Source organism: Chrysemys picta, chromosome 3 (genome assembly GCF_011386835.1).
Source record: "Chrysemys picta bellii isolate R12L10 chromosome 3, ASM1138683v2, whole genome shotgun sequence".
Lineage (NCBI taxonomy): Eukaryota > Metazoa > Chordata > Testudines > Emydidae > Chrysemys > Chrysemys picta.
Genome location: NC_088793.1, coordinates 25,846,845 through 25,918,933, shown reverse-complemented (window position 1 = coordinate 25,918,933; position 72,089 = coordinate 25,846,845). Strand labels below are relative to the sequence as shown.

General features: G+C 41.4%; 1 long non-coding RNA gene across 1 annotated transcript; it reads left to right on the top strand.

The window, feature by feature from the left end:
- The first annotated feature begins 50,981 nt into the window (after positions 1 to 50,981).
- LOC122173591 (uncharacterized) lies at positions 50,982 to 61,774 on the top strand. The gene is made up of 3 exons (XR_006174169.2): positions 50,982 to 51,473; positions 56,066 to 56,208; positions 57,761 to 61,774. It is a non-coding gene; the product is annotated as an uncharacterized LOC122173591 (long non-coding RNA).
- Positions 61,775 to 72,089: the final 10,315 nt, after the last annotated feature.

Genomic DNA, 72,089 nt, shown 5'->3' with positions numbered 1-72,089 from the left:
CTGCTAAACCCAGGGTTGTGAGTTCAATCCTTGAGGGGGCTACTTAGGGATCTGGGGCAAAATCAGTACTTGGTCCTGTTAGTGAAGGCAGGGGGCTGGACTCAATGACCTTTTGGGGTCCCTTCCAGTTCTATGAGATAGGTATATCTCCATATCAATAAAAAAAAACCCTAATAAAGAGAAATCAAGAGAATTCCTCAACAGGAGTCTTCTGATGTCTCTGAGAACAAGTAAATGTATGAATTGGTGCTATCTATGCTAAGAAAAATGAATCAGATGAGAAAAGACAACTCTTGGAAATATCAATCAATCCTGGACCACTGTAGAAATGGAAATGAAGTAAATCAATAGTGTAAATTCTGTAGCAGACTGGAGGAAAATTTTACTTGGATGAAGTGGCTTAGCTGAATATCAGTCAGTGAGATGAGGAAGGAATTGTGTAGGAAGAGATCCTTAAATAATGAAGATATTCTCAATTAGCCAGATGGGGGAGATGATCATTGCTTCTCTCACAGTCATAGGAGTTACATATAGTAAAGAATTACTAGATCATCCAGTCCATTTCCTGGCCAATGCACTGGTTAAACCTAAATCTTTTTTAAAAACCCTTTATTTAAATTAAACCTGTACAATTTTCCTTTGTTGACAAGGCCTATTTTTTTTCTTAATTTCATCCCATTACAACTAATTATTCTATTAGGTACCACAGCACACAGTTCTTCTGAATTTTTCACATATTTGTAGACTTTTATAATATTCCCCCACAGCCAAGTGGTCTGGTAGACAAGCTGCCCATATTTAGTTCTTTTAATCTTTTGCCAGAAGCTGGGAATGAGTGACAGGGGATGGATCACTTGGTGATTACCTGGCACTGTCCACTGTCGGAAGACAGGATAATGGGCTAGGGGGACCTTTGGTCTGACCCAGTAGGGCCATCCTTATGTTCTTATGTTCTTTCTCTTAAGTTACAGCCAATATCTTTCTGGTAATTTGGTCCCCAGACTGGGTGTCTTTCTAAAAGGTGTGCTCTAGTTCAACCAGAAGTTATGTTTTGTGTTATGCAGGAAGTCAGTCTAGATACTCTCGGTTGCTTTTTATAGATAATCATAATAGTCCCTTCTGGCCTTAAAAATCAGTGTTAGTCGCACCAGAGCCTGGCAGATAGAGACTATTACCTCCCTAAACTGTGATGCTTTTACACTGGTCTTTCTCCATCATTACTGCATTGAAAGCTCATGTCAAAATTACTGCTAGCATCCCTAGGTCTCTTTCAGCATTACTGAATTCCTGGTTTGAGACCATAAATGTGGATGATTTCCTCCCACGTATTAGCTTGAATTTTTCCAAACAGTTTTCTGCCCATGTTTCTGATCTCTCTAAAGTCTTTACTGGTATTTGCAACTCTTCTTAATTTACGCCCTAATTCAGCAAGGTACTTAAGAACATTCTAGTAGTAAGCATGTGAATAATCCCACTGATTTTGATGGAGTACTCCTGTGCTTAAAGTTAGGCACGTGCTTAAGTACCTTACTAAATTGGGGCACTACTGTTACTCCCTCTTCCAGATCACGAATGAAGATGTTAAAATGAGACAAGGCTTAACATCTCCGGAACTCAATGTAAAAGTGATTTCAGGTACAGCATTCCGCATGCCAGGAAATATTTCATCATGATTCTAGGTGTTAAATGAAAAGCACTACTATGTTTAGGAAGTCAGCTCAGAAACATATTCTACCTTATACCAGACCCAAAAACTTTATACTGCAAAATTACTCTAAAGATTTACGTCTTGTCTACACTTCAAATGCTGCAGCTGTGCATAGTGCTTCAGTGAAGACGCTACGTACACTGATGGGAGGGGTTCTCCCATTGGTGTAGGTAATATAATATTTAAATATATGGAGATATACCTATCTCATAGAACTGGAAGGGACCCCAAAAGGTCATCGAGTCCAGCCCCCTGCCTTCACTAGCAGGACCAAGTACTAATCAACCTCCCCGAGAATTCTCACATTGACCTAGTGTTGTCTACACTGGGGGTTAAGTCAGTTTAATTGCATTGCTTAGGAGTGTGGATTTTTCACATCCCTGAGCAATGTAGTTATACCGACCTAATGTCCTAGTGTAGACCAGGCCTAAGGGTACTTCTATACTATGGAGACAATACTGGTGTAGCTATACCACCATAGCTACGCCAGCATAGCCTCCTACTGTAGATGCAGTCCCTACACTGACCAGAGAGATTTTTCCATCGGTATAGGAATGGTGGGTACATAGACGGAAGCATTGTTTCATTGACATAGCTGTATCTACGCTGGGGGTTTGTCAGTATAGCTATGTCGGTCAGGGTGTGGTTTTTTCACACTCCTGTCACACATTGCAAAGTCGACCTAACTTGTAAGTGCAGACCAGGCCTAAGATAAAGAATTTGAAGTCAAGGAAAAAAGCCAAAGGAACAGAGAGGAATTATAAAAGAGCAAACAGAAATTACTAGTGCACAGTGTTTCATAAATAGCATCTCCAAAGTCGTATCTTTCAGAAGCTGAATCTGGAAAACACCATTTATTTCTCAGTGAGCCAGCACTGTGGGAGCAGAAAGTGATTCATTTGACACAGCTGAGACAGCAGACATCTGTGGGATGGACTATGAGCATCCTGCCTCTACATACTTGTTATTTAATGGCCATTTGGAGAATCTGAATTGAAAACCAAAAGGGTATTTATTTTGGGGAAAGCTCCACTCATTTTTTCCAACCATCCTCCCTACTGTATGTTAACCTGAATTCAGTTTGCGCCAGACACACAGTAAATTATATTGTGCAAACAATGTAATAAATTAATGTGGAAAAGGCTTATTTTAAAAATCAGTTGCAAGAAATGGCCATGATCAACAACTAAAGGTTTTGGTTATAAACTGAACTGGCTAAAATTTAAGTACATAGGATTCCCTTCCAAGAAAAGAAGGTCAAGTAGATAAAGGAATTTCAAAGAACTTGACTGGGGTTTATGTGATTTCCCAGTGTTTCTCTCATCAGTTGTTATAAACATATATATATCCGCACGTAGATACAAGGAAGGCATGCCGGTTTAAGACAGGGAAGGATAGTCTAGTAGATAAGGCACAAGACTGGGATTCAGGAGACCTGTTTGCAATACCTGGTTCAACACAGACTTTCTGGGTGACTTTGATAAGTCACTAATCTACCTTGTGCCTCAGTTTGCCCCTACCACTAGCAAACTGTAGAGAACATCTCCCTATTTCACAGGGGTGTTGTTAAAATAACATTAACAATTGTAAAGTGCACAGATACTCTAATGATGAGCGACATATAAATATCTGGATAGAGCTGAATAATGGCTAATAACAGGCAACTTTGTTCAAAACAAAGAAACCTGTAATTGGTGTATAAGGGTTCAACCCTGCAAAGTCTTGTGAGGGACTGAGTGACCAGAAGTCAGGTTCTTAGAACCTTGGAAGATGGAGTGCTAATTCATTTAGAAAAGTCAAACCTGTCTGTGTTGAGGGGGCTCTTTGCTTAGTGTGATTTCCACGGCACCTGTCTGCCACTTTCTTGTAGAAAAAAATAATAGTGAGTGTCAGGAACATGCCTGGGAAACAAACATACCAACTATCAGAGGGGTAGCCGTGTTAGTCTGAATCTGTAAAAAGCAACAGAGGGTCCTGTGGCTAGTAAGACTGTGAATGGCTATCCAACTACAGAAGCAGTTTCTCCTCCCTTGGTGTTCACACGTCCACTGCTAGCAGAGCACCTCACCCTCCCTGATTGAACTAACCTCGTTATCTTCATACTGATTTATACCTGCCTCTGGAGATTTCCATTACTTGCATCTGAAGAAGTGAGGTTCTTACCCACGAAAGCTTATGCTCCCAATACTTCTGTTAGTCTCAAAGGTGCCACAGGACCAAACATACCAACCTTATTGCAAACATAGCACTAATTTGGTTTCAACCCAGTGGCGAATTGTTCTCATTTTAAAAAGGCAGTGCAAAAGTATTTTCCCTCCGAAAAAAAAATGTTTTGCAGAAGGTGAACTCAAGGGTCTTGACGCAAATCCTGAACAAATTACAGGGAAGCAGAAACAGCTGTTGGGAAAATACCACAGGAGTAAGCATGCTGCCGCAACCAGTGCTGCCAGCATTCTTCAGTTTCCAGCTTTACCATTTCTAAACACCTTGGCAACAATAGGGAGAGTGTGTAGAAAAAAAATTATTTGTTCAAGAAAAACAAGAGAAGATCCAAGTTCTCTTTAGGAAAGAACCTGAAGAGAACTCTTGGGTTTCTAAGTTCGCTCACTGTGTGCTCTCACTCTGAAATGTATTGGTGCAATTGATAAAGTGAAACTTACACCTAAATGATCAAAATGGTCTTATGGACTTAAAAACTATGAATAATATGGCTCCATTTGTGAGCAGTTTATAAATGATTAATAGATGTTGTAAGAAAAGGCTAATCAAATGTTATAGATTCCAATAGATCAGTAAGTTGCTTAGAATATTTTGTAATACCTTCTATTGTTGTACATGTAAGCCAATGCACCTTACCCTTGACCAGAGGTGATCACGTGTGAAGGTGAAAGTCCAACATCCATTCAGTACTCAGCCTTCATGCTGAGGCAGCAAACAAGGATTCCAGGGTGGATGGTGGTTTTTGTCCTGTGAAAACCTCTCTTCTAAAATTTGCACTCAGGCCACTCATTTCATATGAGATATAAATCAAATGATAATGTCTTTGGTCACTACTTGCTACCAATTTAGATTCAAGATGATGACCTGGGGTGCCTTTTCAAAATGATCTCTACTTTTGGGTGCCCAGCATGAATCTGATTTTCAGAGAGACTGAATATTTCCAGTTTCCAGTGGCTTAAGTGAGAGCTGTGAGGGCTCAGCACCTCTGAAAATCAGGCCCTAATGGTCTCAAGTTGGGCATCCAAAAATGGAGGCAACCCAAAAGGAGAGGCCATTTCTGAATATATTGGGTCCTACAAGTGAAAGCCGCGAGTATTATTGTGAATCAACTATCTTTCCAATACACTTTAAGAAACTAAGCTTAGACCAAATAAAGTTCAAAAACAAAGGAGAAAAGCCTAGTTGTTAGCCTTTTTGGTGCTGTTGAAAAAGTGCCATACCAAGCTGCCCTGGGGACTTTCAAGAAGCCAGAGTGTTATTAATTACGATTATATTTATGTGCTAATGCCGGTAATCTTAAGTAACTGTTTGTGAGAATGTTTCAGCCTGGACGAATACAGAAGTATTGTATAGATGCAGTAACTGTCAAGAATATGAGCTGTGGAGCAACAAAAGCCACCTGCATGGCTCATGAAGGTCTGGAACCAAAGTACCGGAAAGACGAGGTTACGTGCCAAGAAAAGAAAAATCAATGTTATATGTTCTACATATGGACCGAGGCACGAGGATGAAAAGCTGCTGCTAATTTTAGTGGGATGTTTCTATGACTGATGGGCTGTGTCAATTACAGGTTCCCGGGATATGCCACAATGCCTGTTTGGAATGGGAGGAGAAACGTTTGATTCACAGATGGATACACTGGAAAGCTCTGACATGCATTTTAGGCAAGGCTGGAGCAATGGTGATGAAAACAAAATAAAATGCTGTGTTCTCAAGGCTGAAGGCTGTAATCAGTGACCCAGCATGTTGTCAGAGAGCTGAATTCATTGCACGTTGGCCAATCTGTGCAGCAAATCTGAAATCCAGGTATTATTAGCTTCAGTCAAAATTCCAGCAACTGACATCTCTTGCTACTTTTCAAGCAGCCCAGAGGGATTAGCCAGCACTAAAGGACTTTGCCATAATTTTGGGAGCAGAGCCACTAAAAATAGTCAAGCATGTGCCTACAAGATGGCTTAGTCTGAATGGGGTTATAAAACACACAGCGGACACGTGATTTGCTTTGCTGTCGTATTTTCTGACTTGTGAGCAGCAGGCTGCCAAAATAGAACTCGTTTGCTGATTTCTTCAGAGCCATGAGCTTAAAACTGGTTTTTCTGTTCTTAATTTATGTCACGGAGTCTCAACAGCAATTTAATTTGAAGCTTCAGAACAGCAGAAAGCCAGCTACTGATGACTGCAGGCTGGTTGAATGTGTGCTGGCAGAGTATTGGAGTCAGAAGCTGCAATTCAACTGCTTCAAAGAAGTGACTTGTCAATTCTAAGGCATTTTCTGCCAGCAGGTGACAGGAAAACTGGAGCAGAAGTACAAAAATGTATAAAGGACTATGCAGAGAGTGTGTGTGAGACTCTGAGAACATATAGACAGCAGCTCACAAATATATATATCTACACCTATACACACACTGTATAACTGCAATGCCTGGCACGATCCTACCTCCAGAAAAACAACTCAGTTCTGTCTTGACTCATGGATAAAATGAGAGAGAAACACATCAGATGGTATATGAACCAACTCTGAACCTTTGCCCTAAACGTAAAGAAGTCTTTTAGATTGGTTATTTTTTTATTTTTCATGTTTTAGTCAAACGCTGTTTTATCTATTGTGTCCAATTCTAGCTAAGGATGGCCCCAGTAGTGCTGATCAACTCTATGTGTGTGTTGGGGCGAGGGGGAAGGACGATGTGATCATGCAGTATTTTCAAGCATGACCAGAGGTAGGAAATACCAAAAAAATCTCCAGAGAGAAGTTGTTCTCTCAAGATTTGCAGCCCAGCTTTGCAGATTCAGGGGTTCAGAATCAGTGATGGGATGCTTATCCAAACAATATTCAGACTTGTAACCTTTTAAGGGGTCTCCTATCTTTACCCACTTAAAGTAGGAACTGTTTTTATTTATTAATGTGTATTGTTTGGAAATAGCTATTTCCAAATCCACATAAATGAATAAATCTGTGGTCCAACAACATCTTGATATTGTGACGCCCCTGTTGAAAGGCAACACATTTCAAAAGCCTACTATTTTGTTTCCTGTTGGAGGAGAAATTAATGATGCAGAGTTAGGGTATTTTCTTAGTATAACTTGTTTATTGACACCACATTAACTAGTCCTTGAACAGAGGTGGTCACAAACAGCACTCAGGCAATCCCTACTTTCCGGAATCAGAGCCCAAATGGCAACATACAGTTCTCAGGAAGAATTCTGCCCACTGACTTGACTTTAGTTAATTGATGAAGACAGAGAGCAAACTCTCTTGCTGTTTGTAATAGCTCCCCTTAAAAGATTTACAACACAAAGCTACCAACAATGCACCCTTTCTTCAAAGACTGTATACTGCTCTCCCTTAGGAAAAAAAAAAGTAAGCCTGTATGACCAGTGCCACCTGGTGACTTCTGACATAATGATAGCAACAATGTCCCGGTAAGAAATACTTTGAAAAAGAACATAATACTAGGTCAGTCCTCAGCTGGAGTAAATTGTAGCTCTGCTGAAGCCAATGGAGCTATGCAAATTCATGCTAGCTGAACATCCGACCCAATATGTTGGATACACAGTGGTGCAGAAAAGCATCTGACAGTCTCCTAGTTTTATATTTTCAGTCTGAAATTTTGCCATTCCACCCCCCACCCCCTCCACCCCACCCCCCCACACATGCACAGTTTTTCAATCTTTTTTCCATTTCATGCAAATTCACAACCATCCAAAGGTTGCTTTTTGAAAAATTTCAAGTAAATGACTATTTCACATCAAAAGCAGGCAAAAGATGCATGAGAGCACTGAGGAATAGTGCACGGTCATTTAGGGACTATAGCTAGGCCACTAGCTGAATTCTCCAGTGTGGGCTAACAGTGGATTCAAACTCCTTCTTGTTGGATCAATAGTAAGAGGCTCCCCCTTTCTTCAGCTGCTCAGGGTCATCCTAGCTAGGCCACAAGGATGGCTCTGGGAACTACTGTTGCTGTCTCAAAGCAGTAAGAGCAGGACACCTCAGACCTTCTATATTCCCATCTGAAAAAATGTATTTACCTGACTTGTTGTGGTGTTTAATGTATATGACCTGTAGAGGGTAGGGACAAAGCACAGATTCCATCACCCTGACACACGAGGAGCAGCACTGTACTTTGCAAACAGCCGCACTGAAATCTAGGGGGATGCTAGTGGAGTAAATTGCTGCCCAATGTGAAAAAGCATGTCAGATGTACCTCTCAAACCTTACGAACAAGAGCAGCTGACAAAATGTGCAGGCAACTCAGCAAACTTCTTCCCCAACACGCTGGGGCGGTACAGATATGACACATGAGGGTGATCACTTCTTATTTCCATTCCTTAGCTATTCCCATGCCCAGCCCATGGATTCACTTCTTTCTGCCACCTACGATTTATGTGCTATGACTAATTCATGCATTATTTGCTGCCAGCCATCCTGTGTTAAATAAATATAGAAAGCAGGCCGCATTACAGCTTGGGAAGTGTGATATCAGAAATATCCATGTAAGCGAAGGATCACCTCATAATTCATGTGTGAGGGAATGAATACAGAATGTCTAAGGTTTTTCCATTGTTAATTTTTTTGAAACTTATTTTAATTGTTAACATGCAGAAGTCATGGCTTTGGGTGGTCTGTCCTGCTGGACACTTTTAGCAATTGAATGGTGTTGCTAAGGGGAGTTCAGCTTGAGTGGACCCTGACACTCTCCATTCACGCATACATGCAATTTATAGCCATGGAAAAGTAAAGTTAGCTAACATTCTACCACCGACTGGCAGTTGCAACTTAAGCAATGATGTTTCTCATTGCAACATAACTTCACAATCAGGTTTTATGGACGACCAGGAGACATTGAATGAAATTGAAGAATAGGAAATTTGAAACTGATAAAAAATATTTTTACACAACCTGTAATTCACCAATGGAACTCGTAGCCACAAAATACTGTAGAGGCCAAGAGCATAGTAGGAGTTTAAAAAGGATTAAACATTTATATGGATCATGAGAACATCCATAGTAACTTTAGAGAGGATAAAATCATAGGAATATAAGCAGTCATGGTCCTGGGCATAAGCCAATCACTAATTGATGGTTATAAGAAGGAAAGTTTCACTATGGACAAGTTATTCCATAACTGCAGAGTTTATTGAATTTACTTCTGAAACAGCTGGTAAGGCCAATGTCAGTCACAGGATATTAGGCTAGATGGACTGAGGTTCTGATCCTGGATGGCAGTTCTCATGCAGCATCTATTCATATTTCACCTAACTAAAGACAGATGAAACCCTGGACCCACTGAAGCCACTTACAAAACTCCCATCCACTTCAATAGGATCAGGATTTCACGGTAAGGGAAAAGGGAGTAGATGATGCATGATGTATGTGAAGAGGCTGTGTACACAATGCCTAGCACAATGGAACCTCCAATTAAATCTGCAATTGTGTCCATTGTAACTGTATTTCCAGCTGCTCCTAACTGGCTGGAAATATTTCCTTTTGTGCTCAAAGTTTGTTTGGTTTCAACCTGAAGACTTACAGAAAACCCTTTTTTAAAAAACAACAACAGAAAACAGTTAAAAAAACAGAATCTTTTTTTGGTTTTCAGTTTTAGTTGTTTGTTGAGAAACTAATTATTTTAGCAGGAAATTTTGAAAAACATTTTTTAAAACTCCTGTGAAATAGACTGGCAGAAAGGGTTGGACATTTTTAGAAAGTTTTCCCTAGTGTAGGCAAGGCCTGAGTGAGCAACGGAGTCTTTGCTGCTAGGATTGTTGCTTAGTGTAATTAACCCTCTCCCCACTGAAAAGTACATAGGCTAACGCTGGAAAAATGTGAACAATAAAGATAGTAAATGTCTTATTGAAGCACCCCCAGCAAAATCCTCCGGTTGCTGCTATGAAAACATTTTGGGGGTTTTATGGTTTTCTGCAGTGTGTGCAGCATTCTGCAATATTTTGAAAATCATAAACGGGTATTTAAAGAAAATAGGATGATCTTTTTTTACATTGTAAATATACGACCATCACAATGTAATCTGATATGCTGTAGCCCAGTGAAACCACCTTGCAGAAAATTGATGACAGTAAAATAGTAGCCTTAGGAACATTATTCATTCTTCCTTCCATTCACTCCAGTGGTGTGTGAGCTTCAAAGCTTAATTGGGACTATTGAAATGCTGAATTATTAAACACAGCACTTTCCCCCCCATCATTCTCCTGAACCCACACACCCCCTTTTAGAGGAAGTTAAATGCATTATTAAAGTTCAACAATTAAAATAAAAGTTCAGGAAATTAAAAAAAAAAGGTCCCTACAGCATTGCTGTTTGCTACACTGCATATTCTGTATATGTTATACTAGGACATCTTAGAGTGCCTTGCCCAGCGTGCTGCTAATGCTATTCGTTGCATGTCCTCCGAGCACTCAGCTTATGACCTTGCAAGACAGTGCTCTCAACTCCCACTGAAGTCAATGAGATTCATGGACAGTCAGCACCTTGCAAGATCAGCCCCTCTGTGCCCTGCCGGGGCAGGTTGGGATAGCTATGCTGTCCAGGTGTTCCCAGAATGCACCGATTTAAGAGACAGTTAAGCAGCGTGGCAAGTGCACAAGCACTACAGCTGATTGGAAAATATATTCTGTTTTACACACACGCGTGCCAAAAAAGAAGAAGAAAATGAAAATTTTCATTTTTTGTCACAAATGTTCAGGTTTTCATTGAGAAACCAAAAACTGAAAAATTCAGGTCTTTTTACAACTCCCCTCCCCCACATGTCATTAATCAAAAAGCCATTTTTTGTTGGAAAGAAGTTTTGACCCAAAATATCTGATCAGCTTTAGTTTGCACAAACATGCCTGTAATGGCAGAAATGCTGCTGTGTGGACACACACACTGAACTGTGCTATTTGTAACTGGTTATAGTGATTCTGCTTCTAACCTTTTACACAATCCCTGGTTAAAAGTTGTAACATGGATAGGTATACAGTACTGAGCTGGGAGGAAGGAAGATAGTCCAACCGATTATACAAACATAATCCTTGATTCAGAATAATACTTAAACCCCTGTTTAACTTTAGGTTAACCTTAAAAAATAACTGAATGTGCTTAAAGTGCTGTCCTCAGCAGGGATGCTTTCCTGAATTTGGCATTAGGTAGGGAATTCTATTTATACTGCCAATGCAGCCTTCCCCAAAACAACCAATTAACCAACCAACCAAACCCAAAACATTATGCTGAACTAATTCCAGGAGGACAACCATATACCAGCCAACACATCCAGTTGAAGTGAAACACTGTTAACTGCCACAGCTACTAAATGACACAAACAATGGCCAAAGTCAGCCATGCCAGTAACAGTTTACAAATGCCATTAAACATTTCAGAGAATGGGGTTTTAGCAACCTAACTAAAATGTATATTAAACTACTCAGTTAACAAGCAAAACGCTCAGTATGTGCAATACAGCCAAGTCAAAGGGAAATCATTGAATCCAACTCATATTTGATAATTCTTTACTTTCTCTTATTACAACACCTAAGACTATTATAACTGAAAGTAATTAGAGAAAAAAATGTTTCTTACCTTCTGCATTTGATGTTACTTGTTTTATAACCACTTTCACTGGTTTTAATATAGTTGGTTTCCTGTGTACTTTGGGTGCCTCTTTCACAGTGCACCAGAGAAAACAATTTAAAAATTAGGAAATTATCATTGTAAAACTATAAAAAATGGCAGAGAGAGTCAGGTGTAGATGTAGTAACTGAAGCTACTATTTATTCCATTTCATTTCATTTCAAATTGCCTGGATTTCAAGGTGACCATGATTTTTTCCAGCACCAAGGAAGCAGCAGCACTCACTTGCAAATGGCCAGCCAGAAGGATAAAGTACATACAAAAACATGCGGGCTGTCTTTTCTCTGCTAAAATGTTCATACATATACAAATCTACATTTATATCTATCTATATTAGAGCTGGCAGACAATAGGGTTTTTTTTTAGGAGTTCAGGTGATTCATTCTCCCGTTCTCTAGGCTGGGTTCCCTGATCAGACTGCATAGCCCATGAAGCACCACAGTCTCCCTTCATGGTGAAGGGAAGAGGTTGCATCATGGGAGTCCCTGGCTTTAGTGAATCATGGGAGACTTTGTCTGGCTGAAATGCTCAGCCTGTAGAGGAGAATGGGAACACGAGTAAACTGAATGACAACACCCATGAAGCATCACAACTGGTATTTTAGTTTTGGGGCATTTGGTTTTCTGGCAAAAAAAAATCAATTTTCTACAGAAAGCAATCATTTTCTCTTTTTTTTTGGTCAAAAGCCCAATTTTCTGTGGAAAAAGAGTTCTGATTGAAAATTTTGACTCACCCTAATCTATTAAACATGTTTCCTCTGCAATGTGTCAGGGTGAATAGAGGCTTACCTACATAGCTGACCTACTTGTATGTATATGCACGTATACATACACATACACACACACACACAGGGACACTGTGGGGTTTACCTTTTGTGGAGGGTCTTGTGCAAGCCCCTCTACACCTGTGTGAATTTCACTAATTCTCATCTTGAAAAGTGTGTAGCGAGGAGGCGCGGCCTCCCGCCCTGTCAGAAGGGGAGAGACCCGAGATCACCCTCTGGTGGGCAGAACCAGGCCACCTGCAGCTGCCCCGCCGGAAGCAAAGGGGCAGGACAGGAAGCTGGACTATAAAAGGCCAGCCTCCTAGTTCACTAGAGAGAGGGCTGCCAGAGGAGCAGGATGTCTCTTCCTTGCTGCCAGGGCCTAGAGCTGAAGGAGACAGCTGCCTGACCAGAGGAGTTACCTGAATTGCTGGAGACTGGCAACGCCAACAAACTTCAGGGACTGCCATTGGCTGTTTATGCTGGGGAGACCAGAGATGACCCCAGAACCCAGGTACCCCAAACTGGGGAGGGTAGGAAGGAGCCCAGGGACACCAAATAGGGTTCAGCTGTGGAGTTATTGTGAACGGGCCAGCATGTTGCAGGTGGATCGCCGCAGACCTAGTGGCACAATACCCCATCACTAATAGGGCCTTGGGCTGGGACGCAGTGGGAGGACCTGCATCCCCCTACCCTGGGCACCCTACCTGTGAAGGGTGGCCAGGTCCCCACTAATCAGCCAGGAGGCCTGAATTGGTCTGGCACCTGCTGGAGCTAGGGTGCCAGGTGCATTTGCTGCCATTCCCAGTTGGGAGCTAATTCCCTCACCCTGAACTGCTGGGCTGTATCACACAGACTCAGCCTGAGAGATAAACTGTAAACTGCCCTGACTGAGGGACTGGGGCGGAAAGATAGATTAATTAAGGCCTGGGCTGATTGTCGGCCAGGCCTGCTAACTGAGGTAGCTCTATGTATTTTGCTGCCACAAGCACGGCAGTCAGGCAGCCTTCAGTGGCATGCCTGCGGGAGGTCTGCCGGTCCCGCGCCTTCGGCGTACCCGCTGCCGAATTGCCCCCAAAACTGTAGGACTGGCGGACCTCCTGCAGGCATGCCGCCGAAGGCAGCCTGACTGCCGCTCTCACGGCGACCGGCAGGCCACTCCCTGCGGCTTGCTGCCCCAGGCACGCACTTGGTGCGCTGGTGCCTGGAACCGCCCCTGCCTGCTAAGTGTTCACTGCCCTGATTGAAGGATTTGACAGAAGGACTAACTGCTAATTGGATGAATCACCAGGTGGACTCACTAGCTGTGAGCTGTGCCCTGCTTGAGAAGCAGTGAGGAGGCGTGGCCTCCCACCCTGTCAGAAGGGGAGAGACAGGTGCCACTCCTTAAAAAGTGCCTTTTAAACTCATCTCCCTGGAGCCCGGTCACCTCATGGCTTAATCTCATCATATATCGCAAACTAATCCAAACCAGGCATGGTCAGTATATGAGTGGAAGACTCAAAAATAACCAAAGGCAAACAAGCAGGGTGCAATGGAGTGTTGCTGGTGATTCAGTGGGTGACACTCTTCCCTTTGAGCCAGCCACTGTTCACTTGGAAAATCCATCTTTCAGATGAACCTTAAAACCAAACTCTTCTTGACCATTTGTGATTATTAAAGACCCTGTGGGCCAGCATTCATCCTCCTCTCATCTCCACTCCCCCAAGAATAGAGATGCTAGCTCTGGTGTCCTGGAAAAATTCCAGTTTGAATAATTACATTGTGTCCACCTGAGATCCCAACAACTTCCTTCTTTGTGCAGAGTATCACAGAGTACTGGATGTCAGATGAGAGGCTCCAAGACTGTGGAGTGCCAGCTTTATGATATGCTGTTCTCCTCCCTTAATCCTATGGATCTTCTTTGTTGGGTACTAAGATCAGCACATGTAAAGGGGACGTGATGGAGAAACAGCCACTTACCATGGCAGCATCCCTCACCAGTTTGTACAAAATAATCTGGCACAAGTTAATGCTGATTTATGGCCCGATCTTGTCCACTTGATGCCAATGGAGGTTTTTTTTCATTGGCAGTAAGATCTTACTCAGCATTAACTTTCACAGTTTCTACTCTACTTAATAAGCAACCATATGGGGCACAGGGAGCATAGACAGGTGGAGAGAACACTGCAGCTTGACTCCTCAAGAACAATGCCGCCATAGAAACTGGGAAAGGTAGTACAGAAGTACAGGGCTTCTATGTGCATGGTGACCAGCTCCCCTAAGCTCTAAGAGTTTGGAGGCAGTGTGGTTACACCCCGAGCTCCATATGCAATAATGATTCTCTCTCTCCCCACAACACATCTCAGGAGAATAACAAGAAGGATCTACAGGGGCAAATATGCAGGAATTGTAGTTCCCTATACAGGACAAAAATGTGTTGGGGATGATGTGACTGAAAATTCTCCTCGCAGTTTCATTTGGGTTAGTGCCCTAAATTGTTGTATGCTGTTACCTAGCCTCTGTTTGCCAGAAGCTAGGAATGGGCGACAGGGGATGGATCACTTGATGTTCTGTTCATTCCCTCTGAAGCATCTAGCATTGGCCACTGTTCCTGGTTAGATGGTACGCTGGGGATAGGTGCAGGGCCGAGTGCTGCAGCACTGTGAAGGTTAGCTGGCATCAACAAAGGATCCTCTTACTATGGATTCTTTCCAGGTGGGGCAGGGTCCTCTCTTTGCTCCCTGGTCTGGAGTCTTGTGGAGGTCTTGGCTGGCTCTCAGTAGTCATTGCTGGGCTGGATCTCTGCCACTCTGGGTGCTGGCCACTTCAGGGCTGGAACTGCCTGACCCAGGCACTGCCTGATCCAACAACAATTCAAAGATTCCCTTTATGGGGAGTGATAGTTATTCAGAGACTCCCTGGGCTGTTATGCTTCTCTCAGCTCCAGTCCCAAACTTAAAGCTCAAAACTGAAAATAATACTAATCTCTTGGTCTTTTTGAATCAAGCTATCCCCTCCCACTTAGGGACTGAGCAGCTCTGACTCATCATTGGCCCAGCAAACTGTTTGTCTACATCACCCCAGGCAGAAACCTCTTTATTGATGTCAAGCAGGAGTTTCTAGTCCATTCTGTCCCCATCCTTGACTCTAAACATGCTGAGAAATGGTGTCAGATGACTTTGGTAAGTGGTGACCATTACTGTTGTAATCCATAGAGTAGGACCCTCTACAGTCCAGAGTATCAGGAGCTGGCAAACTGTAAGTGGGGTTGACACTGTTACAGAAATTTGAGGAGTACTGCACTCCACATTAAATGAATCATGGGAGATGTTTTTACACAGACAGCACAAAAAGAAGGTGAAACTATAGAAGAGTTTGTGGCTGATCTAAGGCTGATGAACAGATACTGCAGTTTTGGAAGGGCTAATGCAGGTGCTGATAACAGGCCAGATTGGGATTGGGAATTGAGACAAAAAACTCAGGCACTATTGGAAAACCCAGAATTAACCCTTGACTAAACAATTCGAATTGGCCAAGTAAAGGAAGTCACCCAGTCCAGACTGAAGCTGATGGAGGTTGGACAGTCTCTAACGCTATAGACATGATGGAGAATCAAAAATACTACAAGAAAAGAGAGCTGAGACAGAAAGAGATGCAGAGCTCAAAATCAGAGTACAGCAAAACTGTGGACAAAGAGTTGGAGGATGCCTTCCAAGAGATAGGGAACCTCTCAGAGTAGAGTTGAAAGATCCCAACCACTCCACAAGTCTGACCCATAGGAAAGTGCCCCTTGTCCTATGGTAGTGGTGGTAAACCGGAACAGGGCCGGCTCCAGGCACCAGCTTACCAAGCAGGTGCTTGGGGCAGCCACTTCGGAGAGGGATGGCACGTCCAGCTGTTCGGCGGCAATTCGGCGGACGGTCCCTCACTCCTGCTCGGAGCGAAGGACCTCCTGCTGAATTGCCACCACAGATCGCGATCGCGGCGTTTGTTTGTTTTTTTGTTTGGCTGCTTGGGGCGGCCAAAACCCTGGAGCCGACCCTGAACCGGAACCAGCTATACTCATTGCTCTGGGAATCATAGAGCGAGTAGAACAATCAACAGACTGGGTACACTTAGTCACTGTAGGAAGACAAATGAAGGACGCCTTTGTTTATGTATAGATTCCAAAGTATTAAATAAATATGTAACAAGGGGACATTTTTCACTACATGAAAGGGGAGAAAATCTAGGGAAGATGGCTGATGCCAATATTTTTCTACACTGGATGCATCAGCCACTTTCTGACTGGAGCCCTGAGATAAACAGAGCAGACATTTGTGCATGCTCAGGACTCCCTTTGGGAGCCATTGTTTCACTCTTTCCTCATTTGTAGAATGGGTTCAACAGGAGATATTGAGGGATCCCATAGTTTGGTGGTTAAAACACTCTCCTGAGAGGTAGGAGACCCCAGTTCAAATTCTTCCTTCCCTTCTGGCAGAGAGGGGGGATTGAACTTGAGTATCCCACATCTCCCATGAGTTTAGACACCTAAGTTGCTTTGTAGATTGCACCCTTTGTGACTGAAAAATGAACAGTGACATTGAGGATCCTGTTAAGGCTTTTCACATAAACTGAAAATACAGGCCAATGAATGTAAACGAGCCCATGTTTGTGGCATGGGACAAATTGGCTACCACAGCAAGGTAAGCATACATCTGTTTGCATTGGCTGGAAAAAAAACTGTGTACTTCTTCTGGACTATTATTCTCACTTCCATGAGAAAGCCTCCTTTGATGGTGTTGGCGGGGGGAGTGACCAGCTGGGTGTACCGGATCGACAGCGCCACCCAGTGGTGGCGTTACAAGATATAACACCCAACAGCTGAGAATCCCAGGGTCCACCTCCCCTAGTGGCAGTATTGCCTAACAGGAGAGGCCAAGGGGCCGCCTCACCTAGCAGCAGTCTTGCCCAGCAGAGAGAGTGCAATGAGATGAGATGAAAGTTGACCCAGCCAGAGGACTGAGTCACAAAGCAGAAGGGGACCACCAGTGGAACTGGTTGGTGGGCCTACAGAGAAAAGCCCCCTGCAATACCACAACTGGCCACAAGGAGGTGCACTGGTGGGCGAGTCACTTTGCCACACCTTCCTAGAAGATACTATAGCCAAACAGGAGACTGTGCACATCAAATCTATCTTTGCTAGATAAGGTGTATCTGACATAGTAATGCCTAACAATGGGTCACGGTTTAGGGGGCTATAATGTAAGCAGTTTGCAGTGAAGTACTGGTTTAGACATGTAACTGCAAGTCCACATTATCACCAGTCCAACAAGTTGGTGGAAAACGGTGTCAAAATAATTAAGTGCCTACTGAGAAAGCCTGATGAGTTAGACTCTGATCTGTATTTACCATTGCACATCACAGACCAGCATCAGTGAAGCCTGGATTGTCACTGGCTGACATTTGGTTCAACAGAAAATTGAAAACAAGAATGCCTGAACTACTAGCAACAGATATCTGAGTTACTGGGGAAACCTCTATATGATTTGGACTCCTGGGAGCTGCCACCACATTATGAACACGATGCTGTATTTTCCACAGATGGGCCACAATGGTCACAAATAGCAGTTTGCCTCGCAGGCGAATGAGGTTATCAACGCAGACAGACACACTCTATAGAGGAAAAGGCAACACCTTCTCCAGATCCCAGAAGGGAGGGAGATAAAGGATACTGAGCCTGCCATTTTATCCAAGATGGGAAAGAACCACACCAGTTGAGACGACAGAGCCCCAGGACCTGGATGGAACAACCAGAACAAGTGGACTTGCTGCCTCCGGACAGCAGTACTGCTAATATTCTAGGGTTCAAGTGATAATGCAGGGCACCTCAGAGACTACTTGACTATTGTTAGACAGCTAAGTTATTAGGTTGCTTATAGGTATTTGTAACAGTGTGTTGGGGATTTTAAGTGTATTGTTACCTTTTTTATTTGGAAGAGAAGATGTGCGGTCTCAGGGGTTGTGCCTTTAAGGGCTGAGTGTCCCAGACAGAAAGTCAAGGCGAGGCTCTATTGTCATTCACAGCCAGTTGGAACTGGACCCTGCATAAACCAGAGCCCTTACAAACACCCTCCTAATAACTGACTTTAAACAAGGCATGTTAATGAATGCAAGCCTCATTTGTCTAATTTCACTGTAGAAACTCTACTGTAAGCTTTTAAAACCTATTTTCCTTGGCTGGCAGGTAGGAGGCGCCATTTAACAGCTTGTGAAGTAAATAGCTGAGTAAGTAAGCATGGAGTGAATCAAGATTAGAATGGAACTTCTGCTAGGAGAATACGGAATAGAATTTACACACCCCATTGAACACTACACAGTAACTTTTTAAAAGTTAGTTTAAAATAGAGTATTTAGTTCAGAAGTATAATCTATAGCAGAAAAATGAATGTGTGTTTTTGAATGATAGATAATAGATTTTAAGGCTGGAGGAGATCATGGTGATCTCCAGTCATTCCTGCATTGTACCCCAAAATTGTAGTTGAACTAGAGAATATCTGTTTAACACATCTGTGTTAGAAATGTATACGAGGGACTGTTAAACGTGGCTTTGGTGCAATTTTTATTCTTCAAATATAAACAATGAAAAGCCCCAGAATATTAGGGAATAATGGGATATTCATCTAAAAAGTATAATATATATTAATTCAATGTATGTTTTTTAATTATGCAAGATCCCTATAATACGGGATAATTTTGTAGAATAAATATTAGGGAAGATGTTAACTGAAACCCTACTAACTAGTTATAAAAATAGCCAAATATGCCACACTGATGGCTTAGAATGAAATGAGATTACATCAGATGCACTGCAGGATTGAGTCTGCTTTTCTTTACTCCAGGGTGATACCTTGATACTGCCAGATGGGAATTTCTTTTTCTTTCTCCCATAAATTTTCAACAAAACCAGAGCTTTCTGTTTTCTTTGAAATTTTCTTCAAAAACATTCAGATTTTTTGTTGAAAAAACCCAAACTCAAAATCAAATGGTAATATGGCAAAAAATAGTAATATTTTGGTTGCCAAAAATTATGATAAATTGGTAATTTTTGAGGGTTTGGGGTTTTTGACAAAAGATTAATCTGAAATGGACCTTTCCATTTTGACAGGAGTCATTTTTAGCTGAAAAGCATTTTGAATGAAAAAATTCAACCAGTTCTAGCAAACACTTAAACTACCAAGTGATTCTACTCACATGAGTAGTCCTTTAATTTGCTTGGGTGAGTAAATTTATTTACATGCTAAAATGTACAATGGATTTATCGGTAATAAGAATTAATACAATTTAAATCAATGGAGTTCCACTGGTGTGAGATCAGGATTAGGCCATGCCATTGACTTCAGTGGGGTTATTCCTGTTTACGTCAGGGAGAGCAGACTCAAACTCTGTGATACTAATTCTTAAACATTCTTTCGTGTGACCATTAGTAAGCTGAAACAGGCTCACAAAAGTGCACTATTTACTAGTCCTGTTTCCAGGCCACTATTCCAGACAGTGTCAAATTCTGCCCTCAGGTATGTGCAAATTACTGAGATTGTCTTAAAAGAAAGTTGGATATGTGTGTGTGTGTGTGTGTGTATTTGAGGGCAGAATTTAGTCCCATAAGAATTATAAATCAGAATTCTTAACAATTTATCTGGGTACCTGCAGTATTTTAATCAGAATCATTTCCTGAATAAAAAAATGCTAGCGGATTTTATAGCTCAACAAACCCATGTGAGAAGAACACATACTGGACCCTTTGGCTGCTTTATCTTCCTGTTCCACACATAATTCTTTGCTGGGTACTTGCTATTCTGGGTTTTCTACAGCACAGAAATCTTTGATTCTAATAGCTGGCATTCTGTTGAGATTTTGTAAGATAACATTGTTTTTAGAGCTAATGTTTTGGGATCACTATAAAACCAGAAAAAATAGAGCTATGAAGAATATGGGAATTTGCAGCCATTGCTGAATGCACTTTGGGCTCTAACCTACTCACACTGAAGTTGCTGACAATAATGCAATAGGTTTTAATGAGTGCAGGATCAGGTCCATTGTTAGCAAATCTGCTAACTATTAAAGGCTTGATCTTGCATGGTGCTGAATATTTTCACAGGATTGGGCTCCCTTATTGCACAAGAATGTAATTTAGAATAAGGCTCAAACTCATCCAGGATTTTTTAAATTTAATAAACTTTCAAATGACCTAAAGGGGGAGCTCTAGGCTACTGCAACTCTTCCAATGATCCGATGGATGCTAGACAAATTTAAAAGGGTATGGAGATGGTAAAGGGAAAAGTCACTTTTTTAACTGGTCAATCCACCGCTCTGAATATGCAATGACAAAACTGTAATCCAAAAGACAAGGAGTTGGAACTCCTTTCCCACCTACAGCTGGGAATTTGTTTGGTAAAAATCACCTACAACATGTTGCAAAGGATACAGATTGTTTGCCTGCGTGCGACTTTCTTGGCACAAGGATTCTTCTTAATTTATAACGATTATGTAAACTCCTGACTTCCAGATTCACACAGTGAAGAAATTCAAGATGAACTTAATCACTCTGGAAATCTTAAATCGTTTCTGCATGGTTTACCCACCATCTGACAGTGAAGAGCAAACAATATGACTCCGGTGGTGTTGACATGATGCTACCTTGTTGAAGAAAATGATTATATTGAAGAAAATTATCCCAGCACTTTAACTGACCAAATCAGGTCTTTGACAGGAATATATTTTTATACCATTTTGTACTTTTTCTTTCTTGTTGTAAGAAAATAAAAATGTTAATGGGAAATTACTGTTTTCTCACAAAATTTGTCTTTAACTAAAGTTGAACATGGGTTAGCTGCTCAGATGCTGCATTTATTTCCATTGCTAAATAATGATCAAAATATTATCTATGGAGAATTGTATAAATAAGATACAGTGGGACATTTCAGATGGTTGTTTTTCTCAGAATAACTTGGCTATAAACTGTGAATAGCTCTGGAAATGTAGTTTGCACATTCAGAAAGCATTGAAACGCTATTTGATTTCATTCTGCTTCACGATAAATTGAATTCAACTATAGCAGAGTTTATTAAAACCAGTTTGCGTAGTATTTCACTGGATTTGAAGCTCTGGCACTCATCAATATTTTGAGAGTTAAAAAACAAAAGGGATAGTTTGACCAGTAATAGACTATTCAAGAGCGCTGGAGTTTTCAGTAACTCCAGGACAGACATATAATTTACATCACTGTCCTTAAGTCATATTTATCACATTTCTATCCACATATCCTTAATCTGCATCCTTATACAGAATCTGCATTCACATACAGAAATGCCTCAGAAAATTTAATAGCAAAGTACTATACTGAGATCTCAAAATCCTAAAATGTGATTGTTTTTACAACAAAAACTAGTGTCTTACATTATAATTATCATATTAAATTAACCAAGTGCTGTCTATGTGCTATCTCTGATATTTCGTTTATTTATTCACTTGAAGTCAGTGAGATCTGGGGCACAGGTCCAGTTACAGGTTCTGGCCCAAATTTGCATAATTCTGTAGTTTGCAGTTGACCTTCAACTGATCAGTGTGAATTAATGGGATTTGACTGTCCCATGAAAATTTTCCAGCCAACACAGGAATTTTTTTTTTCTTCATGTATTTTACTATGCATTCCATTTTTTTCTAGTAAAATTCCTGGATGCCATTTTTTTAAGTCCTCCTTTTTTTTTTTTTTTGCCAGAACAAAATCATTGTGTCTTTGTCTTCCAACCCAAAGTTTAAATATATTTAGCAAACACTTAAAAATCATAATTAAAAAGTGAATTTTCTTTCATGCTAATTTAAGACACTAAGCTAATACATAATTTGCATTAAAACTCTTGTATTTTGATACTGTTCTGTTTTAAGTAGTACCATCTGTATAAGCTATATGACGCTTATATGGGTACCTGCAGTATTTGTTTTCTATTGCTGGTTCATCACTTTCTTAGCTGGGAGATTTTAAGAAGAAATGAAGTAAAACACTATATCTAATATTACAAAGTTTGGATTACATTGAGAACTGGTGACTTGGGAAGATCATATTGAAAATGAGATTTTTTTGATTGTTTAGCTCAGAATTAGATTCACAAAAGCAAAGAACTATACCCTGTTGGGAAGCAATGCATTTATCTATAGAAAAACTCTAATAGCAACATTACCACTGACTTCAATGGGAGGATTGGGGTCAAAATCTAGAGGAAAAATAGGAGATCTCAGTCACATGCAAAAAACTGAAGCCTCTAATAAATATTAGTGTCTGAGAGATCTCAGGATTGTTAAGGACTTAACAAAGATTTAGGAATTTTTTTAATTGTGGGTTTTAAAAATTAAAAAAAAAAAAAGCCAAGGTTTGCAAAACATTTCCTCCTTAATTTAAAACCTTGTTTTATATGAATGATATATAATTAAATAGCATGGTATGAAAATATAAAGAATGCCATGTAAAAGTAATTCTTTCCCTGTTTGTAGCATTACCACATTAATAATTAAAAACAATCGCAGAACTCATTTTTTGCCAGAGCCAAACAGAACTTGAATCGCAAAAGTTGATGTTTTAAACACAGTTTCCAAGTGGGTTTTAAATTTGGTGACATGAATTCTCTTATCACTTTTTATAGGAAACAAATTCTGGAAGAAAAGCAAAACCTGGGAGATGTCAAATCTGATGGCAGACTCAGTGTTAATTTCAAATCTTTTACATGCAAAAAAAAAAAAGGCGGGGGTGGAGGAAAGGAAGGTAAACTGCTGTTTAACAGCTTCCCACTGTTACATAAACTTTCAAACAACCATGAAATGTAGGTCTCTGGACATCAGTTAAAAGAACCACAAATAAACAGAGGGTCCTACCACACCTTTGTTCCCTAATATGTAACTAAAAGGTTTAATTGAGAACAGAAAGTGACTAAAACCTTTTTTGTTTATCCACTGCCCTGTGTACCGTAAACACAAACAAACAAAGCAGGACCAGAACAGTGAGGTAGAGTTCTCTGTGACGTAATGAATGTATGGAAATGACTGAGGAGTAAAAGGAGATGGTAAATGTCTTTCATGGGTTATTCACATTTGTACATATAGCAGACTTGGTATTTATGTAGCAAAGAATCGCCTACTTAAAAAATAAGGATGCTGCATTTAACACTCCTGTGCCAAAGCATCCCAGGGGACTTGTATATCTTTCACAGAAATGTGCTAAGTGTAAAGGTTTAGCAGTTCCTAAAGAATTAGCACAAGGGTGTCCTTTTAAGATAGCAAAGACAAGCATAACAACATACCTTCTTTAATCCTGCTTTAAGGCTAAAAGACTCAATCCTCTTAACATTTATGATCATCATTATTATTAATGAAAGGTTGAGTAGTAGCTCTTCCTCACGCAAGCAATTTCACTGGAAGCAAGGAAACTTCTACATGAGCATAGGTTTTCAATAGCAGTCCAAACCGTTGTAGCTATGGTATCGCTATTGATTATCTGAATGCAAAAGAATTGTGACAGTGACCATACACGTGCTGATTGAGGCCCCATCCTCGGGTGATGGCTCAATCCCACTACCAAAAACCCAATAATTTTGCCATTGGGTCAAATTCTGCTTTGTTACACCACTGTAAACTTGGATTAACACAAATGATGTTTTTATAGATTTATGCCAGTGTAGATGTGAGGTTCCACCATTGCTTGGATTGCAAACTCTTAGGGGTGGGGACCATTTTTTTTGTTTTGTGTTTGTACAGCACCTAGCACAATGGGATCCTGGTCCATGACTAGGGACCCATGTGCTCCTGTAATACAAATAATAATAAGGAGCAGAATGATACTCACAACACTGAGAACCCCCTCTAACCCATAACCCACAGCAACCAGATAAATAATAAAAAAAAGAAATAAAATGTTCAAAGCAAAACCAAAAAAAAAAAAATGATGACAAGCAGTTTTAATCCCCAAAAGGGAGATGTGCCACAGTCCCCAGGAAATCCTGTAGAGAGTTCACTTTTGTTATTGATTTTACATTGCAGAGGCTTAGCTACTATGATGTATAAAACCCTAAGATAGATAGATAGACAAATTTAGCCCCTGACTTGAATGGGAGCAGAATGGGGCCTCTAATTTAGACACAGAGATGAATTTCTAAGTCTGTAAACTGTCTTAGAATGCTCATTATGTCAAACTGGTTGCTTACAAAAATTGTTTAAATATGTTGCCTTTCCTTTTGTGTGTGTGTGTGGTAACTTTAATATAGGTGTGATAAATTACCAACGTACACACAGTGTTTAAATGTGTTACTAATCACCATGCAGGTCTTGTAACATAAGAAGGAACTATGGTGTACCTTTTAGCAGAGATGATTATATAATATGGTTGTTGAGAGTACAATGTATTACAAATGTCACTTATATTACAAGAATTGAAGTTACATTTGAACATTTTGACTGTAGTTCTGTTAGGAGATCAACAGCTTTCATTTGTACTATAAAAAAAGGCATGGGGTATTAATCAGTGCATTTGTTTGTTCTCTTTGCTCCTATAAAACAGAAACATTTCAAAGCAGTGATTTATTGGTGAAATTCCTAAGGCAGTGGTGGGTAGGGAGGAAACATACAAAGGGTCACAAGTTGTAGAATGAAGTAAATAGCTTTCAACTATTTAGCAGATAATAATGAAAATATATAGAAGAAATATAGCAAGAAAAAGATGGGAAAAAATACATCTCCTGGCTGGGAACTCATTGAATGTTTAGGACCAGGGAACATATAATATGGGGTAGAGCAGGGATTTTCTTGGCTTCCCGTACCATCTGTTCGTTTGTCTGAAAGTGTATATAAAATTTAAAGAGCTGTCATGCCATTCAGAAAATGAAAATGGATCAGAGAAATAGAACCTAAGATTTTAAAAAAATGACCCGTGGTTCTAGGTCTCTCACTTGAGATAACTTAAAGTGGGGAGAATTTCAGAAAGTGCTGGGTACTCACCCTCTGAAAATCAGGTGTCTCATACTTCTCAATTTGCTGAAGACAGAATGTGTGACAAAGACCCAGAATGGGGGACAAAAAAATTATTCATGGAGGAAACTTAAAATCCAGTAGGGATTCATTCCATTATAGCAAGTAACTCTATAACTTCAGTCTCATGATTCTTACTTATTAAATAATTTTCAACAATAAAAGCAAGGGAATGACAAATTTGTGTGGAACGTAGGGTACTTTGGGACTAAAAAGAGTACTATCCTTTGAAATAAGAAATATTTGAGAGGTGTTTTGGGCACCCAAAATCACTGGTTTGGGGCCATATAGACGAAATTTCTGATGTGATGTAGACTACAGGAGCTCAGATTCTCTCCACCTCCTCCCCCAAATAAATATTGAGGTTTTGGTAAAAAATTGGAATCCAAAAGCTTTTGTCCAAAAAATGTAATATTTTTATTCTAAAAAATCACCTCTTTCCCTCATGGATGTTGTATTTCAGATGTATCAAGCCTCCATTCTCCTTTATGGGCTGGGCTTCCTGGTAAGATGACATCTCCCATGGAGCAGCATGGTCTCACCTCTTGGCAGCATAGCCAAAGTGTTCAGCTTTTTTTATGAAATATTGACACTTTCCATGGAAAGCAGGCCCTTGCCAAAAAATAAAAAAAAATAAAGTTTTGACAGAAAATTTTCAGGAAACCCTAATATGGACAAAAAACCTAAATTTCTTAGTCAGTCAATCCAAGAACCTGGACCTGAAAACACTTATGCTCACAAGTATCTTTAGGCACATGAGTAGACTCAATCTGTTCACTGGGACTGCTCATGTGCATAAAGTTACTCATGTGTGTAATTGTAGATTCAGAGCTTGGATGGTAAACTCTTTGGGAGCAGGTCCATATGTTCTAATAAGTTAATTTCCACTAATCTGCAATGGCTTTATGTAGTCTGCCTGGTATGTGAGTGACTGGATGAAAGTTAATAGAAGTCTAAACTCTTGCTTGTTTCTAGAGTCTGTAGTGCAGTTTCATTTGTGTTATATTTAAATGATTTCCCCACATTATCATTAGTGTATTGGTATGAGAAGGGTCACATGAGCCATTTGATCATTAAGAATGAGGTGTGAGAGGGTTTTCCAGTGGTTAGAATCACAGCTGGCTGAAATGTTTTGTTTGAAACATGTTTTAATGAAAAATAACCGTCTTCAAAAATGTCCAGTTTTTCAAAGAAAAACTAATTCAAAATTTTCCATTTGCAAAATCGTCCAGAACCTAAAACATTTTCAGTGTCCAAAATCTTAAGCAAGCAAACCCCAAAAGTTCTGTTTCAAAAACTAAACACTGAAAAAATTTCAGTTTTCAGAAACCAAAAACAATTTAAAAATTCAAAACATTTTCATTTTTTGTCAAAAACAGAAAAAAAAATCTGTTACATTGGGGAACATTTTTCCCCCCCCAAAAAATCTCTTGGAATATGCTTAGCATTTCCGACCTGCTGTTGTCAGAACTGGAAGACATAAGTTTGGATTTCTATTCTTGTCTCTCACTTCACTTCTCCTTGCCTCATTTGACCAGTCTGTAAAGTGGTAGTGATATACTAACATATAGGTGGGGCATAGTTGAGTTTTGTAAAGTGCTTTAAGACTAATGGATATGATAGTGTTATATTAGGGCAAGGCAGGGCAGAGGCAGGAGAGAGAGTTTTGTGACATTTCAAGCCCTCTCACACATGGTAGTTTTGAGCATCTGAACTAAGCCCCAGCATTTTCAGGTTCACTTTCTATTGAAGGCTGTCAAAACGCCAGGCTACTGCTGAGTGATCACTCTTAGCTCTGCCAGACTTTCCCCTGATTAGTAAGGTGTACAGGATGGGGGAGAATGCATGGCCCTTCCTGATACTTCTGCACACCCCATGCCTCTTGCCAGGGCTGGCTCCAGCTTTTTTGCCACCCCAAGTGGCGAAAAAAAAAAAAAAAAAGAAATACCCAATTAAGCTGCCGCCAAAGTGCTGCCAAAGACGAAGAGAGGGAGTGAAGGACCCGCTGCCGAATTGCCGCTGAAGACCCGGATGTGCCGTCCCAATAATGGACGAAGTGCCACCCCTTTCTATTGGCTGCCCCACGCACCTGCTTTCTTCGCTGGTGCCTGGCGCCAGCCCTGCCTCTTACCCCTGTGTGGAATAACCTTGCTTAAACCTCATTCCTAAGAAGTTCCTACCTCAAACATCTCCCCAGATGACTCCTCTAAAAAGACTCTCCTATTTACTTTGTCTTCTTCTGGGGGCCTGGAGGACTTAACCCAGCAGTTCCCAAACTGTGTGTTGCAACCCCATATGGGGTCCAATCATCAGCAGATGGTGTTGCAGCGATCCCTAGTGTGTGGAGGATGTCATTTTGCTCCACACAAAGTGACCTTGCACACACGGTACAGGTAAGATCATGATGCACAGAGGATTCAATTTTGCTCTATAAAATGGCATCCTCCATGCTGTCTGAGGTCCCAGGAAGGAATAGTTCATTAACATAGGGTTGTCCTGGCAAATAGTTTGAAATCCTTGCCTTAACCCCTCTCCTGCCGTGACTTCAGAGCATGGTGAGTGGCCACTCCCCCACCATTATCAGTTTCCACATGGCTGCAAAATAAGCACCAGCCAGTTCCCTTGGATATCTTGATGATTCCATGCATCAGCTGGACTGGAAGAAACAAAACTTGCTCCAGCCTCTGATAGCCCATCAGTTGCTTGATGTCCCAGGATGCCCTGAAGCATATGATAGGAGATGAACCAGGAAAAGTCCCCCCCCCCGGTCCCCCAGAGGAGCCACCAATGGGAGACAGAGTGTAGGACACATAAGGAGGGACAAGTTTCAGAGGGGTAACTGTGTTAGTCTGAATCTGTAAAAAGCAACAGAGGGTCTTGTGGCACCTTTAAGACTAACAGAAGTATTGGGAGTATAAGCTTTCATGGGTAAGAACCTCACTTCTTCAGATGCAAGTAATGTGTTTACTTGCATCTGAAGAAGTGAGGTTCTTACCCACGAAAGCTTATGCTCCTAATACTTCTGTTAGTCTTAAAGGTGCCACAGCACCCTCTGTTGCTTTTTATAAGGAGGGACAGGGGAACTTCCTCCCCCAAACAAATAGGAGAGGACCATGAGAAACACATCTTCATTGGGAAAGGAGAGAACCCCCCCATTGGTGAAAGGAAAGAAGTACCTCTTATGCATACATAAAAAGAACAGGAGTACTTGTGGCACCTTAGAGACTAACACATTTATTTGAGCATAAGGTTTCGTGGGCTACAGCCCACTTCTTCGGATGTATAGAATATATGTATGCATACACGCACACCTGACCCAAACACTATTTTTGAAACATTGACATTAGTTCTCACTGCATCTGGATATGTATTTTCACAACAGAGCTGTTTGTGTACATACTCTGATAATAATAATAATAATAATTATTATTCCCCTGATTTGCATAGCACAAGCTGCCATTTCATTCAAAAATATGGGCCTTATTTTCCACTGCCCTGCAATTTATGTAGTCATTCACACTAGTGCCACATGAGTGTAAAGTGGGTGTAAAATGCTACCATGCCCCGAAAGACAGCCCTCTCCACTCCCCTTGCATTTATTTGCATACAGTTAAATAAGGACACAAGGTGCAGGGCTGCAAATTGGATAGTAAGGATACGCTAACTTTGAAAGCATCCCAATGTTCTTCAAAGTGGAGGTAGCCTACTGGTGGTGTCATCATAAAACCACTGTCACCTAAAGCTGTGGGATTTTGTTGCCCTGGTTATCTCAGCTACATCAGTCAACAGCTTTAGAGTTTTGACAGTTGGGAGAAACAGTTGTAAGATTTTAATGAGACCAGACACTTACCACCCCCAAGTAGCTAAATGGGCTAAAAATATCCCTTGTTTTGGTATTTCTAGATTCCCTGAGGTTAGTGATATGTTTAAATTGCTGTCTGTTTGAATACAGGAACTCCCTTGACAGGTTTTTGACAGTGGAAGGTTTTGTTAAGAGAAAGATTTGAATCAGGCAACATGTTCAGTCTGCTCCCCTCTTTTAGCTGCCCTTAAAAGGCTATTGCACCTATTTTGCTCATAAAAGCATAGATGTTAAAATTGAAATGATCTGTTATTTACTGTAGTTTATTTCTAAAATGGAATTCTTCCGTTCATTGCAATTTCTAGTGTTTTGTCCAGTCTCATTTTCAGGTCTATCAAACAGTGGGCTTCCACCCTTTCCCTTGGAAGGTCTGTTCTACTCACCACTAGGAAATTTTTCCTCAGAGTTTACATTTTAGTTTTATTAATTCCATCACATTACTGAGTATGCCTTTAGGTGCTTTGCTTCAACACCCGAGAAACAGGCTTGGAAGGATTGGATTTTTATTGGTAAATATTGGTAAACATCAGTTTCATCGTATGCACACTGACAAAAAATATTTCCATCGATCATAATAGAAATTACGGATAGGTAAAGTAAGAAAAATGCTGCTTAAAAAATTATTAGAGACAAAATTCATGTAGTTAGACTTTTGAATTAGGCTTGTTGCAAATGGAGTAACAAATGAATAGTAAAAAACAGATATGACGACTTAAGGATATTCACTTTGTATACTTTGACATGTGATGCTGATCATTTTGTATTTTAACACTTTATAAAGTTTTAACATTTTGAATATCAGTGTCTACTGTCATTAAATAATCATCTGATCCACCATAGTAGCCCACAACTGTAAAAATGTAAACAGATAAAGACCTAAAAATTGCTTAAAATAAACATCAATATTACCCATTGAAATTATATTAAAAAAATCAAATTCTGCAAAGCCTAATGATACAGTATAAAAAGTTAACTGTAGTTGAGGTTAAAGATTTTATCAAAATATGGGCCTTACAAAGCCTCCTTCTAATAGCAACAACCATCCTGCTGAAATGAAAGAAACATCAGTCATGAGGCTGACAGCAGTATGGGAGGTCAGGGAGAGAGATCTGTGCATCAATTTCATTCTAGCAGGTTTCATAATGGGCTAGTTTCCAGAGCAAGGGCTAGGTTGGTGAGAGGAAATATTTTGTTTAACTATCAAAATTGTTTTCCTGACATAAGATGCGTCTTTGTCATTCGTACTGATTTAGTCAAAGTGAAATATATATACTTGGCTTGGGTTCCTCAGCCAGTATGATTCTTCTTTCAGTCCAATCTAATACATTGTCTTGCACAACTTTATGTAATGCACCACAAATCATGCAGCATCATTGGACTGTGGGATAGTCTCCCACTGAGAAACTAGTGGAAGTGCCATTATAAAGGGCTACATTAATTACTTGACAGCTGCCTTCTGTGATCAGCCACACAGGGGGTCATAGACACACGTGGCCAGTGTGTTCACTATTATCATATTCCACCACTGCCTCTTTTAGTCCTCAACCAATTTATACATACTTAGATTTTTTACTCTTTCCTCCTAAGTCATCAATTCAGCTGTCTGGTGATTTCTGTTGCTCTTCTCTATCATTCCTTCCATTTGTCAATACTTTGGGGGAATGTGGTACCCAGAAATTAATGCAATATTCCCTCTGTGGTGGCATCAGAGACATATAGAAAGGGACCATTACTTCTCTAATTTGTAATATGATGCTTTCATTTGAATCTGAATTTTGGCAGCCAAATTACATTGCGAACTCATGCCCCATTTGCTATTGTAATATTTGAATCCCATTTCAAGCTATTAAAACCAAGAGGACAGACTAACAGATCTGTGTGTCCATCCTATGTGGTCACATAGTTTGGCTAGGAAATCAGCCAGTTGGCTCATTCTGCTATTTCAAGTTTGATTTATATTCAGAAGTTTAGCTGAACTATTTCATTTTTTGATTTTAGATAGGCTCAAGGACGCTGATCCTTTTTCAAAAGAAAGAGCTCTATTCTTGAGCTACTGCTTCATCGAAAGTGAACAACAAGCTTTATTAGGAAAATGTAATCAGGTTGCCATATCTCTTAGCCTCCCAAAGTCCAAATGTGGGATGCACTATGTGACAAAGATCTGAACTGAGGGACACCCAAACATTATTCATTAAAATACTGTTGGATCCATTCCTTTAGTGTAAATAATTCTTTCTGTGGCCTCAGATTCATGATTCTTTATTTCTGATGTCAATAGTTTTTAACAATAAAAATGTGGAGAAAGCAAATTTGTGTGGAGCAGTGAGAAATTTAGGACTAAAACTGGAGATTTGAGAGGAATGTCAGGATGCATGCTATACCGCTAGTAATTCCTATTGTTCAACTGCTACAATTATTACTGGAAGTATAGAAACATACTCCTGATTCTCTTACTAATTGTATGCTGGGTCCTCAGCTGATGTAAATCAGCGTAACGCTATTGAAATCAACCTGTCAAAGTCCAAATGAGGGTCACATAGACTTCAATGCAGCTATGCTGATTTCAATGAGCGGAGGATTTGGACCTTTGTTTTTTGTACAAGAAAGCCTGTTTTTAATTATCCAAGCATCAAGATGTAATTAATGTAGTAAACATATTATTTATGCTAAGCTGATTTAGTAATATTTACTCATTGTTATCAAGATTACTGCAATTAGCTATGTGGCTAATATAAACCAATCAACTGCAATAAACATTTAGGTCCTGAATGCTGATGCAATCTCCACTACAAAATGAAAGAGTGAACATACTACTATAAATATAGCTAACAAGTGATGCTAATTGTTTAAGTTACTAAACAGCATTAGGTAAAATCTACAAGAATAGACACTAAAGATCTTATTTTCCACTGACAGGTTTTACACTAGAGCAACACAACTGATTTAGTGGAATCCCTCCTGATTTACATGGGTGTAAATGAGAGGAGACTCAGGCCCCAAATGTTGCACTTTTAATGGAACCCTTCTCTTCTTGATCCTGTGTCTGACCTCCCATATTTTATCTTCCCAGGATCAGCTCTGTGGTGTTAATTATAGGGTAAGTAAGCAGTTACTTCCTAGAGCAAATCAGCAAAAGTCCAGGTTTGCTCTAGAGGTCCCAGAGATCATAGCTCTGTGTTTCTTCAGGTTTCAATTTACCAGGCTCAAAACACTTAAAAGCACAAGGAGGAGAGGCTGGGGAGTGATCAGTTTACAAGTGACCTGGGAGTTCACAGGCTCCATCCCTTGAAATTACAGCCCATATAATAGGCCTTGTGCAGACAAAACTGCAACAAATTAACTCTAGCATCTTTATGGAGGGAGGTAGAGGGGGGGAGCGGGAAGAAAAACACCTCTTAGCTTTATCAGTACTTCCCATGTTGTCCTTCACTGAAGTTTCAAAGTTACACACTTCAGGAGGAGGCTTTGGAAGTGGCATACACATCACTTTGAGCAGGCATGCTGTACTTAAAAGTGGTGCTACTTGACTTAATGCCCCAGCCCTGGAAACACTTACGCACATGAGTAACTTTACTCATATGAGTAGTCTCATTGAACCTAATTGCCATGTATGTGTTAACTTGCAGCTGAATCTGTACTAGCAATTCCATTGTAAACCTGTTTTCGGGGACATACAACTTTATTCCAGTTGATGTAAACTTAGCCATATGTATTGTAGTGGCAAGAGGACTAGGGAGCCTTCGGTATCTCCCATGAGGTTGCTAGCAGGCATTCCAGGCACGAGTTACAATAATTCTTGATGTCCTGATGCACCCCGGACTAGAAAAAACTGTCAGGACTCAGGCCAGGGTATTTTTGTGTCCTAGGTGGCTGGTGGTGGGGATGTTGCGGACTAATTTCAAAACAGCACAGCGGTGACACCAGGGCACCAGCGGGGCCTGGGGGTCCCGGTCGATGTGATAGAGACGGTCATTGGTTAGCTCAAACTGGGGCCACCAGTTTGCTCGTTGGGAGTTGGTTGCCTCTCCATTGATCGTGGCTAGCTGCTCGTATGCCCAGTTGAGTGTGGGGTCTTTCCTCTGATCCCGGCTAAAGTCAACACCTGGGCTGGGGTTCTCCTCGTCAGCAGGGCAGTTGCGCCTCTCTGTCCAGGTTATCAAGGTCATGATCTTCCTCTGGCTCACGTCCTACCTCGAGGGAATCCCCTTTCAAGGCCATCAGCATGGAGGCGGGGGGAAGCGTCCCAGGTTCACAGTGTGCAGGACTTTGGCGAAGTCTGTCCAGACTCTTCTCAGGATCATGGGGTAGGCGATGTTACCCGAAATTGGGCCAGCTACTAAGCTTAGGAAGGACTAATGACCCACCAGAGGTTGGCAGAAAACAGCACGTTTATTATACTGATAGCTCAGCTCAAAAGAAGGAGGGGGGGTAATCATACTCACACTCGCATACTCACACTCCCAGGACAGGCATAGCACTGGAGATGTCAGCATCCTCTAAGGTAAGTGTCCTACAGCGCAGCGATGGATGGTGCGATGAAGGTAAGTCTTCCCAAGGCACGATGAAATGCAATGCGACAAACCACTGGCCAGGCAGTCCGGGCGAAAGGCCTTTACGGGAGGTACAATCTTGTGAGTGCAGTCCTGAGCACATGGCACCTTCCCCTTTTAAGGACCTGCTTCTCATGGCCTGCGACTAGAGATGACTTGGCCGCGTCTGGTTGGTCACACTCCATCTCGGACAGTGTCCATGCAGTGTCCATGCATTGGGTGTGTGAGCGCTGCCTAATTAGAGTGCCTTGTCTACCTGGGAGCTCTTCTGATCTTCCAGCTGTTCAAGCAGCCCGTTCATCCCACAAGCATTCCAGGGGGGGGGGGGGAAAGGGGGAAAGCCACTTCACAGGTATTCAAAGAGGGAGAGGAGACAAAATGGGGTGGGGAGGCGTAACAGACCTTTTGAACATACAGATTATACAGAGCATACAGATCATTGCTGCTCCTACGAGTCTAAGGGCCAGTCCTACCATCATCGGTTGGGTCACCCCCTCACAGTCAGTAGGACCTGGGCACTGGGGTACAGCTTCACATCACCGTGAACACACTGTAGATAGATCACCCCGAGGCTGGGGTCTGCTGGAGGGGCCAGCTATCACTATACAAATGTCTGCCTGCAGCCTGAGTCGGCAAGGGCCGGTAGTCTGCCGACCAACCACCTGGATTGTAATTTTTGCAGTGTACTGCTTGCTGGTGTGGGACTGCCCCATGAAGATCTGGCCAAAGGTAGAGTCCATCGGGGGCACTCCCTCTGCAGGTGTCCCAAATGGCACAGGAAAAACAGGGAGGGGCTTGGTTCCAGACGTCCGGGCTGCATCTCCTGGAGTGGTGGATGTGGAGGGGGGCTCAGGTTTCAAGGCCTCCTTTCCATGGGGGCTGCCTCAGGCTCCCCTTGATGTGTTGCGGTTGTGCGGCAGGGCTTGGTGCCACTTCGTTTGGTTTGACTCCTTGGGGTGGGCGAGGCATCAGCCCATGGGCTGGAGCTCTTCTCTGGGTTTGTCAGGGTTGACCCTGACATTGCGGCTCGGGCCCCTGGCCCAACAGGAGCCTTGTTGGCCAGGAAGACCTCCATGAGAGTGATTGCCACAGTTAAAAGTAGTGAGGCAGTACTAGAGCACCCAAGCCCTCCCTCACGGTGGGAGGATGTAGGTGAACTGTTCCAGGGCAATCTGTTTGGCCACCTCGGTGGCAGAGTGCTGGTCAGTTTGGCGCCACCGCCACCAGGTGTCCTTCTTCTCCTGAGCGACCATCTGGGGTTGGAAGCCCGGCGGATACCCCTTCCTCAGGGTGATGTCTAGCATGTTGAGCACTGCAGCCTTTACTCTCCTGTAATCCCGGGCCTCAATGGCGGGGAGCCCATGGTAGGCTGTTTGAGCTGTGCCGGTTAGATACAGGGCCAGGATGGTGGCCTGCTGCTTAGGGGGCTACAGGTGGCTGAGGCAACCCGCTCAAATGTCAGAAGGAAAACCTCTGGGTCATCTTCAGGTCCCATCTTTGCTAATCGTATGGGTATGGTAGGCCCAGCAGGGTCTTGGGCAGCTGGGACCGGGCAGCAGGGCACTGCTGCTGTTGCTCCTGATGTTGGGTCCCCAGGAGCAACTGTTGCTGTTGAGCTCCCAGTTGCTGCACGAGTTGCTGTTGTTGCTGGCTCTCTGCCAGCCACTTAATCAGTTTCTCGACCTCAGTGGTCTGAGAACGCTCACGGAGGGGGGGGGGGATTCTCTGCGGTAGCCTAGGCCCCTTGTCTCAGAGGTGGGGTCGTACCTGCATTCTCCACTAAGTGTAGTGGCTTAGAGTGGTTCCTCTCTGTCAGCGTCAGAGGGAGGCCACTCTGCCTCCCTATGCCACCTAGTGGCTGAAAGCCGATCAACAGGGAATTAGCATGCTCTGACTCAACCCTCTGGACAGGGCAGAGCAATCACAGTCAGGCTCACGCCCCCTGAGCAGGGCAGAGCAAAAACAGTCTGGGACCCAGCTCCCTGGGCAGAGCAGAGCAAAAGCAATCTAAGGCCCAATTCCCTGGGTGGAGCAGACAGCAAACACATTCAGGCCATTCAGCCTAAGGTGGGGAGGCTGCCACCCCAGGGTTGGGATTGGCATTAGAGGGATAGGGAGTCCAGGCCCATCCTACTCCACCAGGTCCTAGCCCAGGGCCCTAACAGTGGCAGGGAATCCCACCACTGGGTCAGCAGGGATCCTGCCAAAACACTCTGACCATGGTTTCAGCAACACAACCGGACTAATGTCTGGTTCCCCTGGGCTACTTCCTACCCCTACCTGTTCGTAGGGCTTCATCACTCACGGGCCCTCAGGGTACTCAGCAGCCAGCAGTTCTTTTGGGTATCCACTGGGCAGCAGCTCCTCCAGATAGTCCTCCAGAGGCAGAGGTTGATACAGCTCAGTCCCTGGCTCAGGAGGCAGCAGCATCCAACTCCTTCCTGGCTTTCCCTCAACTGAACTGAAGGCCCCATCTTTATACTTCCCATTCCACCCTTCCACTTCCAGGACAAGAGGTGGGCCCGGCCTGGCTCTGCCCACCGCGCGTGGGAGTGGTTCCTCTCTGTCAACATCAGAGGGAAGCCACTCCATCTCGTTACATGTATAAGTACTGACAATATTGGTGCCTAAAATAGTCAGTCACCATGTATCATCAAATAATGCTTTAGTCCTGTATATATTATGACTGCGTGTAAAATCAGACTGTTTTGGTGTTATTGTTAAAATTCCTCCTGATATTTAGTAAGTAGTATATTGAAAGAAAGAAAGAAAGAAAGAAAGAAGTGTATTTGTTACAAATTTGGTAATAATTGATGTTTTTGTCTTTTTCAGGTCATGTATGTTTTTGCTTTTTCTGCTCCAAGGGTGAGTTTTGCAGATGAAAAACTGTTTTCAGTGTAAAAATTGCAATATTTAATTGCAAATGCAAGTGATTTTATACCCTTGGGTTTGAGGATTTGCAGTTAGCTTTCTGTAAAGAGGTTAGATGGAGATAGTGAAATTCTGCCCCTGTTGTCTTGCAAAAAAACCAAAGGTATTTCCACAACTTATGTAGAGAACAGTGGGATAAGAATTAGGCCTCAAAAATCAAAGCTTCTTAGGCTACAAGTTCACATCCTAGCAGAGTCAGTTCAATCATATGCAAAAGATAAATTCAGCAACATGTGTTCTGCAAAGGCAAATTTAAATGCAGAGGAATTTTCTGCTCTGGGTGGACATTAAGGAACCCACAGCTTTCTTTTTTAAGAGTGGTAGTTTGCTCCTTTGTCCTTAGGCAAAATATTCCCTCACTTACCAGGGGAACCTTCTTGGCAAGGTGCCAGGTGGCAACTTCCATCCACCTGTAAAATGACATATAAAGATACTTAAGCTAATGCAGTGGGGCTAGATGCTGCCTGGCTCTTAGGTGAGTGTGGGATGGGGAAGGGGCGAAGGAACTGCTTTCTACTTGTGCAGCTTGGTTAAGAGCCAGGCAGGGGAGTGCATGGACTGCTCCATCCTAAGGAATCCCCAAATGGGTGGGACTGTATAGGGAAGAAGGAAGGGCATGGCTCTCCACTCAATGCTCTGACCAGCTGAAACACCTGGCTGTACACAGTTTAATTAATTGCACCCCACAAAGAGGTGTGGCATGAATCTTCATGTACCTGGAAGCTCCAGATACATATGCTACAGATAGCCTTCCACTGCTCCTGGCCAGGGCAGTGCTACTTCATATCGTGCCTTAATATGGGCTGTCCTGACTACTGCAACCTTTTCTCTCTGGTCTAGACTACTGAGAACTTGTCTTCCTTAAGTCCATTCAGAATGGTACTCTCAAAATCATCTTCATCACGTCAAGCATGTCACTCCCCCCCTTCTCCCCATGCACACTTTGAATCCCTCCACTCTCTGCTCCTTCTCACTGCATCAGACACAGACTTCTGCCTCTTACCTTCAAGACCTTCATAATTTAGCTTCTGTCTACTTATCTGATTTTATCTCACTGCTATACACTGTACAATACATTGATATTCTTGTCTTCTCTTCCAACACCAGTGTCTCATTCTGTCACCACTCTTGGCCCACTACTGAGTAGTAGAAGATGTCTGAGGCCTTTCAGGTCAATCTCGCGGTGGAGGAGAAATCTGGCATGGAGTCTGGGTGTATTCTAAGTATAACTTCTTACTTACTCATCTACACTAATCCTGGAACAGAAGTGGTTAAACAGCTTGCAGGGAAATCCCTCTTTTCAGGAAACTCATCTCAACTCTAATGCCCAGTTCCCAGGGAGCAACTCTGCCTCAAGAAATTATTCTAATCAGACACCAAGGCAAATAACAAATTCTCCTGCTGCTTGCACATCTCCCTCTCCAAGGTCCATTGCTTCTACACAGAACCTTGCATAATAAAAGCTAACAACAGTACAGCATGTCTTCCCAAGGCTGAACATTTGCTTGCATGCTAAGAAAAAGAAGTTTGAACTTGGATGATTATGTATAACAGTGTGACCTAGTGACTCCTATCATAGCAGTATAATTCTAGGTCTCCTTATAGGAAATTAATACACCTTTCAAAGATAAATCCATGTTAAGGTTGTTTCAGACGATGTTTTGGCTTCAAATTTCAGTATCTTTAAAAGATAATCTATATATTTATTTATGCAATAGCGTTTGTCTTTTGTTTATTTCCAAGTCCAGATATTTTTTGCCAGCAGTGCAATAGTGACATTCTTTGTTATGTGCACCTAAACATAAATAAAACATTCTATTCACATTAATGTAACTCACAGCTTTCATTTCTTCTCAGAAACTTTTGAAGAATCTCACTTTGCTGCAGAACAAAAGTTCTTGGATACCTTCATCTTGACTGGCACATATTTTAAATGGAAGAAGTTTCAATGCAGCTATCAGAATATATATCTAGAACACAGAACATAAGGAAAATGAGATTGGAGGCAGAAAAGAACATTTTAATTGCTCTGTAAACTAGATTGTATGGAAAATTTTAAACAATGATAATGAGGCCCAGAATACAGATGTCTAGAATTTTGCAGTCTCTGCTAAACACAGAACAGCCAGACACAGCAGTTAAAAATACCTAACCACACAAGTTCCCCATTTTCCCTCTTTTATTCACTCTGTGTTTTCAATTTGTAATCACAATTTTGCATCAAATCAATAAACCGAAAGGATCTTCTTTCTTTTGCCAGCTGAAGCCTAAATGACTAGAGTTGACTGTCCCATGAATGGAAAATGCCAAACAAACAACTTCAAAAGATTTCCATTTGCCAAGTTTTACAAAATTCTAACATATCTTGACAAAATATGTGTATGATGTGACTGTGTCCTATTATATTTAGCTCTCCTCTGAGCAATGATACTTTCTTCTGCTTTGTCTAATTTCTAATATTTGGCTTCAATTAATATGCAAAAGCTTCTTTCTTTTCTAGCCGTTGATGGGGACTTGAATTAAATCATTACACACTGCATAAACTCTATTCAGCATTTTCTATACAAAAGGAACTGGAAGGCCACACCTGCAATCCCGGGAAAGAATCTTATAAAGCTGCCAATGAAACAGTGTAGCTGAATGCACATGACTTAATAAATTCCTTTCATCATATCCTAATCAAATGGCATTTGTAGTTTATGACCCTGCTAATGAAGGATTTGAGGTGTCTGCTCACGAATGTGATTTTATCAGACAACTCTAATGTGTATTTGAAGTTTTTCTGTTGTAATATAGCGGGTGGCTATATTCAAAAACAGACTCCAACGAGAGACTGCTGACCTGGAATTGATATGCAAACTAGACACAATCAACTCAGGATTGAATAAGGACTGGGAACGGCTGAGCCATTACAAACATTGAATCTATCTCCCCTTGTAAGTATTCTCACACTTCTTATCAAACTGTCTGTACTGGGCTATCTTGATTATCACTTCAAAAGTTTTTTTTCTCTTACTTAATTGGCCTCTCAGAGTTGGTAAGACAACTTCCACCTGTTTATGGTCTCTGTATGTGTGTATATATATCTCCTCAATATTTATTCCACTCTGTATGCATCCGAAGAAGTGGGCTGTAGTCCACGAAAGCTTATGCTCTAATAAATTTGTTAGTCTCTAAGGTGCCACAAGTACTCCTGTTCTTTTTAGGTAGTTTGTGTCACCAATGCATTCAATTTCCTGGAATCTCCAGTAGCTGGATTATTCATTCCATTTCTCTTTTAGTCTTAACAATCTGCACCAGGCGTCTACTGCAGGTTTTGTGGGTTTTTTTTTTTTTTTTGAGCTTTGAACTTAGACCACTGTATTTATATATCACCCAAGTATTTCACTGTGAGATTATAACTGTCTCATTGGTTTAGCACAGTGACACCCCACCCTGTCTCTTGTATTCCCTTTCTGGCTTTCCTATAGAAATTGTTCTCTCAGTCCAGGGGTGAAAGTAACACAGATGACTTACCGGTACAGGAGCCCAGCTCCAGACCCACAGGCAGAAGGAGTGGGGCCTCAGGCAGAAGGGGTGAGGTGGGTGGTCAGCCTCCCCCAGCCAGCCCATCCGCGCTGCCTGGCCTGAGGCTCCTGGGGCTCCGTTGGCGATTTAAAAGGGTCTTGGGGCTCCATCTGCTGCCGTGGTACGGCAGCCGGGAGCCCTGGGCCCTTTTAAATTGGCAGCCCTCGGGGCAACTGCTCCTTTTACCCCCCCCCCATTGATGGCCCTGCCGCAGGCCCACTGATGGGGGGGCCACCACAGATGAGGGGGGGGGAGGGAAAGTGGCAGCAACGTTAAAGCGCTGCATACAGGCCTGTACTGGTGGCCACTTCTTACCGATATGCCGTACTGGCTCATACCGGCCTACTTTCACCCCTGGCTACATGTCATATATAATGTCTGGTATCATTTGTAGCCAACTCATCATATTTATATATTATGTATAGGCACTTACATTTTGTTTTAATCTTATATTTTATCTCTTCTTGCAAACACCTTCTTTGCTTTACATAGGAATTATATGTCATAATTATTAATTTAAATGAAAGCTTCATTTTTAACCCCTTCATATGTTGCCTAATGTAAATCTCTCCTAAAAGGGCTGACAATTTTGAAGCCAGGTTTGTATCTTAAGAGTCCATGTAAGGAAAACTGTCACCAACTCTTATCACAATATAATGCTCCATGAAGCCAAATCCCATCACTCTATTTCCCATAGTATGCACATCAGCTGAGCTCCAGATTTCTCTTTTCTTGACTTGTGGAATGCACCAGAAAATCACAATTTCTCCTTTCTTAACTTGTGGTGGGCACCAGAAAGATATACCAGAAGATCCTTTGCAGTAAACCCATCTTCAGTTCTTTTCCCAAGTTTCTGCAGTTGCCCTTGTAACTCTCTGATCTCCCTTCACTCATGTTGTTGATTTCCATGTGGTCTACAATAAGTGGAAATTCCCCAGCATCTTCAGGATATCCTTTGCCCTTTTAGTCACATCAAGCTTTTGAAATGTCATACAAATAAAGGTTGCATGGATGAATCAGCTCTGACTATATATTTTCAATGTCATCTGCATTACATTTTATCTTTTTATGTTGTTCTTCAGTTTTGTGTTACATGGTGAACAGCAGGAAGTTTCACTCACCTTGTATCATTGTTTCCACATTTCTGAGTTATAGATATACAGTAGGACTATTATGTTATGTGAATCTAGCTCTAAAGAATCTAAAAAGGAAGGAAAGAAAAACAAAGTCAAGACAGTGGCAATATCATATCACTTCCTTTCTAATTACAAAATGCTATGTTCATGCCATTTCCATGTTCCACATGAAGAAAAAATTTAAAGTTTGCGTAATAAAGTGATTTTACACTGCAAAGAGTATATTCTATATGGTTTTATATGTACTAAAACCTGAAGATAAAAGTTTTCTGTATAGTTGGGTTAAAGAGAGTTGCTACTGTTTAGTACATGTTATTGCCTTTCCAAAGACAAAGAAAATGCAAAAACTAGAACTAAAAAAGGAAAACACCCTAGTATTGTGTCATATTACAATGCATAGCAACATGTATAACTTTTCTGATTAATACAATTTGTAAATTGACAATTTAAAAACATTTTAAAATAAAATCCCTCATTTATTTGCTATCATCTCAAAATCTGGATTGTTTTATATGGAATAGGAGTTTTCATTAAAAGACCACCATCAACCATTGTTTTAGAATTGACCTAAAATGTTGCTAGAGAGTACCATATTGCCCTAACCCCCTAGTGATGGGCTCTATTTCCATAGCCTAATATAACTCATTGGCAGGAAGTTTTTCCAAATATTCAGCTTATTGTTTTAAATTATTTATTATTACCAATTATATTCACTTGTATCACAATAGATATTTCTTTTCCATCATTGGAGTTTACACTCTTCACATACTTGTCACTAATAAATAATTAAAAAAAAATCTGTCCTCATAAATAGCCCCTTGATCATTTGTGTCACTATCTTTCTTGCAATATGCTTCATAAAAATGCTGAATGTACAGCTGCACCAGAGCTGATTGGTCCTGCCAGTGAAGGCAGGGGGCTGGACTCGATGACCTTTCAAGGTCCCTTCCAGTTCTAGGAGATGGGATATGTCCATTAAAAAAAAAAAAAAAAAAAGACAACTTAGTGCCTCACGGTTCTGTGATGTGATCTAGGCCTAAATTCACGGAAGGGTACTTAGGTGTTGTGACATTGAGCAAACTTCCCAATGCCTGACTTTTATGTGCCTAGAAAATCATAGGAACAACACCGCAATTGGCAATGCCTGAGTTTGGTGCCTAGGCTCCCTTTATATTGAGTGGGGAGAGATAGGCACCTTAGACTGCGATTCACAAAAGCCACAAGACTAGGTGGAGGGAGCCACCTAAACTAGCCAGTGGGAGATGCCAATGAGACAGGTGTATGCTAAGGCTTGCCCCTCTCACAGAGAGAGACAGCTAAGGTGTTTTTTGCAAAAAGCTGGGGGAGAAAAAAGAGCTTCCTCGTAACTGTAGTGGTTTGGGTGCTCTACTGGAGGCCTCCAGTTCAAGTCGCTCCCTCCCTGGATGTTATGAAGATGCAACACAGCAGACCCTGGACACCTGAGGGAGAGGTTGAAGAGGCTTAAGGGGATGGCCCTCGCTTGTTCCCCATTCACAGGAGTGGTTCCCTTCTATGCTCCAGGAAGAGTTCAGCACAATGGAGGTTTCCCAAGGTGAAGAAGCAGGGGAGAACTCGGTATTTCTGGGTGATAAGAGGGAGGCTGCCAATTTTTGTTATTATTATGAAGAATATGATGAAATATTTGGGCAGGTTCGTATCCTATAATCCTAGCTTCAGCTTGAGAGCAAATGCAGCGCCATTACACTTGTCCCCCTTTCCCCCTCCCTCTCTTCTGATCAGCAGTTCAAAAATGGAGGACAAATATAGAAAAAAAAATGCAAATTGGCAACTTACAGTGCCTGCATGTAGTATCACTTTTGTTTTGGTTTGGTTTTGGCCTATAAGACTAGCTGTGGCTTCAGCGTGGGTAGATGCAGCCCCATTACGCTTGTCCATCCCCACCATCCCTCTCAGTTCCCGCCCCCACAGTTCAAAATGGCAGACAAGCAGAGAGAAAAAAAGCAAAGCTGCACTTTACAGTGGCTGAATGCAGTAGCTTTCTAATGAAAACATATTCATATAAAAGGTAAAAGACTTGTGGCCATATCATAGCCAAAATATCAATTGCCATAAAGCTATGCCTAAAGGCACTCGTTACCATCCCAAACGATCTGGATGTTAAGACACCATGCCACTAGTACAGCAGCTGGCTTATTGCTGATCTGATGTTTGTCCATTCCTGGAAAGTAATAAAAGAGAATTTTTCACTCAGGCAAAATTCTAGGTAGTCTGAGATTCCTTGATAGGGCAAGCTTGCCTCAGCTGCTATTGTAACTTTAAATCCTTGTCCAGTCACTTATCAGTTAATCTCTCCCAAAATGCAGAAAGATTTCCTGTCTCATCCCCAAAGCCTGAAATAACTGGTCTTTCTTCCATTTTGGTATCTGAAGCAGCAAAATATCTTGCAAGTTGCAGCTGCCTGAAAGGGCTCAACATAATCACTGATGCTATATTTTCTAGTAACTCCCCACTCTTTTTTTTTTTTTTTTGGATATTTGGAAGGTAAAACTAACTCAATATTTCATTTCTTGGGATAACTCCTTGAGAAAAGTTATCAATAGGAAGAAGTCTGGTGTCAGAACAGAATGAAAAAGCCAAGGCAGTAGCATTCTTTTGAGATAAAAATTGTTATTTTTCACTTGCATCTCTGTAGACGAAGAATACAATTGTATGGGCACTCTCCATTTCTTTTTTCAATCTGTCTAGCAGGAACAAGTGCAACAGAATTTGACTCATCAAGAGATGACCTGTGAATTAGGAGACCACTCAGTGTTAGTAACAGGATTCAGAATTTGATGGCATCGTGACAGAGGAGCAGGGATGACTTGATAATGGAAGTGCAGAAGGAGGGCTCCAGAGGGACAGAAAAAGACAAGGAGTTGGAGGAGAAGTGAAGGAAGGAGGAGGAGAAGCAGAAGATGGAGAACAAGGAGGCAGAGGAGGATCAAAGGAAAGAGAAGAAGGAGCTGTTTTCATGTATCTCCACCATGATTGTGTGATTAGGGAGTGAGACATGGAGTTTCATAAGGACATGTTGGAGAGATCATTCAAGGCCACGAGCCACGGGGGCAAACCGCATTGGAATCAGGAGCCATATGAAACCACCACAATGTTATAATCTATTATAAAATATGCAGAATAATTCGTTGGGCCAGCCAAAAGAGCCCTGGATCACCACCACACCATCAGCATCAGCTTCACTACTCCTGATCCAATATGCCGGAAAGGTAACTGATACACTAATGATTTTTAAAGTCCTTATACGTGACACTGAGATGTCTGCACATACTTTCAGCAAGTTGTGGCAACTCATATGGCCACTTTTTTAGCATCAAGGACTTGCAATAAAGTGTGTATAAAAATCACATTTGAATGCGAGTCAACAGCTTCTACATACCATGTAACAGGCCAAATGAGCCATGAAACCACATTATTCAGCTCTATGGTGCTCATAGTGCAGCGCAAATATGCAAGCGCAAATGGCATCCCTTATAGCCTTTTCTGTCGCAGATCCTAAAGCAGTAACAGGTTAGTTTGGTGTTTTCTGCAGGTGTACTCCAAATCGGCAATCCAGTCCATCCCAAAGTACAATCCCTTAAGATCACAAACATTGTGAAGCATCCAATGTGCCTGGCGTTAAAGACACTGCAGTCCAAATGAGTCAGTAAATAGAGTTGCCTGGCCTTTAGTTGGCCAAAGGCACATCCCATCGCCATCCTGCACTTGCTGAGTGTGCAGTTAAATTGCCTCTTGTCCTGTTGGCACACATTAGGATAAGGTTGCATCAACCAGAGCATCAGTAGCATTCTGGGTCATCTAAAATCCCAGTTGGACTGGACACACCATTGATGAGTGTGTTAGAGAGGAACAACGTTATCAGCTTGCCCATGATGAAGCAGGTCAGATTTATGGAACACCCTAGCATCATGCACCTATCCACTGCATCCAAAGTAGGTGTCCATAAATATCCCAGAGTGGTACACAAGGCCTTACATAATGATGGAACTGTATCCTTTCCTTTAGTATAGTTGCTTGCTTGAAATGGGGTGGGGGAGGGAGACACATATGATTTGTATATGTGCCTGCGATGAGATGTGCACCCACACCAGCCTTGATAAGGTTAACGAAGGCATGAGAGACCAATTAGGTTACTTGGTGTCACCTATAAGTGGGGTTAATCCAGAGTGAAGCCCAGCTGGAAAGGGCTGGGAGGGCACAATAAAGCCAGGAGGCTGAAAGCAGAAGTGGAGCTGGGCTGGGGGCTAAAGGCCAGCTGCGGGAGTTGGCTGAGGGAGGGAGAGAGAAGGAGGTGCCGGGTTGGCAGGGTACCTGAGCTTCTCTGGATGAGCTACACTCTGTGGGGAAATAGAAGATATAATGGACAATACTGAAAATGATGAAGGAGATAACAGAGAGGAAGACTGGCCACAGGTTAGGGAAAAGAAAAGGGTGGACATGCCAGAGCTAGAAGAAGAAACAACAGGCAGAAAGAAAGGAAAGAGTAAAGATAAATATCCAGCTGATATATTGATGAAATCACTAGTCAAGGATGTGTAGTTGGGGTATATAAACCTTCACTACTGGCAGTGGATTAAAAAAAGTGCTGGAGACATAGTAAGAGTCAGAAAGCTACAACAAAGAGATCTATTAATTGAATGTAAAAGCAAGGAACAAATAGTGAAACTATTAAAGATTAAATTGCTAGGAAAACTGAAAGAAGTTTCCAACTGCCTATGTATCTGATAGAGACAAGAAGAGTTGTATATGGGGGCCTATTGAAATGACTGAAAACAAAGTAAAGCAAGGCATAAGGGATAATAAGGTACTATATGCTAAGTGGCTAATTAGCAAGAGAAGAGGGGAAAGAAAGCTGTTAACAGCTGTGCTAGTAAGGAGACACCCTTCTGGATAGGGTCACAATCGGATACCACATTTTTTTGACAAAATCATATATCACACCCGCAGTGAGGTGCTACAGATGCCAAAGGTTTGGACATGTGGCAAATATATGTAAAGGGAAAAGTAGATGCAGTAAATGTGGAGGGGAACATTCCTCTGGTAATTCTGTGGAAGGAACTTAATTAAAGCATAGCAACTTAGGAAAGCACATTGCAGCATACGGAGGTTGTATAGCAGCAAAGCAAACAAGCGAGATACAAAAAACAAAAGTTACAAATAACACATCATATGTGGAAGCTACTAGGAGGCATCTAAGACCAAAAAGGGAACGAAGAAAGGAAACGCAGAAAGGAGAAGGAGAAGCACACAACAGAATGAATCAAAGGATATAACAAGGGAAAATTAGGGATACAGGGAAAATAGGAAAATAATAATGAGGGTTACAAGGAAAATAGGAGAAGACATATGTACAGACAAAGAGACGTTCACAGCTTTTATGACTGAAGTAATAAACTGCCCCTCACAGATAGGAAAAAATCAGAAAATGAAAAGAAAACTATAGTTAAAAGCAGCAGAAAAGTACCTATGAGTTAGTAACTCATCAGTGGAATGATTCCATGCTTTTTTAAGTGAAGGAAATACTGAAGTATATATAGAATGGTACTATTTACTCAGTAGCGCATGGAAAGGAACTAAAGAGAAATATCCTTGATAAGGATATTGAACCTGATATCATTTGTATACAAGAAACATGGTTAATAGGGAAACTAGATTTCAAATCTCAGGATATGGCATCTATAAGCAAGACAAAGATATAGGAAGGGGGTGCTGAGTTTGTACATTCATTAAGGAAAACCTAAATTATCTTGAAATTGAAGAAACTAAATATAGGGTATAATGCTACTGAGATTCCAATGTGAAATAAATCTTCAGCTGTCAGAATATATAATGTATACAACCCCTCTGGAAAACTGGAGATTAAGGATTTGACAGCGATAGTTGAAGATGCAACAGGTCCATATATTATATGCTGACACCTAAACAGCCATGACAGATTGTGGGGAAGCGGAAAAAATGATAAGAACAGCAAATATCTAGAACAATTCACTGATGAAAATAATTTAGTAATGCTGAATGCTGATACACCCACCCTAATTTTAATATAGCCAATGAATATCTCTCCTGTTTAGACCTGGGAATTGTGTAAAATAGTATAGCAAATACATGCATCTGGGAAGTCGAGAAAGAGGAGGGAATGGGAAGTGATCACCTCCCTATACTTATAGTATATCAAGGTAAAGGCAATATGGAGGATGGCCCACTACTTGGAATATATATAAAAAAAAAAATTGGGAGCTATTTAAAATGAATGAGTGATGACATTGAGGAGTTTGGTAGCAAAATATCTAAGGGAATCATGATGGCAACAAAGTTAACTATGCATTCGATATCAAGTCATCCTAGCAGTAGAAACAATGAATAAGAAATATAAAACAGCAATTAAAGAAAAGATTAGGGAATATAAAAAAAGCAACAAAAAATACAATGAATAGTGAGGACTTGATGAAATATAAAGAAACAAGGTAATTGCACAAAGGGCTATTGAAAAGGAGGGGGGAAACTGGAGAAAGTACTGTGGGAAAATAAAAATACTAAAACATCGGAGGTATATAGGCAGACTAGGACAATGAACGGAATATGGAGCAAGCATAATTCTATGCCAGGCCTCATTGTAGAAGGCCAACATTTAAAAAGCTCTAATGAAGAAAAAATGGAAGACCTACCAGAAATATTCTACAGTGTTAATAGTGGTGAAAATCAGAGTATAGAAGTTTGTGTGAGGAAAAAAAAAACTTAAAGAGAAGTATGAGGACTAGAAGAGGTGAGAGGAAGATGAGGGTATGATATTAAATGAAAACTTCTATATGAAGGAACTTCCAAATGCTATGGCTAAAAGCAAAAATTCTGCATCAGGCAAGGATGGCATATGTGATGAAATGCTAAAACACCTGGATGAACAATGTCTGAAAATACTGCTAAAACTGTACAACAGTATATGGGAAAGATGTGAGTAGAAACACCCAGCTGTCACCCCACATAAGCTGAGAACAAGACCTGATACAAGGACCTGGGGAATAGAACCCAGTTTTATAGAGTCTAAGGCAGCGATAGCCCCACACTGCCACCAGAAAGTCCTGTAGCATGTAAACTGGGAGCAGTGTGGAGAGTATGCACCACAGGAAGTACTGCACACGAGACCCAAAGTGACAGTACCCTGCAACCTTCTGATTGGCCAAGTGCCACGTACTTAACCCCAGGAGATCGCCTAGGAAGTTGTTTGGGTAGCTACACGGTTTTTGGCTTGCTGCAATGCCAAGCTTTGCCTTGTTTCCTGATCTCTGACTCCAACCTGACACTGACCCTAATTCCTGCTTCTTGAGTTGAACCTGGTACTCCCTCTGGTCTTTCACCCCAGCCTGACTCTTGTTTATAAGACCTGACCTTGCAATTCCTCCAACTCCTGCCTGATGACTCCTGTCCCTGGTGAACAGACTTTAGCCCAGCTGTGACTGCTAGGCAAGACTGCCTGTGCCCCAGTCCCTCATGCATGGTATGTACAGGCCAATATTCCTTACATCATGTTTGGGTAAAGTCATGGAAAATCTGGGGATTGAAAAAATAACATGTCTAGATTGAAATGGACTTAGAATACACTTTGCACATTGTCTCTGGAGGGGAAGAAGTACAGCTGGTCATATAGTAAGAGTAGTGATAGCATAAATCATTGGTAGTAACTTTCCTAGATACTGAAAGAAGTATACAATACGTTATGGAGAGAGGGCTTATTGCATGGAATAGCATCCATGGGCATAAAAGGCAGAAAAGATGGATAAAGGATTTCTTAAGTAAAAGAACTTTGCAGGTCAGAGTAGGGAAAGCCTACACTGCCATATATCCAATCACAAATGACACTCCATAGTGCTGTCAACCCCACCCACCTTATTCAATGTAATGATAATGTCCCAAAAAGTTGAGTGAAGGAATAGGCATTTCCTTGTTTGCAGATGGCTATGCTATATGGGCTGAGAACAGGAAATAGCTGAGAACCAAATTCATGAAGCACTTAGGGAACGTGTGGAATGGGGAAATGTGGGGCTTTATATTTTCAATTGTCAAAACTAAAGAAATGATATTCACTAAAAGGAAAATTAAAAGAGATTGTAAACTGTCTCTTTATGGACAGCAAATAGGTATGGTTAAAAGCTACTAATTCCTGGCTGTGATGTTTGATAGCAAGCTAACATGGAAGGATCACATTGAAAATATTGTAGATAAATGTAAAGGTAAAATGGATCTACTTAAAAGTATTTCTGGAACCACCCATTATGCCCTGCATGTGGTGTCTTCATCATAATCCCTTTGTGTGTAACGTAGGTAGCTCTTGGTGAAATGCCTGCGGCATTAAGAATGAAATTAGTGGACTTAACCTTTTGGGCAAAAGTCATAAGAAACCGGGAAGATGGAAACACTAAACAAATATATGAAGAATGCTGGGAATTTAGTGGTCAGCATGGTTGGAAAAAACCAAAAATGCCTCATGTTAATAGGATTAAAATAGGGACAAAGGAATTAGCGTAGTCTGCCATGGAAAATGCATGATAGGTAGAAAATCACCCCTTAATATAAATGTGGAACGAAACAATGAAATTAAAAGGGGAAAAGGAAAGCTAAATTTATTAAACAGAGCAAATGGTTTTACATGTGATAAATGGGGTAAGAATTGTCAAATATTTACAGATGGGTCTAGAGATGAGTGGGGACAGCATTCTGCATCCCAATACTTGGAATAAAGAAATCAATTAGACTATCCATTTTTGTAGTCATTCTGATGGCTGAGCTAGCCAGGATGATGCTGGCATTGTAGTGGATACTGGATGTGCGACCTACCTCAGTTGTTATCTTGTCAGATTCATTATCAGGACTACTGGCAATAACTTTGGAATTCAGATAGCAGAAATTATATAGTGAATGAAAGATTGTTACTAACAACAGAATTGGCACCGATGGAAGGAAACTTTAAAATAGCATGTTGGGATAGCAGGAAATAAGGTGGGCAGACAAAATAGCAAAAAATGGTGTACAAAGTGGAAAAACTATAGAGATTCTCCTAAGTAAACCGGAGTTTAAAAACCTAATTAAAATGAACTAAGAGAGGAATGGCAGGAAGTATGTACAAAAGAAACAAAGGGGAAAAGACTTCATGATGTATCCCCTAGAATAAAAAAAAATGCTGACATACTACAAGAACCTGAGAGAAAGAGTGAGGTACTGGACAGTAATGGCTTAAATAGTAACTTGTCCTTAATTAATAAGCACAAAGATGGGCTGGGTGAGACATGCAAGGTCAAAGAAACGGTTGATCACATCCTCTGGGAATGTAAAGAGTGCAACACTGAGAGGGGAATTTTGTATGACAAACTCAGTCACCTAAAAATGACAATGTTTACACAAAAGTACCTGCTAAGAGTATCAGAAAAGTGAGACACCATTAAGGAAGCAATAATACTGTGACATTCTATACCTTGGGGGAGCGTCCTGGAACCCCCATATTCCTCATTTTTATATATGATTATGAGGTATCAGGGGATACCTTGTGAGGTATCAGGGGAAAGGTTATGATCTGATGAAAGTCATTTCTCTGTCCATATATGTATATCGTTAATGCATATGAAGTTATGAGAATTGTGTTGTATGGTTGTCACTAAAACATGCTGTAAATTGGGAATCAGCCAGATATTCACTCCCCAGAGGCAACAGCAAGGAAAGTAAACAATGCCTGGGTGGAGTGTGAAACAACCCATCAACAGCCATTGTCCAGCGAGGAAGCTACAATTCAATGACTCACCTACATGAGGACACACCAGGGGAATTGCTCAACCTTGCCTGGAGACTCAGCAATGCCCACCCAGACATGCCTGGACTTGTGTTTTCCAAGCACACAGACTGCGGGTATAAAGCAGACACAGTGGCTGCATGCAGGACCTCTCTGCTTCACCCACCTACACTACAAGCAACAAGGACATTCTGAAGACTCCAGCTGAGGGGACTGGTCCAGATTTCAAGGGTGAAATCTGTATACTATGGACTGCAATATCCAGTGCGGTGAGGAGTGCTTAATCTAGATGTTGCCCCGTCTAGTAGGGTTGAGAGTTTAGTCTGGGTGCTTATATTTTCTTTTCTTTTGGTAACTAACTCTGACTTTTTTTGCCTATCACTTAAAATCTATATTTTGTAGTCAATAAACTTCTTTTACTGTTTATATTTACCAGTGAGTTTGTATGAAGTGTGTGGCAAATCTGCTCAGGGTTTTGCAAAGGCTGGTGTATATCCACTTTCCATTGATGAAGTGGTGAAACAATTAATAAATCTACATTGCTTGTCTTGAACAGTGCAAGACTGTATATTCCTGAGGTACAGTGCTGGGAGCTGGGGGGATTTGGCTCTGGTGCCTTTCTCTGTGTGATTCATGAGTGGCTCTGGGAGCATTAATGCAATCTAGCTGGGTGTGTGGGGCTCCACATGCTGTTGTGTTGAGTGATCACCGCACCTGGAGGGGTTTGCTGCTGGTCACTAGCAAGGCACTGTGAGAGACAGCCCAAGCTGGAGAGAGTTCAGGGGGCACAGTAGTCCCAAAGTCCCAGGCTGGACCCTGGGGATCCTGCCACAAATACACTAAAAAAAATACTGGGAAAAGAGCATGACTGTATCTATATATCATGAATTCCAGCATCTAGCTGTTATAAAGTAAATAGTAGTGTTCCCCAGGGTCTGTACTGGGACGCACTATTCAACATATTCAACATAAGTGATCTGGAAAAAGGGGTAAACAGCGAGGTGGCAAAATTTGCAGATACAAAACTACTCAAGATAGTTAACTCTTCTCAGTCTGATTTGGACTTACAAAGGGATCTCACAAAACTGGTTGACTGGCCAAAAAAAAGTGGCAGATGAAATTCAATGTTGATAAATGTAATGTAATGGAAAACATTGGAAAACATAATCCCAACTATACATATAATATGTTGGTCTAAATTAGCTGTTACCACTCAAGAAAGAGATCTTGGAGTCATTGTGGATAGTTCTCTGAAAACATTCACTCAATGTGCAGCGGTAGTCAAAAATGCTAACTGAATGTTGGGAATCATTAAGAAAGGGATAGATAATAAGACAGAAAATATCATATTGCCTCTATAAATCCATGGTATGCCCACATCTTGAATACCGTGTGCAGATGTGGTCGCCCCATCTCAAAAAAGATATATTGGAATTGGAAAATGTTCAGAACAGGGCAACAAAAATGATTGGGGGTATGGAATGGCTGCCATATGAGAATATTAATAAGGGACTTTTCAGCTTGGAAAAGAGATGACTAAGGGGGTATATAATAGAGTTCTATAAAATCATGACTGGTGTGGAGAAAGTAAGTAAAGAAGTGTTATTTACTCCTTCTCATAACACGAGAACTAGGGGTCACCAAATGAAATTAATAGGCAGCAGGTTTAAAACAAACAAAAGGAAGTATTTCTTCACACAACTCAAGTCAAGCTGTGGAACTCCTTGCCTGAGGAGGTTGCGAAGGCTAAGACTATAACAGGGTTCAAAAAAGAACTAGATACATTCATGGAGGATAGGTCCATCAATAGCTATTGGTAGGGATGGTGTCCCTAGCCCAGGAGCGCCGCCAGCTTTTCCACCGCCCTAGGCGGCGGAAGGTTCCGCCCCGAAATGCCGCCCCCCCACAGAGGCGGCAGAAGATCCCACCATGGAAATACCACCGCGGTCTCTGCCCCCCAAATCACAGCGCCCTAGGCGACCGCCTAGGTCGCCTAATGGGTTGCGCCGACCCTGCCCTAGCCTCTGTTTGCCAGAAGCTGGGAATGAGCAACAGGGAATGGATCACTTGATTACCTGCTCTGTTCATTCCCTCTGGGGCACCTGGCATTGGCCACTGTTGGAAGACAGAATACTGGGCTAGATGGACCTTTGGTCTGATCCAGTATGGCCGTTCTTATAGACTCAGATTGTGATTCTGCTACACCATAAAGAAGGAGAAAATTGCAGGGGAAGGAGGCTGTAGTCACTCCCTGGGATGAGGGAGACCTTCAGGGACAAGGAGGAAGTCCTGGTGGAGAGTAAGCCCTGAGATCCTGCCCTGGAGTAAGTCTAGCAAGAAACTATCGGGGTGATGTAACCATGGGGCGTAGACTAGGCTCATGTGGTAAACTCAGAAATATGCAAAGGAAAAGAAAGAGAAGCTGGGTAGGAAGGAGCCCTAAGAAACAGCAACAGAGACAGGGACACAGCAGACTTTTATGGCTGGTTATAGAATCCATGGGCCAGAACTCAGTATAGCGGGTGGGCCTGGATTCCCCTGGTACAGTGGCACAGAGCCCAAATTGGGGCTGAACCCTATCTGGAGAAGGCATTTGGACAGTAGTCCTGTTGTACTTCATACCCCCAGAAGGGGTGGACTGAATAGGGACCTGGTGGAGGGCCAAGTTACCAGAAGAGAGACTATCCCACAGAGTGATCAGAAAGCATAAGGGAGCACCCAGTGCTGTGAGAGCTACTTACCCGCTCGTATCTAGATCTGGGAACACTAGGGGGAACCCCATTACAGTGTCCCATCGATCATACTTGCACAGTTTGGGAAGCTAATGCATGCAAGCCCTGAAGTTATTTAATTAATATTTCTAATTCTGGCCAGCTTGGCGGACAGCACAGCATGAATTGCCTTGCAAATCTCAATGACCCATATGTAGATCCCTCCCCTCCCCCCCGCAACCCCAAACTGATTGCCAACAGCTTTATAGCAGGCTGGGGTTACCAGCTTCCATAGGATGATAGTGGCATGCTTCTGGTATGCATTGGGTCTCTCATCTGCCTGCTCTGCTTATAAGGGCCAGGGCAAAGTCCTCACACTGCTCCAGGAATGTGTGTGTCTTCATGTGACATTCTGGACCCAATACTGCTCATCCCATGTTTCCAGTACAATGTTATCCCATTAGCATGTTGCTGTGTTCCTGGTCCAAAAGGGGTAATCTAAAACCAGCATCCGTTCAGTCCACAGCTTCATGTCCACACAGTCCCATTCAGTTGCTGTGCTACTCCATCCCAACTGCCTCCATCCTCCTCCTCCTCAAAACAGCCTCTGAAGCCCTTCCCAACATCTCCTGGCGCAGCTTGTGCAGAGGCATGAAAGTAACACTGCCTCCCTAAAAAAGCAGCAGCTCTTGGTAATGAGGAAGAGCAGGAGCCAAATACCTTCAACATGTAACAGCATACCAGTGTCCCAGCTGGGACAGGAAACCAATGTCATGAGCCTAAACCGTTTCTTCCCACAGTCCCCGGAGTGAACAGACACGTTGCTGCATAACACGGCGAATGTGAGCATAGAGTGACGTAGTGCGTTGTGGCACGATGAATCTCCGAATACAAGCCCAGATGTTTGCATTGCTTCTCACAGCCACATACTGTTCCAGTACAGGTGCAAGGCATGACAGCCATATGCTAACATGGACAATTTGATCATGCAGTAATGGAATAGGCTACCATGCGTTGACAAGTATGTGATTATTACCCCATGGTTTGTATGGAGTGTAGACAAGGCCTTGGTGAACTTGATCCCTCCTGGGGCTGTACTCTGGTTGTAAAACATGAAGGAGATACACTTAATTGAAGTAATCAGAGCCAAACTGGGATTAACTCTGAGTAAATATATCCTGAGGTGGCTGCTAGCAGTAAACCTGACTGCGACTTCTTAGTGGGGAACTTGTTGCTCTTCTTGCACGCTCTTCTTTTCACTTTGTTCAGGGACCAATAAGTTGAAAATAGGGAACGCATAACAACCTAAGAAAAAAAGTAAACAATGACTACGTTAACGGAGTTACCAAAGGGGAGCTAGGAGTGACTAAGCAGAAATAGAACAAGGTTTTATGGCTTTGCAAACTGAAGGTTCTCTTGTTTTGTTTCAACTGTTAGCAAAATCCTATGCTGGCATAAATGGGCATAGCTCCATTGATTTCATTGGAGTATCATTCACTTATATGAGCAGAGAATTGGGTCTTGTATCTGTCACAGTTTTCATAATGGTGTACTGAACATTTTATTTAGTTACTTGAACATGCTATTAGAAAAATCAAACTAGGGAAAAAATAAAAAGCCCCCCTTAATTTTGATAAGTTATGAAACATTCAACACAATTGATTTAGTTGGGGATTAGTCCTGCTGTCAGCAGGGGGTTGGACTAGATGATTTCCTGAGGTCCCTTCCAACCCTGATATTCCGTGATTCTATGAACCAAAGATGTCTTGCATATAGGAATTGCCATACAAGATCAGACCAGTTGTTCATAAAGGGCCTGATCTAAAGTCTATTGGAAAGAATCACATTGACTTCAAATGGGCCACTCTGATTACTACAAAAATGATTTTTCCTCCTGTTGATAATAACCCACTTTAATTGAATTGTCTCATTAGAATTGGTAAGGCAACCCCCATCTTTTCGTATACTATGTATATATATCTTCCTACTGTATTTTCCACTCCATGCATCTGATGAAGTGGGTTTTAGCCCATGAAAGTTTATGCCCAAATTAATTTTAGTCTCTAAGGTGCCACAAGTCTTCCTCCTTGTTTTTGTTGATACAGACTAACACAGCTACCACTCTGAAAACTGACTTAATTGACTTCCAGGGACTTTGAATCAGGCTCCTACTCCAGTATCCAGTCTCTGACAGTGACTGGTACCAGATTCTCCAGAGGAAGCTGCAAAGAAATCCGGTAGTTGACAATTAGGTAATACCCTAGCCATAGGAGGAGTTCTTTCCTGTCCCAAGGTACTTAGTATTTTGCTTCTGTTCTATTCTATATAGGTTCACATACTGTGCTAATCATTGTAGTTTCTGAGCACCTTCCTTACAGCACAGGAAGAATTGTGTGTCAAGTGGAGGGTTTTGTTTTGGAAAGTTTTCACTTTTTGTGGGTGTCATTAATATGTATGCACTGTGCTGTGCCTCTGTTAATGAAGGCAGGCCGAAGAAGCGTTCCTTGCACTTGGAGTAAACGGTGGTGACAATGAGCGCTGCATGTTAATTGTTGTATTTTTTTTAAAAGGTATTTCTTTTTATCATTTTTAAAAGTATTGTCTTTCAGGGTCATTATTTGGGAAAGGATAAATAGGACCACCCCATTGACTCCTCTCTATAACATCCATTACTCTACACAGCTAATGTATCGTCACTAGACTAAGCAGTCCTACTCTTTTTAGCCTCTCTTCCACAAGAGCCTCTCCGTGTCCTCAAACATGTTTATTGCCTGTACAATTTTTTTATGCATGTAATTATTCTACCTAGCAGAAGCATTCTGTATTTTTTGTTAATATTTGTAGGGGAAGTGTATTTTGCTACTTTTTAAAAAAATCCTTAATAAAATAAAAATAAAAATTACACTAATAAGTATTTAATGAGAAAGTTTGGTCCAAGTACTGTATATGCTAGCTGTTCTTAAATCACTATGGAAGAGTTTTGGGATTGCAGGTTTTCTGTTCAATTTAAGCTGGTGAGCAACCAAGTTATAATCAACATTAATAAAGCATGCAGGCTAAAACAGTAAAAATAATGTTGAAACAAAATAGCTCATGTCAACTGAAATACGGAGATTGATTCCCGGGTGGCTCGTAAGGGAAAGGATAATTGCCATAATGAAAAGAGAGATTGAGTCCAACCTTGTAGCCTTTAATTGGGCAAACCTTCCCTTGAAATCATGCCCTGCCATTTGCGTAAATATTGACCAGGATTTAATGTGGCAGCACCAGCGCCAAATTTCTTCTTTCTGGGTGGTGCTCCACCCATGCTCCACCCTGAGGCTCTGCTCCTTCCCTTAAAGCCCTACCCCTGTTCCGCCTCTTCCTGCCCTCACTCCAACCCTCCCCTGAGTGCACCTCGCTTCACTCCACCTCTTCCCACCCACGCTCTGTCCCCTTTCTCCATCCCCACCGCCGAACACCTGATAGGTGGGTGGCTTGTGGACGCTGGTGGGATATCTTGGGAGACCTTGGTTAGTTGTTTCTAATGGCAAGGAACCTCAAAATCACAATTCCTTTAATGCTAGGTGGGAGTGCGCTCCCAGAAGTTGTCTTTATTTGGGAAAATAGTGGGGAAATTATTGAGGGGCCACATTCTGATATCTTTACTCAGTGTGAGTGTCAATTTCCTCTACATGTAGTCCCATGCACTTGGACTATTCATGGAGTAAGGTAATATTCAATATGAGCAAGGGTAACAGAAACTTGCCCTGAGTCAATACAGAAATTAAATTCCCCATATTTACACCCACTTTAAATTTTCTTTGTATGAACATTAATGCAGGTGTCTTTTTGTTAATTTTCAGAGGGCGGCTGGCCCTGAAAACCCGATTCTCCTCAGGATTGCCTGGCACCATGCTGTCATTTCCATTCTCATCATTTCTCTGAGAAGAGCATGCACCATCCACAAATGGGCGCTCCCCCTCAGAGACATGTTTGTACAGGATATGCATCATCCACTGCTACCTCTTGTTCACTCTCTGTGCTGCAGACCATCAAAAGCAGATACACAAATAGAACACTATTTAATGAACACAGCAAGGAGGCAGCCTTGTTGAAATATTTCCAGGCCCAATAGGGAGCTCCAATTGTGCCTGTCCCACAAGGACCATGCACGTTCATCCATGCCCAATTACCAATTTGTCTGTGGCTATGACTTTGGTGAATGGTGACAAGTGAAAGTAGTGAGCAAATGATTCAATAACATACTTGGCGGTTGAACAGAGATATTTCAGATGGGGCATGCTGCCTAACCGCAGCACAATGGGGATAGATTGGGTTCCCAAAACTCGAGGCCACACTCCCGACTCTTATGCAGTTAATTGAGATGGATAAAGTTATGTGATTTCATCCTTTGCAACTAGGGTGACACAAAAAACCATACCCAGAGACAACTGAATAAGCCAGGCAAAGGCCTGGTTCCAACCTTTGCAGCAGGAATGTCCATGCACAGGTTTACAGTGTCTGAGTATGAGAACATTCATTGTGAATCTCATCCCATCCTATGACATTGCCATTTTCTCAGTGTTGTAGCAGTGGAGTCTCCGTCAAAGCCACACAAGTCATCCAGAGAGGAAAACGTTTTTAAAATGTCCTAAATATTCCCAGATCCTACCAGCCTAGCAATTCCGAACTCCCTAAACTGGTTCCATGCTCAACCTGGGTGAATGAAAAGTTCAGCGACTTACTTATAGTTAGTTACAATCATCCAGTCAAGAATGGGAATAATGTGACTCATCACAACAAGGTAACAATTAGAGCTGCTTGAACATTTCAGAATTCTGAAATTTCAATAAAATTTCAATAAAAAGGATTATCTTTTTCAGAAAACCATTCATGAAAGTTTCATTCCTTCCATTGACCAGCTATAGAGCTGCTTAAAATTCTCTGAATTTTGAAATTTTGCTGAAAAATGTTGTCAAAGAAACCGATGAGGTTTTTTTTACAAAAAATGTTTTTTCAATTTTTCAGTCATCTCTAGTAATGCTGAGTAGTGCAAACAGGTAAACAACCAGATCCTGCAGGTGTTCAGGGAACAATTATGAAGGTGGAAAAAAATCACTATCAGTTTGCAAACTATTTGAAGACAAAAACAATGAGTTGTCCTTGTGGCACCTTAGAGACTAACACATTTATTTGGGCATAAGCTTTTGTGGGCTATAACCCACTTCATCAGATACATGGAGTGGAAAATACAGTAGGCAGGTATAAATATACAGCACATAAAAAGATGGGAGTTACCTTATCAAATGGGGGATCAGTGCTAAGGAGGCCAATTCAATTATGGTGGATGTCGCCTATTCCCAACAGTTGACAAGAAGGGGTGAATATCAACAAAGGGAAAATTACTTTTTGTAGTGCTAACAACGCCAATTCAGTCATGGTGGATGTGGCCCATTCCCAAGAGTTGACAAGAAGGTGTGAGTAGACACATGAACTATGTAATTATGCCAGACATCTGGTCTAATTACATAACAAGGCAACTAGTATGTTTTGCTTGGATGTATCATGTTTTTTTTAAAGAACAATTGAGATAAGTATGACTTTAACAGCTGTAGTATTTTTAAATAGCACTATCGTGGGTAAATATTACTTACAACAAATCTGCCTAAAACAATAGACTTATTAAAAACAAACCTTTTGTGTGCATTAAACCAGGCATCCGATATATAGCACAGCAAAGTCCTTTTATGCCTGATAAAGGGATAAACAGGTTTTTAAATAACTAGAACTGCATTGAACTTTGACAAACAAGCCCCTTAAAGCTTGTAAGTTTTATTGCCATTTTCCAGGTAGGCTCATAAGGAAGAGCTAGGCCTTAAAATGACGGAAATTGTCCCAGCCCACTGGAGGGTAATTCAGAAAGGTTTAAGTACAGGAGCCAATGCAGCAGCTGTGCTGTAGGATACCATTCAGGACTGAACCGCTGAGTCTTGATTTTGTTTGAAATGTGAAGAGTTAATTTTTTTAACTGTGCAATGTGAGAGAAGTGCCGGTTAGAACTAACAGAGAGAAGTGCTTGTCAGGACTGATGCCTGAGAAAAAGAGGACGGGAGAAGTGAACATCAAAAAGAAGTACTTTAAAAAAACCTGGGAAGGGAGCGGCATTAGGCTACTATATCTGGATATTTGCGCTGGCTTGGGGCTAGATTGTGGTTCTCTGTTAAACCATATTAGGGTGACCAGGGGTCCCGATTTTATAGGGACAGTCCTGATTTTGGGGCTTTTTCTTATATAGGTGCCTATTACTCCCTACACCCGTCCTGATTTTTTACACTTTCTAGCTGGTCACCCTAAACTATATGTAAGGAGTAGTGCCACCCCAGAGCAGCATAGGAAGGAAATCTTCTCCTTGCTTCCCATTCCTCTGGGAGGGGAGGAGATGGTAATTTTCTGATAGGCTATACCAGCAGCTTGTTCAACTCAGCTGGCCAGTGTTTTGAAGGACTGAGTTTAGGCTCCACCCAGTCCCCACCCCTTTCATCTGGGGGGATGTGGGGGGATGTACAGCATCCACGTACTCCTGCACACCCAGTGCCAAAGTCCAGGAGACCCACATAGGGGCATAAGTGGGTGGAGGGCCTTTATACCCCTGTGTTTATTTGTAGTCCAGGATGCAATCTAGTCCTCTACCATAATATCTGAGTACCTCCCAGTCTTCAATGTATTTATCCTGTGAGGTAGGGAACCACTATTATACTGTATAGATGGGGAACTGAGGCACAGATAGACTAACTGAATTGCCCAGGGTAACACAGGAAGTCTGTGGTGGAGCTGAGAATTGAATGCAGGTCTCCAACTGCAGTAAAGATTGTGGAGTGTGCAAGCACACATGCATCCTTTTCTAGGAAAGGATCTGAAAGACTAAGAAGAGAGAAGACAAACTCCAATTCCTCAGACAGAGACAAGCACCTACAAGATCTCTATCAAGCATTCTTAAAACTACAATACCCACCTGCTAAAGTGAAAAAGCAGATTGACAGAGCCAGATGAGTACCCAGAAGTCACCTCCTACAAGACAAGCCCAACAAAGAAAATAACAGAACACCACTAGCTGTCACCTTCAGCCCCCAACTAAAACCTCTCCAGCGCATCATCAAAGATCTAAAACCTATCCTGAAAGATGATCCCTCACTCTCACAGAGCTTGGGAGACAGACCTGTCCTCGCTTACAGACAACCCCCTAACCTGAAGCAAATACTCACCAGCAACCACACATCACTGAACAAAAACACTGACCCAGGAACCTATCCTTGTAACAAAGCCCAATGCCAACTCTGTCCACATATCTATTCAAGTGACATCATCATAAGACCTAATCACATCAGCCATACCATCTGGGGCTCGTTCACCTGCACATCTACCAATGTGATATATGCCATGTACATTGGCCAAACCAGACAGTCGCTACGCAAAAGAATTAATGGACACAAATCTGACATCAGGAATCATAATACTCAAAAACCAGTGGGAGAACACTTTAACCTGTCTGGTCATTCAATGACAGACCTGCAGGTGGCTATCTTACAACAGAAAAAACTTCAAAAACAGACTCCAAACGAGAGATTGCTGAGCTGGAATTGATATGCAAACTAGATACAATCAATTTAGGATTGAATAAGGACTGGGAATGGCTGAGCCATTACAAACATTGAATCTATCTCCCCTTGTAAGTATTCTCACACTTCTTATCAAACTGTCTGTACTGGGCTAGCTTGATTATCACGTCAAAAGTTTTTTTTCACTTACTTAATTGGCCTCTCAGAGTTGGTAAGACAACTCCCACCTGTTCATGCTCTCTGTATGTGTGTATATATCTCCTCGATATATGTTCCATTCTATGCATCCAAAGAAGTGGGCTGTAGCCCACAAAAGCTTATGTTGAAATAAATTTCTTAGTCTCTAAGGTGCCACAAGTACTCCTGTTCTTTTTGCAGTTTCTAAAAAAACATTTAATAACTTTTCTTGGCAAATTTCACTTGTGTTTTATTTTATTATGTGATCTGAAAGGAGACAGTCAGAAAGAGATGATAAAGTGCAAAATCCATTGCAGTTTTTTATTTTAATTTGTGATGTAATTAATCTATCTGGGATCACCCAGAGTAAAGTAAAACTATTCTTTCAAATGTTCTGATTTCCTTCGAGATCTCTTTTGTGTTCCTATGGAGCTGAGAGCAGTCAGTGAAAGCAAATACTTTCAAAATTAGAAGAAACTCTTTGATCCAGGCCTTGTTATTGGGCACTGCCAGTCTGCTTGGATTTTACAAAAGAGAGAAAACCATGATCCCTGCCTCACCAAGCTTATTATCTAAATTATAGAAACAGAATAGTTTAGATGTACAGTGCCCCATTCTCTGATGTTTGTAACCACTGTTCTCACCAGTAGAAAACACTCCACTCCCAGCATCAGAAATAGAACTTGGAATTCCCAGTTTTCAGATGTCCAGCAAATAATTGTCACTAGCAATGTGTGTGTCAAGGCCTCCGCTAGTAGCTGGTCCATGTAGAGAATAATAGTTAATCTTTTAGCTCAAGTGGCAGAAGCCTATGCTGGGTATCTAAAGGGCCAGAGTCAAACCCTGCTGATAATTCATGTGTGGGGTCCTTCATGTTGCACAGGAGAGAATCTTTAAATAAATAGTTTTATTTCATCCACACAGTGAGAGAATATCCTTTAATTAAGTTTCATCATTAAAACCATTATAACCTGTTGTTTATGGCAGGAGACAAACAAAACATGGATATTCTGGTCAATTTGACTTTTGTCGCACATTAGGAGGTCTGCAGGTTGGGAGGTGGGCTAGACAGCTAACATTCACACTCTATCAGCTGACATCATGCCACATGGCCTGATAGATGACCCAATAATTATACCATTTTCTTTGTTATTCACCATTATTAGCAGTAATCTTACTAACTCTTTAATTGCAGATACACCAATTTGGGATCACTTTATGAGATTCAGGTCAGGTAAAAATCAGACCCTAAATGGTTACTATGTCTTTTCATGTGTATTTTTGTACTATCATTTGGCAGTATGTCATGTACCAATTTAAAACAGCTGGTGCAAGTGAGTTAAACTTAGTTTAATATCCGGGATATATCACCAAGGGGATCACTCACTAAATTGTAGAAAGTGATCTTAGATTGCAATAGTGGTTTATTATTCAAAATAGTTTTGTCTTGACAACAAATTGTAGTTTTTGACCTCAGTTTTTATCTTTCATTTTAATATTGTGGTAGTTTATTAGAATCATAAATATTAAGATGTAAAATTTTATTATCTCAAAATTTCAACAAAGCCTTATTGGAACCTGTTATTCCCAAGCCCTTTTGATGTCAGTAAAAATGTGATATAAGCTAAGTGAAAACTTTTATACAATAGTTTAACTACAATGTTGAAAAAAAGAGCATACCATTTCATTATAATTAATCATTCAATCACAATCACTCATGCAATTTAGTCTAAGCTATTACTTTTGGAGACCTAGACCCTGGTTCTCACCTCATGATAGGATATCTCCACTGACCTCTGTGGTTTACACTGGTTCAAGTGAGATCAGAATCAAATTCCAATCTTGCTCAGGCATTAAGGGAAAATAAGGGAAAATAAGATTGGTAGTCTCATTAGAAATCCACTGTGCAATTCTTTTTGTGACTGTAATCTCTGCACAAGGGAAACACAAGGATGGGAATGTGACACATGTTGCAGGTCAGGAGCGTGAGGTGCAAGTGTGCGAGGAAGCTCAGATAATGCCTGCTTGCACTATTCTTGGTTAGAGTCCATGTCTCACTTTCATGGACTCAAAATTCCCCATGCCCCCAAAATTGCCTCGTACCTCATATCTATGGTACAAGCTAGGGGTCTGATTCCCCTGCTTGTGTCTGCATACTCGCACTTGCTCTCCTCAATCTAGCATGAGTATAAACAGCAGCGTAGCCATGGTAGCACGGGTAATGGTAGTGGAGGCAGAGCTTAGCTGTCAAGTACATATATACCTGAAACCGTTGGGTAGGTTCTCAGCACGGCTAAGTTGTGCCTCCACTGTTGCTTCCCATGCTACCATGGCTACACTGCTACTTATACTCACATGAGCTCAATGGAAGCTCGAATGAGTACATGTACACGAGCAAGGGAATCACACCCTAGCTCAGAGTGTAGATGTGGCCTTTGAGATGGTTTTTTGGGTATTGGGGAATTTAGTTGGGCTGCAGCTGTACCACACAGTGCTGTGATCTCTTCATCTCTATGTCAGGGATGGTCTAGGTTTACTTGGTCCTGCCTCCATAGAGTAAGCAGGACTTGGTCACTTCTCAAGGTCCCTTCCAGCTCTCCATTCCTGTGATTCTACAGTGGATTCTCCATCACTGGTCATTTTAAAATCAAATTTGGATTTTTTTTGAAAGCTCTGCTCTAGGAATTATTTTGGGGAAGTTGTATGGCCTGTGTTATATAAGAGGTCAGATTAGATGATCACAGTGTCCCTGGAATATATGAATCTATGAATTAAGCAAAGCAAATCAGAGAGGCTGAAGGCTTCTGGTTCATTAGAAAGAAAGAAAACACTTTCACCTTGTGCCAAAAGATCCCCCTATAGGGCTCATCTTCACTGCATTGTTAACTCACATTACTGGCACCCAGGTTAGCGTAGCCCAGGTGTGATCGTATTAGCCCTTTTGGCCACAGCATTGCACTGGGAGCTTATATTCAGCTGGTTAGCCACCATGACCCCCAAACCTTTTTCAGAGTCTCTGCTTCCCAGGATAGAGGCCTCCATTGTGTATGTGTGACCCACAGTCTTTGTTCCTAGATATATATATATATTTACATTTAGCTGTATTAAAATGCATGTTGTTTGCTTGTGCCTGAGCTTACCAAGTGATTTCATTATTTACCATTCTCCCAAATGTTGTGTCATCTGCTAACTTTATCTGTGGTGATTTTCTTCCAAATCATTGATTTTGAAATGTTAAATATCATAGGGCCAATAACTGATCCTTTTGGGACCTCACTAGAAATACACCTGCTCAATGACAACTCCCCATTTACAATTACAGTTTTGGAAAGCATGCTTTCCTCCCACCACTAGTATTTTTTCCTCCTTATCCATCTCCTCTTCAGATTCCTCAGTCTGATTCATTCTGTGGGATGTGTTCTGGGAGTTCTGAGTCAGCTTTTCTTCTCTTTTACCCAGGATGACTACTATTGCACTAATCACTGCTACTGGATGGGCAATAACACCTGCTCCGAATTCCATTGTTCTCTGCAACAGTTCTCGCTTGCTGTTTAAATTGCCTCTGATCTCCATTGAGGAGTTAGAAGAGGACAGAACAGTAGTTCTTTGATGTTGTTAAATAGTACCATTGTTGGTTTTCTCAGGGTGACGTCACAAGCAGTCATGTGGTAGTAGGTACACTGCTTTCAAATATTTCTTGAATGTAGTTTTAAGCTGGGTTCTAAATTGTTCTTTCCAAGTTCCAGATATAAAGTTTAATTGAACTTTATTATTTATTTTTATTTTGTTTTTCTTTCCTGATTTGCATTAAGAAAAGACAATAACATATTTATTAGTAGTAAAAGATGGGTAAAAACAAGGACATTAAAAGTTAGAAGGAATAGTATAGAAGACCATACAGCATACTTGAGGAATTCTGGAAAATATTGGAGTAAGTTGTCCATCTGTTTAAAATCTAATTATACTTCCATGGGTGAATGTGTATAGATGACAGCATCACTTTCAAAAGATGATTTTCATGACATTCAGCACTGCAAATTCCAACAGAGATCTGAGATACAGGCTTTGTTCTTTCTCCTGACACTTTCATTATCACTAAGAACGGTTCTGCAATCAAAATATGTATGACAATTTTGTCGATACACGTAGCAGAACGGAGTCCATCTTGGTCTCCCATATACGTGCTGGTTCCTTGGTGCTAACAGTAGTAAACAGGTTTGTCAGTCAAAAAAGCAGATATGATTCGAAGACACACTGGAAGCAGATCTGATGAATAACAGATTTTACATAAATGTACTTTAAAATTAATAAAAGTCAAGCAAATCTAATGGGGGAAAAAGTTTAAATTTAGCTGACAAACCTTTCATTCTTTTGAATGCAGCACAAATTTTCAGGTCTTGACTTTATGAACTTTCATAAGACAGCCAGGATTCCATTATAATTTGTCACATCTGTTTTATTTACAATGGGTAATTTTTCCATTGGTGATATAGCAGTCTTTGCTGTCTATCACTCAAGGCTAAATCCTGGTCATCTTATTTTATATTATGTGGGGCTATATAAGACAAGAGGCACCTCTCTCACCCCATACACGTCCCTCATAATTATTTAAAAAGAATCAATGCAATCAATTTAAACAAAATAAAAGCAGTACTGTGCACCTATGGAAAGCACAAAATGCAGCTTAATGGCTGTGGATTGTCTGTTCAAAGGGGCAGTACTAGCAGAAAGCTAACAAATAAGAACTGCACAGAATGGAGAAAATTGCCACAGTTCTCTCAGGAGGGGAGATGGTGTGAGTGCAGGGATGTGACCAGTGCACTAAAGGAGTTCCTGATGTCATATCCCCACATGCAGGGAGACAGCCACATCTGCTACTGTGCCCTATGCCCTGAAATAGCAGTGGAAACATGGCTGCATAGGCATCCTGGCAGCGGACAGTGTGACAGCTGCCATCTTGTTCATCACTAGGAATTGAACCAGGGAACTCCAGAGGAAAAAGCTTACACTAACCTGCAGCTTAAAGTAAAGCTTAAACTACAGAGCCGGCCTTGTTAGATGAGAGTTGTAATGGATTCACGTCTTCTGTGTATCAGGTACAGTGGGCTACACCAATCTATTTTTGTTCTGAGAAGAGCATTGTCATTTTTATGCCGGTTTTCATCTGCTCTCCAATATTTGGCTCTTTGAATGTGGTGAGCTCTTTCTCATTATCAGCTATGTGCACTTGTCTCCTTTCCTAAGGATATGCAATAATGTGTTTGCTATATTGTCTGACCTTCTCAAACTGGTAAAAAGATGGACACTTTCACTACAGCTAAGGCTGAGGACTCTGGCCCCCATTCAACAAAGCAATTAAGTACCTGTTTAAGTACATGCTTTTGGTTTTATGGATTTTCACCACTATATTTTGCCCAGCCATTATTCTGGTTTACAGAAAAATATTTGAATAAATTGCTATTTTCACATCGAGATCATGGACATATGCAAAAGTCTGCACATCGTTAATGCTAAGCCATTTTAATAAAGAGGCACTCGGCTGAAAGATGTCTGAAAGATGAGTAGAAAGTTATACTGTAATGTAAATCAGCTAGGGTTTAAGGACTAATAATATAATACTAGTCATCCCAAAGGATCCCCAAACACTGGAAAGTCTTTATAAAAAGATATCAGTTCTCAATCACTCACTGTTCAACTTTTAGGGCAAAGCACAGCAATGATTTAACAGAGCATAGTAACACTACACTACAGTTTAGAACAGGAGGAGAAGGATTATTATCTCTGATTTAAACAAGAGAGAATTTTATGTACTGCAGACAGAATAATTATCCAAATTGGAATTGGGCAGGACATAGGGGGGAGAAAAGGAGGGGAGGAGGAGGGTGAACAGAAGGTCAAAATGAAGAAATGGGTGACTACCAGAGAGCCATCTGTCACCTAAAAGGGGAAAAAATAGCTGAGAAGAATTATGATTCTCTGTGGAAATCAAAGCAAAAGTATGCATTCCTGCCTTCAACGTTGTTGTGTGGTAATATAAAGTTCTGGGAAGCTTGACGGAGAGCCAGAAATAAGTTTCTTTTACCCAGAGAGACAAGACAGATATATCTGGGAAGGAGGCTTGGGAGCCCTGTAACTTGCTGAACATGAGCCAATTCTTGTTGGAAGGAACCGTGAAGCAAAAGAGAAACTCCAGGCGCTGTACTGGTTTTCTTTGCTGGAACTATCAGATCTTTTTTTTTGTGCGTGACTTCAGATGTGTGTGTGTGTGTGTGTATATATATATATATATAGGGCAGCAAGCAACATTGTACCAGAATTGACTTCAACAAGGTCGTTGGAAATCTCCAGGCCTCGGAAAGGTCAGCAGAGGCTTCTCAGAGATAAGCTCTTCAGGCCAGGCACCAGGTACCTATATGTCTGTGTTCAGCATCTCTCATAAATGGGACCCTGATCCTGACTGGAGATCTGAGTGCCCTGTAATAACCAAATATCAATAGTAATCATGTATGTTTGTGGCATCACTGATTTCATATGAATTAGTACCAGAGAGCAGACACAAAGAAGTGTCTGCTATGTGAAGGTGAGTACACCCTTTTACCAAATCAGGTACTGGAATGTGGCTAGACAGAATAATTTGATCCTTGATTCTTGCTGTGGTCCTTGTGCATGGCCAGAGAAGCAAAAAGGGACTATAAAGCAGTCTTAAATGGAAAGCTGAGGATTTTCCCAACATAGGGCAATCTTCAGATGGCATAAAACTTATGTCAGTAGCTTTATGTGCTTTCTCCCTTTCCTCTTCAATATGGAGGACTTGTACAGAGGAGGAAGGGTGGTTTACCATGGGGACCATTCCCACTGGTGAAAGTTAGAACAGGCCAGAAACTGGAAACCAGTTCAGCATGAAGACAATCCTTGCATCAAGGAAGGTAGAAAAGTGCCTTAGAAAAGAGCCCTATTTTTACTTTCTCCCTCATCTGTGCCAAAGGGGGGCTAGCACAGGTGAGGATTTAGTCTAGTATTTTAACATATTCTGGACCTTTTCCATTGTGTGCCCTGTATGTTGCATTTGCAAGAAGAAGTACTGGATAATTGAATGGGAACCCCTCCCCTTATCAGACATTTATCTGATCTTTGCATGGATTCACCAATACCGTGTAACACAAAGGTATGGCAAAACCAAATGTTTTGCCATTCATACAGTTGCATCTATATAGTCCCTATATTCATTCCCATTTAGTGCAGAGGAATTATTTTTCAGTACATAGTAGAGCTGGTCAGAACTCAGAATTTCCAGTGCATGGGAAATGCCAATATTTTGAAATTTGTTTTCATTCCAATAGGAACAAAAAAACTTTCAAAATTTCCCATGAAGTGAAATTAAAAAAAAAATGTTATGAGTTAATCACAACGTTCAATTTTGATACTCTTGAAAATTTTAGTTCTGATTTCAACTTTATTATTTTATCGTATATAATATTTATATCAAAAATATAAATTTTTGAAATGAAAAGTTGGTTTGCAATGAATCATTGCATTGTTCCTGTCCAAGAGTAGTTGGCCCGCTACTACTGTATGTAGTAATGTAGAATGTAAAAAGAAAATTTAAAATCTGCTGGGACACAAGGGTTTGATGAGAAGTCCAAGTGCTTTTCTAGCAGTGTTTCATCCTCCCCTCATTGGGGCCATAGTCCTGCATATGAAGTCAATGGGAGTTTAGTCATTGATTTTAGTGGTCACAGATCTTTCAATAAACTGAGGCTGTGTCTACACATAAAAAGCTACAGTAGCAGTGTAACATTCTCCTATTGCTGTAATAAATACACCTCACTGAGAGGCAATAGCTAGATTGATGCAAGATTTTTTCCATTGACCTAGCAGTGTCTTCACGGGGACTTAGGTCAGCTCATCTATGTCATTTGGAGGTGTGGATATTTCACACCCACAAGCAACATAGAGGGGACAATCTTATTTTCTAGTGTAGACAGCCCTTATGTTGAATACTTTGTCTTTAGTTTACTATGATTTACATTGAAAACAATTTCTGCCATTGGATGACTAAGCTATTTGCCTGACTGATAAGGCCTTTAAAAAAGGATACATTTCCCCACAAGCTATATGCATATATGTATACATGTATATCTATAGGTATAATATACACACACATCTTTTAGTGTAGTTTCTTGTATGTAATATATATATTGTCACTCCTTTTGTGATCCGAGCAGTTAATCAAAACTATCCACAAGACTGAAAATTGGCTAAGAGAAATTAATGATGGATTCAGGTATTTCTTTGATGTTTATTTACAACCTACATACAAAGTCCTATTTCCCTGAACAGAGGAGGAATCAATCAGGAAACAATTTCTCTGCACACAATTCCAAACCTCTTTCAGCCAGCACTTTACGCTAAAACTCCCTCTCCCCTCTCTCTCTCTCTCTCTCGCTGTAGGTTTTTTTTCTCAGGGTTTCTCTGGTTGTGTCTGGGGCTTCTTTGCTCCTTCTGTCTGCTTCTTGTTTGTTGTTCTTCACTCACTCACACAGCTGTGATTAAATTAATCCTCCATTTTGTGTTTATTTTTAGGCCACAGTGGAGTCCCCCCCGCCCCCTCCCACACATAGCTCAAATCCCTGATTGGCTTTGCAAAATGCCTGTTTCAGGTGTTGGCTTTATTACTTTAGCTCTCTGGTTCCATAAAAGAGTTTGATGGTTTCTTATATTTATCCTGAATGAAGGACAGCTGTTACATCCACCAGCTTCAATGAAATTTCTCCCAACCCCTTTCTTAATATTATATTCCTCAGGGAACAGATGGGCAGGATCCCCTGGGAGAATAACATGAAGGGCAAAGGGGTCCAGGAGAGCTGGCTGGCTGTATTTTAAAGAATCCTTATTGAGGTTGCAGGAACAAACCATCCCGATGTGTAGAAAGAATAGTAAATATGGCAGGCGACCAGCTTGGCTAAACAGTGAAATCCTTGCTGATCTTAAACGCAAAAAAGAAGCTTACAAGAAGTGGAAGATTGGACAAATGACCAGGGAGGAGTATAAAAATATTGCTCAGTCTTGCAGGAGGGAAATCAGGAAGGCCAAATCACACTTGGAGTTGCAGTTAGCAAGAGATGTTAAGAGTAACAAGAAGGGTTTCTTCAGGTATGTTGGCGACAAGAAGAAAATCAAGGAAAGTGTAGGCCCCTTACTGAATAAGGGAGGCAACCTAGTGACCGAGGATGTGGAAAAAGCTAATGTACTCAATGATTTTTTTGCCTCTGTCTTCACGCACAAGGTCAGCTCCCAGATTGCTGCACTGGGCAATACAGCAAGGGGAGAAGGTGACCAACCCTCTGTGGAGAAAGAAGTGGTTCGGGACTATTTAGAAAAACTGGACGTGCACAAGTCCATGGGGCCGGATGCGCTGCATCCGAGGGTGCTAAAGGAGTTGGCGGGTGAGATTGCAGAGCCATTAGCCATTATTTTTGAAAACTCATGGCGATCGGGGGAGGTCCCAGATGACTGGAAAAAGGCTAATGTAGTGCCCATCTTTTAAAAAGGGAAGAAGGAGGATCCGGGGAACTACGGGCCAGTCAGCCTCACCTCAGTCCCTGGAAAAATCATGGAGCAGGTCCTCAAGGAATCAATTATGAAACATTTAGAGGATAGGAAAGTGATCAGGAACAGTCAGCATGGATTCACGAAGGGGAAGTCGTGCCTGACTAACCTAATTGCCTTCTATGATGAGATAACTGGCTCTGTGGATGAGAGGAAAGCAGTGGATGTGTTATTCCTTGACTTTAGCAAGCTTTTGACACGGTCTCCCACAGTATTCTTGCCGCCAAGTTAAAGAAGTATGGGCTGGATAAATGGACTGTAAGGTGGATAGAAGGCTGGCTAGATCGTCGGGCTCAACGGGTAATGATCAATGGCTCCATGTCTGGTTGGCAGCCGGTTTCAAGCGGAGTGCCCCAAGGGTCGATCCTGGGGCCGGTTTTGTTTAATATCTTTATTAATGATCTGGAGGATGGTGTGGACTGCACTCTCAGCAAGTTTGCAGATGACACTAAACTAGGAGGCATGGTAGATACACTAGAGGGTAGGGATCGGATACAGAGGGACCTAGACAAATTAGAGGATTGGGCCGAAAAAAACCTGATGAGGTTCAACAAGGACAAGTGCAGAGTCCTGCACTTAGGACGGAAGAATCCCATGCACTGCTACAGACTAGGGACCGAATGGCTAGGTAGCAGTTCTGCAGAAAAGGACCTAGGGGTCACAGTGGACGAGAAGCTGGATATGAGTCAACAGTGTGCTCTTGTTGCCAAGAAGGCTAACGGCATTTTGGGCTGTATAAGTAGGGGCATTGCCAGCAGATCGAGGAACGTGATCATTCCCCTTTATTCGA